General features: G+C 35.7%; 3 protein-coding genes across 5 annotated transcripts; 1 reads left to right on the top strand and 2 right to left on the bottom strand.

Annotated features, from left to right (window-relative positions):
• Nucleotides 1-4,661: 4,661 nt before the first annotated feature.
• Nucleotides 4,662-9,048, bottom strand: LOC145061378 (structural maintenance of chromosomes domain protein). 3 transcript variants are annotated; one of them, XR_013687188.1, is made up of 6 exons: nucleotides 8,907-9,048; nucleotides 7,777-8,450; nucleotides 7,507-7,682; nucleotides 7,115-7,427; nucleotides 4,858-4,915; nucleotides 4,662-4,785 (listed from the first exon to the last, which is right to left on the bottom strand). XR_013687188.1 is itself a non-coding variant. In XM_079008825.1 (5 exons), exons 2-5 carry the CDS (start codon nucleotides 8,373-8,375, stop codon nucleotides 7,171-7,173), a joined length of 945 nt encoding a protein of 314 aa, XP_078864951.1. In that variant the 5' UTR covers nucleotides 8,376-8,450; nucleotides 8,907-9,048; the 3' UTR covers nucleotides 6,991-7,170. The 3 variants fall into 3 exon arrangements, 2 of the variants coding, with proteins under 2 accessions (XP_078864951.1, XP_078864950.1); XM_079008825.1 differs by lacking the exons at nucleotides 4,662-4,785; nucleotides 4,858-4,915 and having other exon boundaries at nucleotides 6,991-7,263; nucleotides 7,351-7,427; XM_079008824.1 differs by lacking the exons at nucleotides 4,662-4,785; nucleotides 4,858-4,915 and having other exon boundaries at nucleotides 6,991-7,427.
• Nucleotides 9,049-17,114: 8,066 nt separating this feature from the next.
• Nucleotides 17,115-17,920, top strand: LOC145062347 (uncharacterized). Its single transcript, XM_079009963.1, has 2 exons — nucleotides 17,115-17,683; nucleotides 17,776-17,920. Exons 1-2 carry the CDS (start codon nucleotides 17,225-17,227, stop codon nucleotides 17,815-17,817), a joined length of 501 nt encoding a protein of 166 aa, XP_078866089.1. The 5' UTR covers nucleotides 17,115-17,224; the 3' UTR covers nucleotides 17,818-17,920.
• A 530-nt stretch (nucleotides 17,921-18,450) lies between these two features.
• Nucleotides 18,451-20,603, bottom strand: SWEET2 (Nodulin MtN3 family protein). The gene is made up of 6 exons (XM_079010254.1): nucleotides 20,378-20,603; nucleotides 19,631-19,667; nucleotides 19,337-19,553; nucleotides 19,092-19,250; nucleotides 18,869-18,988; nucleotides 18,451-18,787 (listed from the first exon to the last, which is right to left on the bottom strand). Exons 1-6 carry the CDS (start codon nucleotides 20,436-20,438, stop codon nucleotides 18,674-18,676), a joined length of 708 nt encoding a protein of 235 aa, XP_078866380.1. The 5' UTR covers nucleotides 20,439-20,603; the 3' UTR covers nucleotides 18,451-18,673.
• Nucleotides 20,604-72,089: the final 51,486 nt, after the last annotated feature.

The following is a 72,089-nucleotide window of genomic DNA, read 5'->3' on the forward strand; positions in this document are numbered from 1 at the left end:
TGGTAATTAAGTCATTTGCCAACCAATATAACACCTCCTTTAAAGACTCTTAACGTACGCTTAGATTATGCATTACTTCACATAGTGTCCATGAAATATACAATTATTAAAGATAAAAAAAAAACATAAAAATATCATTGTGTGGGTCTTTCAATTAATACAAAAAAAAAGAAAATTCGTAGAGTTCTTTACCTTAAAGATAAAAAAAAAAAAATTAGCAAGAATTACATTGACATAGTAAGTTGTTATGTTATAAAATATAAAAAACCCAAAATAAAATAGTTAATTGTATAGTGAGTGTTATTAAATGCTATGTATAAATTGTTTCAAAAAAAAAACATTGAAATAACATCTTGGTAACAACTTATGAATTACAATTCTAAAAGTGTTGAGAAGATAGATTTTATACTTTAGTGCAATTCATAAGGTGTTGTGTGATGTATTGTTTGTCACATAAGTTTACTACTTGTTCGTTTGAGGCGCATTGGTCATTCAATTGCTTCTAATTCTTCCTTATGAATATGTTAAGAGTACTTTGATTACATAATTGACTAGAGAAATTAAATATCCTCCTACTTTTTTCCCATATATCCTCCTACCCAATGAAATGGTGACATGTATCCTCCTATCCAATGAAATGGTGACATGTGTAATATTTAATGAGATTTAATGATATTTTAGGATAATAATATGACACATGTCATCATTTTAATGGGTAGGAGGATTAGTAGGATAAAAAGGTAGGAGGATATTTAATTTATCGATTGATTAACCGGGATTGAGAGATTCTAATCACAAAAGGTGAGGTTAGTTAGTTGTTTTAATTTATCACTTATGTATACGAATTAAAACAACTAACTAACCTCACCTTTTGTTGGACCTTAGCCGCATAAATGTTAAGGTAGACTCTCAATGGTGCAGTGCATGTATCTCGAGGTTAGAAACTTCTGACCATCTCCTAGTGGACTGCCCGTTTGCGGATCATGTGTGGAGGAGTCTGGAGATGTGGGGCGGCATTGGGAAGATAAACGTCAACTCGGTTAGAGGAATTATTGATGAGGGTGTCAGATTGGAGATAGGTTCCAATTGCAAGAAGAAGGCTTTGTTCTCGATCCTCTATGGCGCTCTGTGGGCTATATGGCGTGCCAGGAATGATAGAATCTTCAATGGCGGTATTGCTGGTCCGGTTAAAGTTGTGGATTCGATTAAGTCTATGACATTTCTGTGGGTAAAACGTAGATATGGCAGGGGTAGTATTAATTGGGATGATTGGATTATATCCTCGTTAAATTGTTTGTAATTGAACTCTGTCTTTTGTTTTCTTTCTCCTTCCTCTGACACCTTGTTAGGGTTGATGTTTTATATAATATATATTTGCCGGTTCCAAAAAAAAGTTAGTTGTTTTAATTAAAGTCAATCATTTATATATAGGTGATCTTTAATGTCAAGTATACTTGTAGAAACTATGTGAGATTCTCTACATTTGTGAGGTTGGTACATACTACTTTGAACATATGTTTGGATTATACAATGCACTTTCTTATTATATGAGATTCCATGAGTGATAATTATTGAATTAGTTTGATTCCACATGTCTACATAAGGTTATATTTGGGGACTGTTATATATACGCCGATTTTATACACATACCCTCTTAATCATTGATTTATTGGTGTCACATTTATCTATTATTTATTTCTTGCAACTTTTTTTATTGTTTTAGCCAATGAGTAAAAATTGTTAGTTTCAACACATTAAAGAATGTGTTTTGTACGTTATTTCCAATAAGCAAAAAGTTGGCCAACAAGTCTAGTTAATCCCATTTCCACCCGTTATTATTTTATTATATTATTTAACTCTTTGTGACCCTGAACGGATTTCATGCCCATTGAAGAATGGGTTTTGTAAAATCAAGTCATAAAATTCTCATAAAAAGCACTTCAAAAAACATATTATAATTTTGCTAAAATATAAACAACCTTTACAGTAGATTTTAAGAATAAATTGTAATTTTTCTGTCGTTCAAAAAAAATCTAATATGTTTTAGTCATTTTAACGGTTTAACTAATGTATTTTTGTTTCATGAATAAAAATCATATAGATTTGGCAGTTTTTATCTATACCAACAATTCTAGTCTATTATAAAAGGTTAAAATAGTAACAATAATTTTTTTTGATAAACTTCAATGATTTTAGTATACAATTTGACATTAACATTTGACATAAATAAATTTTAAAATAGTTATCTAATATAAACACTTTAATATGTCATAAAAGGTTAAAGTAGTAATAATAATTCATTTTATAAAGTTTAGTGGTTTCAGAACAAATTCAAACACTTTAATCTGTTATAACTTATCTATTGAATAAATAAAATAAACAATATTTTAGTAAATAGATTTATAAGTATTAATCATTCATATATTAGAAAAACTATTAATTATAAATATGTTAATAAAAAGTATGCAATCATAATCTAATTATTAAAAGTTATAATAATTAGTAAAAAGTATATCATTATAATCTAAAGATTAAAAGTTAATCATTAAGAGGTATTGTTAAGTATTAAGTAGAAAACTAGAAATGAAGTATGAATTAGACCTCCTTATAAGACGGATTGTTAAGTATTAAGTGGAAAGGGGCTATTGTTAATATGTAACATAATATTATAATAAATAATTATTATATTTAGAATATACCTATCGTTTTTTATAAAGTAGAATCAAATAAACATTAGAATTAAGGACTAAAAATGATATATGAAAGTTTAACATTATTTTGGTGTAACAGAACAATATAGCACCAAAATTGTGTTATATATTATTTATTTACATCATTTTGGTGATGAAGTTTATGTAGGATTGAAGATAAATCTCAATGATGTAAAATATGAGATATGATGATAGGTTAGAGATGCCTTTAGATTGTCGAATCTTAACGTCTCACTATGTTATTGTAAATCTAGCATACTACTTTTTGACACATTAAAGCTTTTGAAGGAGATGGAATTGCTTGCTTCTTTTAGAATATATGTTTGAAATGACTATACTAGGCATTTAAACTTATATCTTTTTTTGTTGTATTGTGATAACTCTTGAATGTTTTTTATACTTAAAACACATTAAATGATGAAAACTTTGTTATTTAAAACTTTTTACCATCAAAATTATCGTTTTAAACTTATTGTTGTTGATTAAAAAACAAGTTATAGAAAAATTGAATTTAGAAAATCATTTGAGTTAATTAATACTCCTATATTAAACATACAAAAAAAGGCCGTGAAAATGGATGTGACGATTGATGAGTGATGAAATTAAATGCCTTTAATTATTATATGACCCACAATCTTGTTGGCTTTGCAAGGGATAGTTATCCACACACAAATATAAATATATATATTTTTTACTTTTTTATTATTATATAATTTACATATATTATTTTATCAAAACTGCATAAGATCTCATTTTGGTTCGTAGAATCAGGCGATATGATCGTATTATTTTTGTTCGAATTAAACAATTTCATAATAGTTTTGTAAGTATTTATTCCCTTTTTTCACTTTTATGAACGGTAAGAAATAAAAAGGTAAAAGATAAAAAAAAAACCTTAGAACTTTTTTTTTCTGCCTTCGGCCACTTAAAAAACATGTCACGTCTTAAAAAATTGAAAAGAAAAAAATCGAGAAGAAACTCAATAAAAAGAATCACGAAGAAACATTTTTGATCAAATCTTAGTCTTACCATTCCATCAAAATTTGTTTTGGCCTTCGAAATGGTCAGTTATATATAAACAGCACAATGGTTATATCAGATTATTAGTTGGTACGTGTTTAGATAATTTTCTTTTTATCAGCAATGTGTGATGATTTTGAAATAAATTAAATAATAAAAAGTGGAATAAAAAAGAGTTTTAAAGATAGAAAAGGGTCCAACATTAATTGTATATAATAATTGTTGTGCATATAATAATGAGAGGACAGGACAGGAAAGGAGAGGAGAGCAAGAAAAGAATGGCGGCTTCTTCGGTTTCACTCGTGGCCTTCTTCAGCCTTCTCTTCCAATTATTCCTCTCCATTTCTGAAGCCATTCTTCCCCCCTCCTCCTGACGTCTCCGATTCCGATTAAACCCACAGATGCAGACGGCGGAGCCACCTGGCGAAGCTTCGGTGGTTCCGGTGATTTGTTCCATAATAATTTTCCGATGATTGCTATCAATTCACCTCTTTTTTTTTTTTTTGGTAAAAGTGTTACAGTTGAAATTCCAAACGCGTTTTTTTCTTAAAAAATCTTTGGAAAATTGGCGATGATTGTTGGCTTGTTGATTATCTACGATTGAATTTGTTTTGTACGCTGAAACTAATTTTAAAGGAGAATTTGGTGTGTATTACAAAGTTTGAATACTCTGTGTGGATATATTTTTTTTTTAGTAATGATGAAATAAAAAAAGTAAATGATGAAATAGTGGTTTGAATGAAGCATTGTTGGGATAAGTCGTAAACAAAGAAACAAGGTTTAAATGGTTGGTTATGTGTTGAAATGAAATGACGTTTTTTCTGCAAGTATCCTCCAAAACTGTAATAAAAAATATATATATATATATATATATATATATATATATATATATATATATATATATATATATATATAGAAAAATAATTGTAATTTGTGAAGAGATTTAAGAATTATGGGTATAGTTTGTAATTACACGTGATCCAAGCACTAGAGGGATTAAGGTTATCTTAACTGAAAAAACTGCCTGTCACCTCTCCTGATAAAAATCAAACACCTGTAACATGTAAAAAGATATATAATATATATGAGGAAAAGAGAAAAGTTAAAAAGTAGTAAAACACCTGACCTGTCAAGATTTGTTTTGTCAAGGCCAAGAGTGTGATGCACCGAAATCAATCAAACACCTGCAACATGAAATCTGAATGTCAAAAAAATATAACAGGAGCAGTAAAACAGATTAAAATGCCATGTCATGTAACTCACTGCACTACAAATACTATGAAACAAACATTACAACAGAAGCATATTAAGATGCCATCAACACTTGAAAAACTAACCAACAAACACAAGCCAAAAGTATGCCAAGACCTAATCAAACATTCAAGTAACATCACACACAAAAGGACAATTACATGCCTTTCAATTTCAAGTTAAATTAAATTACCAGAGTCGACATGCACTATAAATAAGTTTAAAAAATGTCTCTGATCACACCTAATATCTCTCTTTATGAGAAATTGCAGCTACTGCATTCCTAAGCTTCAAAAAACAAAATGGAAGAAAAAGAGACAGAGAGAAAATTAATCACCCTCATTCCTATGGCTATGGATGCTTCTGGAGTTAAGAATTGGGAAAACAAATATCCTCTACAAATCAAGACACATGAAAAAAACTATAATTCTTAAGTGGGTGTTTGAGTAGGTGAACCAGAACCACCAAAGAATTAAAAAATAAAAAAACATGAAACCATTTTACTGATTTGATTTGCTCACAAAATTTCATCACTTACTTGATTCTGATTATGATTGTGAAACTCATGTGCCTTCATTCCTTCAAATCTTGTAGCAACCCTTCCTTGAGGCTTTTGTGCAAACAACTGATACTATGTCCATATCCCACAATACACCAAAAACAAGCAATTGAATTGCCTTTCAAATTTGCATTTCATTACAATTCCCAGATCTCAAATCACCACCCATTTCATCCATATGAGTTATATGAGTAGCAACACCCCAGATCCAAAAAGAAAAAAAAAAAAAAAAAAAAGTAATCTAGACAGTGGAAATTGTTGTAGTTTTCACAGGTCCAAAAGGGACAGAGTGTATTATAAACAAAAAGCATAAAAGGTGATATTTTTATAATAACTCCACATCCACAAACTCAAGATCACAACTCTAGCTGATCATTATATGCTAATAAGTTGTGTAGTTGCAGCTAATAAAATGAAATTTGTTTTATTAAACTTCAACAACATTTTTAACTTCCCTGCGTATTAGTAAAAACTTCAAGTTGGCTATAAAAAATTCCTCAAGGCTTAATTTTCAAAGGTAGTTTACAAAAATGAAGATGAACCTAAAAGCAGAAGGATGTCTAATGCTACATTACTTACATTCACTAGATAGATTATCAGCATATTATATCAAAAAAATAATAATATGATTGATACAAAGTAAAAGAATCCCAGAGTAGTTAACATCTTGGTTACTCATATTACTTCTATGTTTATTATTTATTCCATTTTTTTACTTTTAGTACTATTCCTGGTGTTAGTATTTTAACCCCCCCTACAAATCCTCCTTAATAGCTAAAGAAAATAAAAGAACAAAGATCACAATAATCAGCATATGTTTTGTTTTAGTGCCCCTTGATGCACAACACAACACATGATCAAAATTTTACCTCTATCACTCCTACACATGATTGAACTGATGTAGAGACTTCAATCTTTTGCATACAGTTTTCACAACATGTAAAAACAGGAAAATAGTAACCAAATAGCCCTCAAATCCAACAGATAACAGAGTCTCATTACCAAATGTATAGTTACTTAGCAACACTAGTTCAAGTTTACTGAAATATACAGATCTTTAAGGGATTTATGGGTAAATGAATTTACAAAGTCTGATGCAATTGTGAATGTATATCAATCAACTTAGCAAACACTAGTTCCCCTAAGATAACACAGAGACATCATACACTCATCCTATAACATCATAATCAAGAATCACCAACACCATTTTGTATTTCCAAAAGCATTTGTTGGTTTCAGACCATACTTAACAGATACACATGCTGGAAAACCTTAATAAGTCATAGGTAAAAGATTTATAAACCTTGGTAAAGTCAAGAAAGATGATTCATAAATCATAATATAACATATATATATATATATATATATATATATATATATATATATATATATATATATATATATATATATATATGCTCTAGATGACACACAAACAGACATACGTCAATATAAAAAGCCAACTCTGAGTTCAAATTAACTGCTAGCATTTGCTGTAGAACAACAATATCCAAAATAGCATGCATAATAATCTTAATAAAGGTCTTATATAAGATAACATTTTAAACAAACGTACACTTCAATTCAAAGTACCATAAGAGTCCACATCTTAGCATGAGATAGTCTATCACTCTATCTGTGTCCTTGAGCCCTTTGCATATCATATGATCCCCAAGATCCAGGCCCAGGCCCATACTGAGGGTAACCTTCTGCTCCAGGCTGCACCTGATTATTTGTAACATTGATAACAAAAATTGAGCCCCAGAAAGAAATAATCCCTAAGAAAGAAACTAAGAAAATGAGATAACTTACAGGATTCATGGAATAACTTGCAGGGAAAGGATTCCCTGAATAGTTAGCTTCAGTATTGACATAATTTGGGTTATATCCTGTGTATGAAGAACACCCAAGAAGTCAATCACTTTGATAACTTCCTAAAAGAATCATCAACAAGGAGTAATGGCCTACCTGGATTTTGATTGGCTACAGCTACAGCTGCAGCAGCACGCGCCCGCTTTTCAGCATTAGCCATCTCAGCACGCAATTTTTCAAGCTCACGAGCCATAGAGAGTAAATTCTTCTCCATCACTTGACCATGTTCATAGTTCTCTGCATGCCCCTTCTTCTCATGTTCAATTGCAGCCCTTCAAGAAGGAAATATCATTTGATTACAACATCCATATGCAATGTAACATGTGTATAGGGACATGGTCACATGGACATGAATGATGAAGTCACCTTGCATGTTGTAATTCTTGTCTAAGCCCATCAATTTCTGACTTCAGTCCTGGGACTTGCTGCAAGTCAGCAGTAGCTCTAGCAAGATCTTGAGTCATACCCTGAACTTGACTAGTAAGTTTTTGGCGTGTAGAAGTCAGCTCATTGATGTCAGCATGTAATTGCATAAGCTCAGCACGCATAGCTTCTACTCCATGAAGATCGTGTTCCATTTTTGCTGACTTCTCATACAACTCTCTCATCTGCATATCTTTCTCCATGAGGAAATTGCGAGCAAAACGGTCTGTTTGTTGAAGCTCATGTTGTGCAGCTTCAAGTTCTTGCTTGAGTGCAACATGGGTTGCAGCTAACCTCTGATTATCAACCAAAAGCCCTTGAATGTCCTGATGTTGAGCTGCTAATCGCTCCTCAATGATAGCAGGGTGAGGAGGGAGTTGTCTGGGACCCATTCCAAATTGAGCTTCCCTCATCTCCTCAAGCAATGCAGGATGAGGCATTGGACCTAGATTCCTTCCATATGGAGGCTCGTGAATGGGTGCCAATCCAGCATGAGATGGGCCTTTCATTGGAAGTGGAGGTCCACGATTCCTCCCAGACATCTCTCTCAAAGAAACTCAACAAATGAAAGAGCGTAACTTCTTGGAGAGTATGTAAAATCTAGTGTACAAACAGACCTAAAGAAATAAAGAGAGGGAAAATAAGCAACTAATTAGGAGAATCTATGGTAGCACTGCAGTTAGTCTAATATAAGCTCATGCAAACACATAAACTTCAAGTCTGTTAGATAGTTGAATATCAATATCATCCAGGAAACTTTTGCCAATCTCGTTAGAATTCCTAAGACTCAACACGACTATAAAACTGTCGATTATAGAGATCACGATATTTGATACTAATGATAACCCCTGATGAATTATACTCGTCAATCAACAGAGGACTCCGAGAGAAAATACTATTAGAGGAACGACGATCATGAATTTAAGCAAGTAGAAACGTCATATACATCTTTTATAAGACCTAGTTAACAAGAACCGGTGATTATTTGGCATGCGTCGAAAGAAAAAATAGGAAAATGCTAAGAGGAAGAAAACCCTAGAGAATCTAATAGACGATAAATTGAAGACGCTAACCTGAGCCCTATGGAGACTAGATGAATAGCTTCGAGTCTCCCGTCTTCAATGGAGAGAGAGACGAGTACGTTAGCAGCAGCGTGATGAGGTTGTCGGTATTTTGAAACCCGAATCTAAACCCGACGGGTTCGGTCAACACAATCCAAATGATCTTAGTGGACATTGGAGTAGATCCGTTTTCTAATCTATCGATGTTTAAAATTTGGAAAAATAACATTATAGCGGAAAAATATTACTGTAGCATAATCAACTTCGATTTGGTTATTAAGGTTAATTTTTTATGGAATAGACCATTTAACTCATTAATAATTAATAATATGTCAATCAAACCATTTAATCGAATTTAACATATTTATCGGCATCAATGATGATGTGAAACTATTGATATACAAACAATAACAAAATTTGTGCATGGAAACAATAAGTGATGTTGCTAATCACCCAGTCATTCATGCCTCTCCAAACAACTCAGATAATTATTACAAGCTAATACAACATATAAGTTCCTCTTTAGTAAAAAACTCTCATCTCCATATTGCCCTTTTTTTTCCACACATCCCTTCTACTTATGTTGCAGAGATCGTCGATGGCCACGGGTTTCCACAAAAACAAGAAACCCTAAATTCATACTCATATCGGAGGGTTCGTCGTTGGTCCTAACGAGAGGAAGCTCGATTATTTGCTTCTTATTTCGCTTTTTAAGAAAGATTCTTTAGGAAATCAAAGAACATAATTCTCAATTAAGGATAAACCATTCATTAAGTCCCCAATATCTGCAGAACCTCTCTCCAGTGGAAACCTAATCTAAACCTTGGAAACGTCATGTTCTTAGTAAACCCCTATCATTGCTTCACATTACTTAACGATTTCTTCAACATTGAAAAGCTTTCCACTATTTCGTTTCATATTGGTTCATAATGACTTCACGATGTATTAAACAATGACAAGCCTCGAAATGTTTTTCGTTACCCTTCCGATTTCGTCTTCATTGCTACCCATTCACAAACAATCTTGTTTTTCACGTTTAACGAAGTACGTTGCTATTTCATACATTTTTACCAAAAACACGATTGTGCTTTTAACACGGTCGTGTAAGTCCTCCGAAGTCCTGAAATTTGATTTTTGGCTTGGAAAAATTACGAACAAGAAATACGATTGCGAAATGAAAAACATGATCATGTTTTTTTTCTTCCAAAAATGCGTGTTTGGGACACGAACTCTTTAGTTACAACAAATTTAGCCCAAGTTCTAGCTTCCTCAGGTGTTTTAGCTTCATAAGCTCCAAAAATGCCTCCGAGTTGCTTCCAAATTACTACTCCTCTCAAAATAAAATGACATAAAAAACATGAGCAATACAATGATTCTAGCAAAAAAACATGAGTTAAACATTATTTAAACTAATGCATACACAAATTCATAAAATATGATACTAAACACTAATACTCTCTCTGTCCCAAAATAATTGTTCACACATAAAAAACACAAAGTTTACGAAAACATTAATTAGTGATGATTTTATTCAATAAAATGACATTTTTATCCTTTTTAAAAGTCATCTTTATTTTTTCTAGATAGAGGCAAAATATGCCGCTAAATTTTCATTTTGTTTTTGGTAAACACACAAAGGCAAAATATGCTACTAAATTTTCATTTTGTTTTTGGTAAACAAACGGAGACAAAATATGAAGCCATAATTTTATTGAAAAAAATCATTTAACTAGATTTCCTTTTGGTTTCTTAGATTATTACGTCAATTTGTTTCCCCCTTTTGGTTTCTTAGATTATTACGTCAATTTGTTTCCCCCTATTATTTAATATACATACTTTATAATTTTAGCTACCAAATCATTTTACATCCCAGGCCAAGATTTACTTCTTCCCTTCAGCCCCAACTTCTAAGATTTTATGTACCCTCTATTTCATCAAATTAACTTCAAAATAGTGTTGACAAGTCAATTTCCACTTACTAAAAAGAACACTATCATTGCACACGGTCAAACTATATATCAATATTTATTGCAAGAAAGTCTCAATGGGGTATTAAAAAAAAGGTTTCTAAGTGAAGTAGCTTCACTATTCTGGTTTTCTAAATGGACCATTAGTCGCATTTGGCTTCAAGGTAAAAATCAAGTTCACCATGGATCATCGGTTGATTTATCTTCAAATAAGTCAATGGTTGTTAGACGAAAAAGAGGTACAAATAAACTTGGATCAAGTTTCATAAATCCCATCAAGTCGTTGATCCAATATACGATCTTTTGCAAAATCTTTAAATGTTTCAAAATCAGCTATGCATAGACGAATTAAGGAATATGTGCTTTGACCACATACATATGCTATCAAGCCGACTCTAACTCATGAGAATAGAAGAGCAATGTTAGAATTTTGTTTATCAAATATTACATTGTCATCATTATTTAGTCAAATTCCTACATTCTATGATATGTTTAATATTGTCCGTATTGATGAAAAATGGTTTTAATGTCAAAACTCATCAAAACGTTACTACTTAGTACCTAGTGAGGCTCAACCATTAAGAACATGTAAAAGCAAAAAAGTTTATCACAAAGGTTATGTTTCTAGCGGCGGTAGCAAGACTGAGATTTGATTCATCAGACAACAAAGTTTTTTTGGAAAAAATTGGTATTTACCCATTTACAAGATTAGCACCCGCTAAGTGTTCTAGCAAAAACCGTGTTGCGGGAACATTGGATACAAAGCCTATTTTATCGGCGAACAAAGAGGTAACAAAATCATGGTTGATAGAAAAAGTTCTACCGAATGTTAAGGCTAAATGGTCGTGAGGTCATATCGGTCTCATATATACTCAACAAGACAACGTAAAGTCTCGTATTGACGTTGATGATAGCGAGTTTCTTGATGCGGCATCTTGAGATGTATTTGATATTTAAATTTGTTTTAGCCCCCCAATAGCCCAGATTTGAAGGTGTTAGACCTTGGATTTTTTTGAGCAATACAATCACTTCAAGAATAAACGGTTTTGCGTATAATTGATGAATTAGTTGATGCGGTTCAAACATCTTTTGAAAGAATGCAATCGCAACTACTTAACAATATTTTTTTAACTCTACAAACATACATGAAAAAAATCGTAAATATTCAAGGTGACAATAATTATCATGTATCGGATATTGGTAAATGTAGGTTAGCAAGACAAGATAACTTGTCATTCCAAATTAAGTGTGATCAAAATTTAATATATAAAATTGTGGTGTATTTGAATCAGTAAAAAAAAAAATTACATATCACAAATTTTAGAAAAAAACAATTCATTTCACTATTTTGAGTTAATGAAAAAGCAAAAGCTTTTGTAGTTCACCATTTATGCCATTAGTATTAGTAATTTTGTGTTTTTTGTTTTCCTTTTATCTTTCTTCATTTTCATAAGCGCCATATTAAATGCATGATAATTAAGTCAAATGAGGGGTAATAACATAAATGCGTACAACTACTTTTAGTAATGGACAATTATTTTGGGACAATTATACATACTTATAAAGCTAGTCTCATGCATTTGAAACCATTTTTTTTTTAACTTTCTCAAACCACATTTATTTGAAACCCCATTTTTTAACTAATGCAACTCAAAAGTTTTTTTAATTATGATTTATTAGTCAAAAGTTTTATAATTTATATTATGTTTAATTAGCATTTAGTGAAAAATTTACTATAAAAAGGCCAATCTTTTGTGTGTTTTGTGTTATATAAAATCTTGCATGTAAGAATGATTTTAAGATATTGTGATTCAAAAGTTTTCATATAGTTGAAGCATTCACGATCCAAATATGATGATTTGAAGAAATGGGTTATGTCGCATCGATGGTAATTGTAATATGATTTTTTATTTCAACCAAAACAAATGAAGATTTTCTATTCTTTCTTTATATTCAGTTTCTCATTTAATCTTTATAAGTGATTTGTGTGTATTACTCAATCTTGAATGTGACTCTCCAAACATCAATGTTTTCTTTTTCAAGAAAAATATTTTGATTGCAGGTTAGTGAAGAATTGTCATCAAACTTCTATGGTTGAATGGTGTTAAATGAAGAAAGGAGATTCATAAAATGGATATAGGTTTTTTTGTTTGAGCAAAGTTGACGAATATTAGTTTTTTCTTTTGATTTAAATATATGTTTATGTAACATCTTTATTTATATATTCAACCACCCAATGCTCTTAATTATTTGACTTTAGTTTTTCTATTCTGATTATGTTTATTTTCTATTATTTTTTTGTTGGGTTATCCTACACAACATATTTAAAAGATAACATAATTCTGAACATTTGATATTTAATTATGATAGACTTATCATGATATGTTCTTCATATGAAAGTAATTTATCCATATTACTACGACAAGAATTACACATGACATTTACGAATATATATATATATATATATATATATATATATATATATATATATGTGTGTGTGTGTGTGTGTGTGTGTGATTTGTTTAACATGTATATGCACCTATGTATGTTATAAATTTATAATTAAATATCTTTATGCTTAATAATTGAATGGATTAAAATGATGCATCAAAACCAATTATTTAGAAATATATAATAATAATAATAATAATAATAATAATAATAATAATAATAATAATAAATATACATTTCCAAGTACCACATTCATTTGAAACTCACACTACAACTCAAGAGTTTTCTAATTTATGCATATTTATTAGTTACAACTCAAGAGTTTTTAACTTATGATTATTAATTAGTAATCACTAATAACTTTGTATTTTTCTTTCTTTTATAAGGTTGTAAAGTTTTGCTCATTAAAAACATTACTGTATTTGAAGAGATTTGTGATTTAAATATGAAGAGTTAATATAAATGTTATAATAGATGTTTTAGTGTTTCTATGTTATTAAAAGTTATAGTGTTTATTTTTCATATTTTTTTATTATTCGTTGTATATATATCTTTTTTAATATAAATGTTATAATAAATGTTTTTCTATTTTTATGTTACTAAAAGTTGTAGTTCATATTTTTGTTCATATGTTTTGTTACCCGTTATATTATCATTAATTTGATATATAATTTACACAATTTTAAACGGTTTATAAAATTATCAAATAATTGTATGTATCACAATGACTTAAAAATTAAACTATAATGTTTAATAAAACTAATATGTTAACTATATGTTTGCTTTACTACTAACATTTTGTTTCAAAATAGAAATATTAAATAAAAATTTAGTAAAATTTATTATTTTAACTATATAATTTTATTCTCGCGCAACGTGCGAGGATTTGCCTAGTTTAATATAATAAGATGGACAAATGAAATGGAAAATATGGAGTATTAAATAATATAAAAGATGCATAAAATGACATCTAACACGAGTTTCCCAAATTCCATCATAGTTTCAAACAATCATAACTTCTTCATTATAATCTCGTTTTCAGTGATCTGTATATACATGCGAATGTTTTAACAAGCCCCACAGTTCTATCCAATTACGTTTGAATTGTTATATATTGAACTTACTTCCTTAATACATGCAAAGAGTTCAAAATAACACTTTTCCCATTTTACCCTTTTTGGCCCAGAGCACAATTCAAGGGATTAAATTGCTTAACTAACATTATCAACATCTAAATAACATTTATATTTTATTCCCATGAAGCCCATGATATTAATTGATCAAATTATGGTCCGTTACCCCAAATTAAGAAACATGTCAAAACCGAATGTAACACAAATTGAGTAGAATAAATAAATTAGAAATTAGTTTATTAATTATTATGGTTTAATAATTAATTAAAAATTAATTAGAGGAATTAATTAAACAGTTTAATTAATTATTAACTAAATGGTTGAAAATTAATTAATCAATAATTGGTTGATCAGGAATATTCTAAAACCCTTACATGAGTAAAGGTTGGATGAAATCTCCTTTTGGATAAGGATGATTTCGAAATTTCCATCTTATCCCACATGGGATGGAGGACAAAACATTGGAAGAAATCCAATGTTATAAATAAGGTCGTATGGATCTCATTATTCCTTGCTCATTGGCTTGACTCTTCGTCTTCCTCCCCCTCCCCCCTAATAGTGGACAAATTCTTAGTGAGTTTGTCCCTCATCCTAGTCAATCTTATTATGATTTTTTAAGTTCATTGGAGGTGAACCAAGAGATGGATTCTAGTTTGGACCCTTTCATCCAAACAAGGTGGCACCAACAAGATAACAAGCTCGAAGGTTGCTGGTTGCAAGTGAGATATGCAGTTCTTCCTTTGTTTATATTTTTCATAGGGTAACAGTAATAGCATGTAACTTAGATCGTTAGGTTGCATAAACAAATAAGATGTTATTGTATTTTCGTTGCCATGCGAATGTGTTTAAATGCATAGAAACCTAACAAGAGTGGGGGTAGGAGGACTTGTTTTTTACAAATCCATTATGGAGGCCTTTGTATACTAAGGCATTGTGGTTGATCCTGCATGAGGGACAAAGGCGTCATACAAGGGTCAAAGACGTTGATTGGATGATCGTACTCTTCTCTTAGTCAGAGTTTGTGGTTGGTTTCAGGCGGTAATGCTTTGAGCATTACCTTTGTCGCCTGGAGGTGGTGCCTTTTTGTCTCAAGACAATAGTGTCCGTTGAAGAGCCAAACCCCTACGGGCTTGCCGACACAGAGCGTTGCCTAAGTAAGGCGAGAGCCACCGACGCGAAGCATGGCCGCTTGCCAGTTGGCACTAGGTTTGGCTAGCTAGACGACATGGTGGTCACCAAAATAGCGTGCTAGGTGTTTCCTGGACATATCCCAAGGGATACGTCATCATATCCTTATAAAACATATAAACTAACACATATATCAAAATATTTATTTTAATGATTATTAATATTTAAAAATTAAAAACATTAACCTTTAAATTAGATTATAATTCAATTACTAAAATACTTATTTGAAATCCTCCCACAATCAATCTTCTTATTCACGATATGGTTATTCACGACATGATTCTTTGCCGCTTCATATTTTGCATAATCGATTAGCAAAACCCGATGATTTTTATATTCTTAATAGATTGTTAAGCAATATGTTTCATCTCCTATAATCGATTTAGGAGACTTGGAGGTTTCTCTTGTAAGCAAGTTTGGTCTTCATCTTGAGCGTTACCGGTGTATCGCGGATGAACTAATTCCAATATAAATGTCAATATTTTGCAAGGATTTAAGAAATAAATATGTCGAAAATAGTAATGTGAAAGAAAGATAATATTGTAATGTAAAAATTAATTATTTTAATAATCAGTTTAAAGAATATTTTTTTAATATATTAATAAAAATGAATAAGTTATATATTTTGGTATATATATATGAGTTTAATAAATATGATAATATTGTATTTGAAGTTTTAGAAAAATATAAATAAAATTCTAACATGCATGAGTGTGTGGTATGTTTTTGAAAGGGAAAATGATTTACAAGCCCAACGAAGTTTCCAAATTGTTCAAAAAACCCTACATGTTTTGTCTGTCCAAAAAAAACCCAACGAACTTAACATTTTGTCTAAAAAGCCCAACTAAGTTATATTTTCCTGGAAGTCAAATAAGAGAAATAGATGACGTGACTTATTACCATATCGGAAAAATAACTTGTTAGACCAACAAAGTTTTCAAAACGTTTAAAAAATTTCAATCATGTTTTGACTGTTAAAAAAAGCCCCAATGAACTTAAACAAAACAAAATTGGGATTTTTTGAACAGTTTGGAACTTTGTTGGACTTTTTAGACAAAAAGTTATATTCGTTGGGTTTTTTTGAACAAACAAAACATGATTGAAATTTTTTGAATGGTTTGGAAACTTTGTTGGGCTTTTAAGTGATTTTACAAACTCAATCCATTGATCAACGACGTAAGATGAAGCATAGTAATGTTGAATTTAAAGTGATTTTGGCCTTTCTTAGAGGTAAATGTCTACCAAATACCGTTTCAATCCAACTGTTTTCTTCAAAAACATAAACAAAAAACAAAACTTTCTCAAAACAAAGCATAAATATTTGATAAATAAATTTCATAATTTTTTTTTTTACCTATAACATTTTATATTACTATAAAAGACGAACCTTGAGTTTGTGTCATTGGCCATCTTTAATGAACCACCGCAGCTTCAGACATCCCCGTGACGTTGTCGGTGCCGTTGAGTGGTAATTAAATATCCAACGGCTAATCATCGGAAAGTGACCGGCCACCAAATTAATGCGAAAATAAACCCCAAAAAAATAACGCCTATTTCCTTCATTCTCCCATGCAAATCACAACTCACATCCATGGAAGCACTTTGGAATCTAGAAGATAAATGGAAGCTTTCCACACAAGAAGCAATCCTCTTCTTCGCATGCACCGTTTTCCTCATTGTGGTGGTTGTCGGGTTTTGTGCCGCCACAGTGTGGCGGCAGAGAGCTACAAAAACCATTCAAGACGGTGGCGGTGTGGTGGACCCGCCGGGACATTGGGTGACAGTGAAGAAGGCTTTGACGGGGTCGGTGCGGTGGAGCAAGGCGAGTAAATGGGGCGGTGATTTGAGTGCTAGCCGGAAAGAGCAGCCCACTCCGTTGCTGGCCAGAGGTGGCGGCGAAAAGGGGTGGCCCAGCCATAATGCGGTGTCTCCGGTGTGGCAGCGGCCGATACTTATGGGCGAGAAGTGTGAGCTGCCGAGGTTTAGTGGGCTTATTCTTTATGATGAAGGAGGGAAGCCGTTAGATCAAGCACGTGCTCCTAATATCCAGGTATCACGCTATAACATCTTGTACCTTGTGCTTCTATTGTTGTACGATTGCTTTTGAGTCTTGACTTTCAACTTAAATTTAATCTATTGCAGGAACAGCCTACGGTTAGAGCTACTTTGCGAGATCTTTTATAGTTCTTTTCTCTTTTTTCCTTCTTTGTATCAAAAAAATTATAGTAAATCAGTCACTTTTTTGTTCAAATCATTCTTAGTGTACATTTTGGCATCGTACATAACATATTATACTGGTATATTGACATTGACATGCACTGTATTTGAGACTATGATTGATGCCAATGTGATAAAAGTTGAATTTTTTGTTTCACCGAAAAAGATGGAACAAAATGGGACATAGACTCGTTCTTGATCTCTTATTTGTACAAAAGACATAAATATCCTCCACATTCTCATCATTAAAAATTACCATATAAAGCTTATCCAGGCTGCATTTGTTACATGAGACTGCCTTTGATCGGAGATTACAAGTTTTCTAGTCTAGTTTTAATGATGAGAATGAGAAAGACATCCACTATCTTTTGCACAGATGTGAGAGATCGAGAGTGAGTCTGCCTCATCTTATTCCACCTTTTTGGTGGAACAAAAATTTACGACTTTTATCTCATTAACAGTCACAATCCCAGTCTAATACATAACAAAACCTAAGTACACCTTATTCTGACATATTTATTAGAATTTATAAATTAAGTCGGACGCAACAAATTTTAAAGCAAACAAGTCAAACGACGAAGGGTAAACTTGTAATCTTGCTTGATTCAAAACAATCAAATTTATTGAAGATCAAGAATTTGATATACATGAGTAGGACAAACCTCTCAACAACAAAATGCAAATGAATATTAAAGACAAATGAAATCGACTTACAATTTTACAATCAAATACACAATCGGACTACAAAAAATCACACGTTGACCAAAACAATTCAAATCTCTTCAATAATAATCGAAGATCAAATTAGAACTCGCACTTTTGTTCATGCAATCGACTCTATTAAGGGTTCTCTTGATTCTTCTTTTGACTTATCATGGTAGTAAAAGTACAATGCCAATTGTGCAATTCCCAGAATTGTCCCTATACCATTTGGAACCTAAAATTCAAATAAATACAGATGTTAGTACTCAGCATAATCAAACTAAATAAATATCTTGTTTATAGACATTTTGCTTACATAAATGAAAGGATCAAAATTGAATACTCCATACAACAAAAACGAAGTGCTCATCAAGAAAGTGGATAGAGAAAGGTAAAATGGCATGAACTCAACACTCCTTGTCTGAATCACTATATTCTGCAAGAAACTTAATCATATATCATTTAAAATTATGAAATTTAATCAATGTAAATAAATAAATAAATAAATAAACAGATATGATTACAAATTTATAACGTACCATTACTGACATAGGGGAAGCAAACATTGATATGAGAGTAAAACAGCTCAAAAACCCGATTAATAAATGGCGAAATTCAAGATCTTTTATCAGCATACTTCCAATTGAAATGACTGCAAATAGGCCAAAAACTGCTACAAGTAATGCTGACATCTTGAACTGAAATCATGATGTCATATTCTTTAATGTTTTGGATAGATATATCATATATAAACATAGGATTATAAAGGGTACTAAGTACTAACCTTTTTGGGTTTTTCAGTATTTGTTATGTAGATGATTATGTAGGATAATTGGAAAACTGCTCCAACTGAATTAACTGTTGTGACAAGTAGATTATCGGATGATATGAAGGGGCAGCCATACCAGGCACAGATTAAGCAGTTTAAGAGGGCGTATATGTATGGGATTCCTGAGAATTGTTCTGTTGATTGGTTTCTGATGATTCTTCTAAATGTAGGTCTGGAAATGGAGAAAGAAGATGAGTGTTTGATTTGTATGTTCTTGAAATGTTATAGAAATTGTTGATTGATACTTACATGGGTGACACAAAGAGGCCAAAAGCAAAGATGTTCCCTGCAAAAGTTGTAAGAGAATTTAGAACATTAGAAAAGGTATTCGGAGTAAAGTGAATCGAATATTAAAATTAAACAGTTGATTATATGATAAACAAATGAAAAGCCAAGATGTGTTGCTTTTTAGTTTTTAAGAGATAGGTATGGATATGCTTTAAAATCTATAACTATGGACACAGTCACACAGCGAGTAGTTTTTGTTTTGGTGTTCGAAGGCTCGAACAGAGGTTCGAAGTGTTCGACTTCATGGAGATTAGCAAACCAAATCCAATTTTAACAGGTCTTATCAGTGATTAATGCAATTAGGAGTTCTTTATCCCTAATTCTGTACATATACAACATGGATCGATCTTAAAAATGCCGAACATGGTCCCAGATCCGAACAATACTCTTCCATTTCTTCAAAATCGTTTCGTTCTTAAAGTTAGAGGTTCTTAATAGCAAGCCGAATTGAGAACATGAGTAATTGAATGATACAAACATGTCGTGTTCCATAATTACGCAAATATTGCCAATCGATTTGCTACTTCAAGGAATGTTCACGTACTTACGTGATGAAAACAGACAAAATTAGATACCAAATCACATTGCAAACTTATTTCTACATAATTTCGTATATAATTGCTGCAACTGGCATGATTACCAGGTTTCACCTACAAACAAACACACATACACACAAACAGAGAAGGAGAGGAATAGAGAAATACGGACCGGCAATTCCAGCAGCCTGCTTGCAAATCTCGAGCGTTTCAGGGGAAACCAAATTAGTCATTGATAGATGGATTCAAACTATTCTTTTTCAATTCTCTACTTCTTCTTCGTCTTCCTCGCTAATTTACTTATCTTTGAATCATTCCCTGCGTATGATTCTTTCGATAATCTTCGCTTTTTGAATCCGAGTTTTATCAACCTGAAATATCCAACTGGCCCGTGCTTGTGCAGCCCTTGAGAGTTGAGTCAACTCGACTTCCAGCTGTTGTTATCCGTAATTACAATACAGGCCTCAAGCTTTTGGTCAACTCCAATTTAGCCCTTGTACTTTAGAGAATTTACACTCTTGCACTCCAAAGATTCCTCCATAACCTTTAGTAACTATCAACTTGTAGAGCCGTTTTTTTGTTCAACATGGATGAAGTATCACTTGTTTCTAAGGCCTTAGAGGCGAGATACCAAATCATTGATGCTATGTCATCCCCATTGAATAGGTTTTATCTTGCTTGTGGATCATACAACGTCGATGATTCGAATGAGAGTTAATAGCTTCCTGAAGATTATAAGACAAAAAAGGTAAAAAATATCACTAGTAGGGTTCCTAGTGATACACAATGATGCCTAAGTTAGAACAATTGTTTGTTGTATTACATTATGAATGAGTTAGGTTATAGTCTTCTATTGAGTTTGTTGTGTGTTCTTTACTTGTTTTATAAGTTTACATACCTCCATGGGGTAAGACATGTAATGTCTTTGCTAATATTTTTTTATAAGTGGAGCTTGATCGAACATTATTGATTTTTAATCAAATAATATTGCATTTAGTTCTACGTGTTAGATTTATGGGATTTGACTAACCTTGTTGGGATTTACTACCGATTAGGTTTGCTCGACGTATTCTCGTTGTCCTTCTGTACTTGCATGTCACCTTTCTTTGCTATTTGGTCGTGGTCTACCCTTCCAATTGCTCTATTTCCCATTCATCATGGTGTATGCTCACGACGTTTACTCACACCATTTCCCATGTACCCTTTTCAATAATATGTAGCGGCGTGGTAACAAAGTACTACATATAAGTGTTGAAAATACACGTTATCTCTTATGTATTTTGTAATTTGTTCCTAAATTTATTATTGGCTTAATTAACGAAGTTTTCCCAAACAAAAATCATCCATACATGTTAAATGTACTTACTTAACTGAAAAATGCCTTGTTATTAGTTTGTTATATAAGACAATTACTTATCGGGCGAATTTGAGAACTATAAGAGTAAATATAATATTGATATATATTTGTCTATATATATGTACAACTTCTTATGTAATATTTATCAATTTAATATTAAATATAAAGAATATATCTAATTTATAAATCAGTAAATATCAAATACTAAATAAAATTATTCAATTTAGAGAATAAATTTCATAATACTTGAATTTTTATAACTTTGCCATTAATTGTCAAATACTAAATAAGATGACATTCTCCGTTTTGTAAAGCATTTCGAAGCATTTGGTACCTTGGCTCGGGGTTGCAATTCATCATTTATCAATTTGTTTGCCAAGGTAAAGGATCCACTCTCACTTAGTAACTATAAACCTACAAGCCTCATTGGATGTCCTTTTCATTCTCAATGATGCCTAAGTTATAGCAATTGTTTGTTGTATTACATTGTGAAGGAGTTAGGTTATAGTCTTGCATTGAGTTTGTTGTGTGTTCTTTACTTGTTTTATAAGTTTACATATCTGCATGGGGTAAGACATGTAATGTCTTTGCTAATATTTTTTTTATAAGTGGAGCTTGACCAAACATTATTGATTTTTAATCAAATAATATTGCATTTAGTTCTAAGTGTTAGATTTATGGGATTTGACTAACCTTGTTGGGATTTACTACCGATTAGGTTTGCTCGACGTATTCTCGTTGTCCTTCTGTACTTGCATGTCACCTTTCGTTGCTATTTGGTTGTGGTCTACCCTTCCAATTGCTCTATTTGGGTTTCTTTAGTGGGGTCCCCATTCATCATGATGTATGCTCGCGTTGTTTACTCACACCAATTCCCATGTACCCTTTTCAATAATATGTAGTGGTGTGGTAACAAAATACTACATATAAGTGTTGAAAATACACGTTATCTCTTATGTATTTTGTAATTTGTTCTTAAATTTATTATTGGCTTAATTAATGAAGTTTTCCCAAACAAAAATCGCCCATACATGTTAAATGTACTTACTTAACTGAAAAATGTCATGTTATCAGTTTGTTATGTAAGTCAAATACTTATCGGACGAATTTGAGAACTATAAGAGTAAATATAATATTGATATCTATTTGTCTATATATATGTACTACTTCTTATGTAATATCTATCAATTTAATATTAAATATAAAGAATATATCTAATTTATAAATCATTAAATGTCAAATACTAAATAAGATTATTCAATTTAGAGAATAAATTTCATAATACTTGAACTTTTTATAACTTTGCCATTAATTGTCAAATACTAAATAAGACGACATTCTCCGTTTTGTAAAGCATTTCGAAGCATTTGGTACGTTGGCTCGGGGTTGCGATTCATCATTTATCAATTTGTTTGCCAAGGTAAAGGATCCACTCTCACTTAGTAACTATAGACCTACAAGTCTCACTGGATGTCTCTACAAAATCATAGCCAAGACCCTTGCTTCGAGGCTTAAGAAGGTGATTGGCACTGTGGTTGATGTGATTCAGTCATTATATATACATGGTAGAAACATACTCGAGGGTCCATTAATCATCATCGGAATTTGCTCATGGGCTAGAAAATACAAAAATGATGTTTCTTTTTAAAGTAGATTTCAAGAAAGCATTTGAATCGATAAATTGGAAATACCTTGAATATGTGATGGAAAAATAGATTCCGTTTCAGATGGATTGCTTGGATTAATCGATGTCTTAATTCCTCACGAGCCTCGGTTCTCGTTAAAGGTGCTTCCATAAAAGAATTCCCAATCACTAGAGGCATTCGTCAAGGTGGTATTCTCTCCCATTTTTTATTCATCAGTGTATGGAAGGCTTAAATGTAGCTATGAAAATTTGTTGCAATAAGTCCCTCTACCATGGTATTGTAACGTCCCGATTATTTAACAAAATTTTCAATGTTTAAACTAGAATAAACACTCATTTTTATGAAGATATATTCAAAGCAAAATCATGTGTGTGTACAGTCATACTGAGACACAACCCAAAAACAATGATAATTTTTTTTATTTGAGATACCAACAATTTCAATCATTAATTTTTTCAAAAACCATCACCAAATAAAATATCAAAATGTCAGAGTATAATTATTCAAATTGCGGAAAGCATGAGGGGAGGATGCTGTGCAATCATGTTAGGCTCTTCCCTTTCGAACCGGAAGTACCTGAAACCATAAACATAAATTGTAAGTACAAAGCTTAGTGAGTTCCACCAAAATTACCACATACCAACAAATAAATTGGGCCTAACCCTGGGGTATATTCCAACCCAATAAAGAAATATGGGCCCCACCCTGGGGTGTATTTCAACCCGAACGTGTCATAGTGGGCCCCATCCTAGAGTGTGTTTTAACCCGGCATAGAATAATGGGTCTCGCCCTGGGGTGTATTTTAACCCGATCATACAATAATGGTCCCCGCCCTAGGGTGTATTTCAACCCGGTCACACAAACAAATGTATCACATAACAGCTAACATTTTACATAAACAAACAATGGCCCGACATTGGTGTCATCAACCCATGGATATAGTGATGAGACTTACCTCACAGACGGATGAAAAGCTAAACAATACGCTGCTTCGAAAACCAACTCTACCGGTCACCTTGGGACTAGATTTGCAAACCATACCCAAACCAATGGTCAAAATGGAATACCTGGAAATCGAGATGTTACAACTCTCCCCCACTTGAACTAGATTTCGTCCTAAAAGTCTACTGCCATGAATAAATCAGGTTAGTGCTCTCGCATCTCCGCCTCGGGCTCCCACTTCCATTCGGAACCCCTCCGATGTTGCCACTGGACCTTGACCAAAGACACTTCTTTGTTGCATAGGCATTCGTCTTCCTATCCAAGATTGCCACTGATCTCTCCACATAATTCAGGCGATCATCAACCTGAATATCATCTAAAGATATAACCACGGAATCATCGACCACACACTTCCGAAACTGAGAAACATGGAAAGTGTTGTGGATCTGAATGAGATCGTCAGACAAATCCAGTCGGTATGCTACCTTGCCCACCCGGGTGGAAATCCTGAAGGGACCAATAAATATGGGGCCCAACGTTCTCTGCTTTCAAAATCAATGACACATTTCCAAGGTGAAACCTTCAGAAGCACCAAGTTCCCCACCTGAAACTTGAGGTCCGAACGGTGTCGATCTGCATAACTCTTCTGCTGGCTTTGCATGACTCACAGCCTGTCGCGCACCTGCTGAATCAACTGAGTGGTCTTTAGTACCACTTCAGTACTCCCCATGACCCGATGCTCGACCTCCCCCCAACAAACACCTCCTCCATATAACATCTCAAAAGGTGGTTGGTTAATACTAGCATGATAACTGTTGTTGTAGGAGAACTCAGACAGTGGAAGGTAAGTATCCCAACTCCTTCCAAAATATGATACACATGCCCAGAGCATATCTTCGAGCGTCTGAATCGTTCGCTCGCTCTGACCGTCGGTCTGGGGGTGGTATGTTGTACTAAAGTGCAATTGAGTGCCCAACTCCTCATGAAACTTCCTCCTTAACCCGTAGTTGAAACGAACATCCTAGTCCGAAACCACCAAAACTAGCACCCCGTACCGAACCACCACCTCCCGGATGTAGATGTCAGCCAACTTCTTAGCATATATACTTTCGACAATCGAGATGAAATGTGCACTCTTGGTCAATCTATCAACAATGAACCAAATAGAATCAACTTCACGTGCGGTCCTTCGCAGCTTTGTGATGAAATCCATAGTAATCTCTTCCTATTTCCACATGGGAATAGGTAACGACTATATCTTGTCGTGGGGTATTTGATGTTCGGCCTTGAATTTCCTGCAAGTCATACACCACTCTAAAAGCCATGATATCTCCCTTTTCATACAAGGCCACCAATAACTCAACCTCAGATCCCGATATATCTTTGTGGCCCCTGGATGAATCAAAAACTTTGACTTATGAGCCTCTTTAGAACTGTCTGCCTCACCGCACAGGTAGTCGGAACCCAAACTCTACCACACTGAGCCAACAATCCCCGACTGTCTCTGACAAATAAAAGAATCTGCCCCCTGATATGTTCTGCCTTCCAATTCTCCTTTTCAACCTCTCCATCTAAGCCTTTTTGATCAAATCCAACAAAGGCGAAGTAATAACCATCCTCATACAAATATTCCTGATAGGTGTACTCACAACTTTGTGGATCAAGGCATCGACCACCATAATGTCCTTCCTAGGGTGGTATAGGATCTCGCAATCATAGTCTTTCACCACAGCCAACCATCTCCATTGTTGCATATTCAAATTCGGCTGATCCATATGTTACCTCAAATTCTTATGGTCAGTGTAGATAGTACACCCAACCCTATACAAATAGTTCCTTGAAATCTTGAGGGCAAAAACCATAGCCCCCAACTCCAAATCATAAGTAAGGTAATTCGCTTCATGAGGCTTCAAATGCCTTGAAGTGTAAGCAATCACATGACCCCTCTACATAAGAACAACTCCCAATCCTGAAATGGAGGCATCACAATAAACCACAAAATCATCCATACCATTGGGAAGCGTGAGAATTAGGGCCTCCCACAATCTCAGCCTCAGAGTCTCAAAATCCAGTTGTTGATCAGGCCCCCACTGAAAAGTAACATTCTTCTTCGTCAAGTGGGTCAAAGGTACTACAATCTTGGAGAAATCCTGGATAAATCTTTGATAATACCCCGCAAGACCCGTGAAGCTCTAAATCTCAGATGGGATCCTTGGAACCTCCCATCGCATCATGACCTCAATCTTGGTCGGGTCGACCAATATACCCTTCTAGTTAACGATGTGCCTTAAGAACTACACCTCGCGCAACCAAAACTCACATTTGGGGAATTTTCCATACAACCTCTCCCTCTTTAGGGTCTCCAACACCTCTTGTAAGTGCTCCTTGTGTTGTTCCTTGGTCTTGCAGTAGACCAGGATATCATTTATGAATAATATCATTGACCGATCCAACATCATCCTACAAACCCGGTTCATGAGATCCATGAACGTTGTCGATGCATTGGTGAGCCTAAATGGAATCACCACGAACTTGTAATGACCATAATGAGTCCCGAAAGGTATCTTCTGCACATCATCATCCCATAACCTCATCTGATGGTACCCTGATCACAAGTCAATCTTGGAAAACCAAGATGCACCCTGAAGCTGGTCAAATAAGTTGTCGATCCTTGGGAGTGGGTAACGGTTCTTTACCGTTAGCTTAATCAACTCCCAATAGTCAATGCACATCTTATGTGAACCATCCTTCTTTTCACGAACAGGATCGGTGCTCCCCAGGGTGAGCTACCAGGCAGAATAAATCCATTGTCTAGCAGCTCCTGAAGCTGCGTACACAACTCCTACATCTCTGGTGGTGCCAAACGGTATGGTGCCTTGGCTATAGGAGCCGCTCCAGGAATCAAATCAATCCAAAACTCGAATTGCCTCTCAAGAGGCACTCCTGGTAACTCCTCAGGAAACACAAAGGAAAAATCCCGAACAATTGGCACCTCGCTCAACGTCGTCGTGCCTTCAACTCGAGTATCTACCATATAAGCGAAGAACCCATAACAACCCTGCTGAAGATATCTCCTGGCCATCGCAGCTGAATAGAGAATTGGCCCATGCGAAACTCTCTTGCCAAGAATAACTAGTTCTCCCCCACTTAGGGTTCGAACTCTCACTAGCTGGTGCTCACAATCAATCATGGACACATTGGGGCCCAACCAATCCATCCTAATAATAACCTTCGATCCTCACAGAGGAATCGACACCAAATCAATATAGTATCTCTCGCTAAACAGATTTAGGACATACCCATGATGAACACTTGAAGCACTCACATAATGGTCATCCGTAATCTCAACCTCCAATGGGTAATCTAGAATCCCAGGAGCATCACAAAACTTCTTGCTAAGCGCAAGATATACAAAGGATCGGGTAGCACCCGAATCAAACAACACATGAGCATCCATACCATTGACCAAAAAAGGTACTTATACAAGATCATATATAACATGAGCATAAATAAGGAATGAAATAAAAGATATGAATAAGTCACGTACCAGTAACCACATCTAATGTTGCACAGGCCTCATCGGTGGTCAGCTAAAATGCCCTGCTCTTCACCACAGGTGCCTCCGCCTTACCCTGGCGGCGATCAGTAATCCTCAAGGTGGTTGATGCAGGCGCTATCACTGCCCCTCCTTCTAATCTCAGACAATCGGACTTTTATAGCTGATCTGATTGCAATGAAAGCAAATCAAAGCACTCTAGGGACAATCCATACTCATATGACCTGGATGACCACAGTTGAAACATCATGAACCCGTAACTCAACATACCCCACTATACGTCTTGTCGTACTTGTCATAACAGCCCCGACCTTGCTGGCCCCTGGTGCGTGACTCAGAAGTCTTGGGCCTCTTAGTTTGACCCACTGTTGTCTGCACCTGCTCCGACTTGTGCTTCATCCAAAGCTCCAGCTCAATCTCCCGCTCACAGGCCTTCTCAATCATATCATTCAAGTTCTTGCACCCCGAAAAGCTCATAAACTCCATGATCTCATCCCTTAACATGTCATGGTATCTTTTCTTATTCATCTCCTCATCCGTAACGTACTATGGACTAATAGAACCCTCTCACGGGACTTGGCGGTAATCTCTGTCATGGTCTCAGTAGTTCGGAGAAGGTCCTAGAACTCCCTCACCAGTTGTTGCATCTCGATCACTAGTGAAAATTCCCTCTAGAACCTCGAAACAAACTCTTCTCAAGTCATGGCTGCCAAATCCGCATACCCTACAGCTCGGCCAACATCATCCCACCAGTCACGAGCTCGGTCCTTCAGTAGGCAGGATGCGAATCCCACCTTTACCACCTCAGGGCAAAAACTCATCCACCAAGCATTCTCCATGTTAACGATCCAACGTCGGCTAGTGATGGGGTCCTTAGCCCCAAGGAACTCTAGATCTCCACACGCCTTGAACTCCCGAAATGAGGGAGTTCATGCTCCAATCTGGTGTGCACCAATCTCGACTCGAAATGACCTGATCCGCTCATTCATAAGCTCCATAATCCCCTCCTTGATGGTACCAAACATCATAGGAGTAGCATCCAAGATACCACAAGTAACCTCAGCCACAATAAACTTGTGCAACCTCTCATTAATTAGTTATGTGCCTAAACTAGAACCAGAGTTAGAACCTCTTCCTCTAGTGATCATTACCATACTCAAACTACAATACAAACATATAAAAAATCAACATAAATTCAAGGGAACTCACAAAATACAGGTCTCCTTAGAGTCCCCAGTTCTATTCTTTCCTCAAGTACATATATCGTGCTTCCAGTAGTACGAACCCAATACACCTTTCACACTTATCTATACCATCCTCAAGAGTCGTCTTGATTCCTCTAAGTCACCATACTATAACCATATATCAATCCTATGCTAAACAACATACATATCCTATAATTTCCTATGAATCCTCAACTCTCACCCCTCATAATACCGAGAACCTCAACAACACCGTTGGTTGCCTTATGCATGCAAGTTATACACATAATGGAATCATATAGATTGTCAAATGATGATTCTACCCTAATTCCACAACCAAACAAGGAACAGGAAATGAGGCTAAATTGATCATTTTAGGGCTATATGATCATAATCGTATACAACTTTAAAAGCATACACTTAGCACATAATTGAGCTAATATCAAATCCAAGTAAAGCATAACATTTAATCCTACTAGGCTATAAGGCATACCACAAATAAGGTAATTCTATCATATGATTCCTGAAAGTACCCTTAGCCCTAATATAGCATGCAATTCACATATCAAACATATTGATCATAATACATAGGTATGTGTAATTTGGAAACCACTTACTTGAGCTCGACTGATCGCACATATCACACCCCCTTTTTATTAGTAAAATCTTGTTAGAAAATTCAATTTCTTTTTCTTTTAAAAATATTATCATTTCCTTAGTTTGAGTTCTGACACACCCGAAAGTGTGCCTGAATTCCTCAAACCAAGGCTCTGATACCAACTTGAAACATCTCAAAAACAGTGATAAAATTGTTCATTTGAAATACCAACAATTACAATCAATAACTGTTTCAAAAACCATCACCAAATAAAATATCAAAATGCCAAAGTACAATTATTCAAAATGCGAAAATCATGAGAGGAGGATGTTGTCTCATCACGTTGGGCCCTTCCCTTTCGAACCAGAAGTACATGAAACCATAAACATAAACCATAAGCACAAAGCTTAATGAGTTCCACCAAACTACCACATACCAACAAATAAAATGGGCCATACCCTAGGGTATATTCCAACCCATTAAACAAACATGGGCCCCACGCTGGGGTGTGTTTCAACCCAACATACAATAGTGGGCCCCACCCTGGGGTGTATTTGCACCCGATCATACAATAGTGGGCCCCACCCTAGCGTGTATTTCAACCCAGTCACATAAATAAATATATCACATAACATCTAGCGTTCTACATAACCGAATAATGGGCTGACATTGGTCCCCTCGACCCATGGATACAGTGAGGAGACTCACCTCACAAATGGATGAAAAGCTGAACAATACGTTGCTTCAAAAACCAACTCTACCGGTCACCTTTACAAATAACAGTGACCAAAGCTTAGACTACAACTCAGAAATACCTAAAATACCCCTAGGTCAAAATCCAGGTCAAAGTTAATCGGGTCAACTCGGTAAGTACGTTGGGCGTACTACACGTTTGAACAGAGTCGAGGAGCTGACCACGTACGCACAACGTACCCTTTGGTACACCCAGCGTATGCGACTGCCACCCTTTCTTCCCATTAAGAGCTTAATCCTTAAGCTCTTTTGTCCAAAATCCAGATCTATCCCGCAAATGATGTTCTTAACCATAAAGTTTCCAAATTTATGGTCTTGCATGGATATTAAGACCTCAACATTAAAAACCATAGCTTCTTGACCCATTAAGACAACCTAGATCATGCATGGGAGGAAACTAATGCCCAAGATCACATTTTGATGAATTATCACGCCCTAAAACATCTGAAACAACAACTCAAAGGTACTGGAGTATTCCATACTCACAAGGATCAAGATTTGGGTAAAAGGTATAACTTTTAAGCTAGAACAAGATATAAAGGAATATGCATCAAGGTTTGAGCTTTATACCTCCAAAAGATGCACAAGGGAGAGTAGATGATGTATCCAAGGCCTTAAGTGAAACACCATAACTTTAAGATTCTTTCTTCACCACTAAGAGCACCAAAATGACACTCCAAGCTTCAAAATACACTCACACACTTTAGGGTTTCGAAATAGAGAGGGAGATTGGAGTTAAGGAAGGGTATGAGGCTATAATGATGCTTAAATAGGGGCCAAACTCTAAAATTTAGGGTTTACACCCTGGCTATGTATGCTCAGCGTCCGCAAACATGGCCTAAAATTATGAGAATTCCCTTTGGGGCTAAATTTGCAAACCATACTCAAACCAAAGGTCAAAATGGAATACCCGAAAATCAAGATGTTACAACTCTCCCCCACTTGAACTATACTTCGTCCTCGAAGTCTGCTGCCACGAATAAACCAGGGTGGTGCTATCGTATCTATGCCTCAGGCTCCCACATCCATTCAGAACCCCTCATATGTTACCACTAGACCTTGCCCAAAGACACTTCTTTGTTGCGTAGGGCCTTCGTCTTCTTATCCAAGATCGCCATTGGTCTCTCCACATAATTCAGGCAATCATCAACCTGAATATCATCCAATTTGCCTGAAAAACATTTTATCCATAAATGTAAGCCAAAGCTTAGTGTGTTCCCAAGATACTACATACACCAATATACATAACAACAGCAGGTCTGCAACAACCCCGAGTCCGTATCAACCCAACAAGAATCTAGGCTCACAACACTTTAGTTGATCTTGCAATTAACTCGCCCCTTGAGAATGTCTAGATTCACAACACTTAATGTTGGTCTTGTCATCAACTCACCCTATTGGCCTTTAACATAAACCTGGTCTGCCTGCATCTTGGCATTATGCACACAAAGTTGGAACGCCTCAGCCCACCACAAAATATGTCAACATATACATAATATAGATAAACAATCAACTCAGCATCACAAGTAATCGTCTATAAGTCTACCTTCCTAATAACATACTAAAGTCTAACCACATCTTGGTATACAAGGACACATACTATATTATATAGTATAGTGAGAAACGCACCTGAGCTAAACAACAGAAACTTAACAACAACAAAACAACTAATACAAGCTACATAAAACCAACCCGAGACCAGTCCTTAGTCAAATACTCAATTCTACCTAAGTTTGACCAAAGGTCAAACTGGTAAAAAAGTTAATGATCAACAGTCAAATGTCAAAGTCCATGGTCAACCAACATTGACCACCGTGTCGCGGCCAAACCCCTTGATCGCGCCATGGTCACATAAGGACAAAACAATTGGGTAATTCTCACTTAAACAGGCACCCATCAGAAAACCCAAAATTTGAGGTGCGACGCCAGAACAATCGCGTCGCGTCCCATTTGATTCAGAATTTCCAAGACGAATTAATCCATTAAGTCCAAGCTTCCAACTTTCAAATCTGGATCCAAATGGTGCCATAATGGATAAAATTTTTAACTTTATCCATTCCAACACTCCAAACAAACTATATCTAAAACCCTAGATTTAAGAGTGCACTTTTATTAAAGTATGGAGTAAAGAGAGCACATACAAGCACTCTAAACCCCACCATGTCACACCCCAAAACCGGAACGGCGGAAACGTTCTGGGGTGGATAACGTCATGTTAAGTATCACAACATATGCAGTATAGTAATCAAAGTACAACAACCATTGCATTAATAGTAATAATTTACATCGGTTACATGTTATAGTAATATCAAAGTAATTACAGAACATAACATAGATGCAGATCAGTACTAGGCTGTCTCCACAAAAGCTCCCGGGATGTACCTGTCTATCGATGACCTGAGAATACAAGTTATTTTGAAAGCGAGTATCAGCATTTTATAATGCTGGTGAGTTCATAAGTATTTAGTGTTATTTGTATAAATATACATTTTTATTCAAAATAACTTTATGAAAGATAGTAGTTTAGAAACTACGGTGTATTAGCGTCTTTTCCAGAAAATCTTATATTTCCTAAATAAAAACAGTCTTCTACCAAGACCCGACAGATTTATGTTTTTAAGGAGTCGTTTTCCCCAAATTACTATCATTACCAAAAATGCAGAATTGACTTTAAAAGAATAATGATAAAATCACAAGTAGAAATATTAGGGGAAAAATAACACATGCCTCAGCAGTAATACTGCTGACTAAAGCAATAGAAATCATAGACTCCAGGAGAGTATCGAATGAATGATACGCCTAGCTCAATCTAACCAAAAGGAAATACAGACTCCAGACAGTATCGAATGAACGACACAGCTAGCAAAGTCTAAAACAAAGAAATACAGACTCCAGACAGTATCGAATGAACGACACAACTAGCAAAGTCTACAACAAAGAAATACAGACTCCAGACAGTATCGAATGAACGTCACATCTAGAAATACAGACTCCAGACAGTATCGAATGAACGATACAGCTAGCAAAGTCTAAAACATCCGGTAATCCTAAGTGGGTTGGTTTAAAAATACCGTGTTAATTCTTGTTACCTTAAGGCCATGTATTATAAGGTAAACATAGAGATACTCGTAACCATACTGATTGACAATCGAATACTTGACGCCCTGCAAGCGTCGGAATGAATGTGACATTTGTCACCCCTTGGCTTGGTCGGCCGGGGACTGTAGCTAGCAGTCAGGGTGTGGGAGTGTCAGTCCCGTATAGATCTATACACACAATGCCCGCTCTCCCTCCAGGAGACTCTGGTTACCAACTTGACAACGGTGGAATCCGTGTCCTGAAGATGCATCTCGTATTTCGAATTCTATTATAAGTATTGGAATAATGATATAGACTCACGAATGAACTGACTCCTTTGGAATTCTCCGTACTGGAAAGAGTAAATAGAACCTCCTAACTATTCCTATAATAGTTACTAATGTTTCAGGTATAAGAATGATGAATGGAAGGATGCCCTTGCTACCCAAGGGAAATGAACCGGTCGATGGAAACCTTTATGTCTATACATGTATACATGATATATAATTAATGTTTAAACGACCTTCGGACGGATAACCGATACCCACTAGACCACATCCCAACGAGGAAAAGGAAATAGGGCGAACTAGCCTTCCTAAGTCCTTTAAACATTACTAATATAACTATACAAATATAGGCATGCATTTAACGAAATAAAAGCATAGAAGAAAACTTTGATGAAACCTTTGGAAAAACTTTACACATAAGAAATTTACGACTTAATGTCATTTTGTAAAACAAGTTTTGAAAATCTTTGGAATCCTTTGAAAAACCTTTCATAAACAGCTTTGAAAATGATTTTTATAAAATAGTTTAAGTGAAGAAAACCTTTGATAAGAAATTACGACTGGATGTCTCATTAGTAAGCAAACTTTGAAAAAAAACTTTGGATAACCTTTAATGATCTAAAAAGGGATATTCATACTTTAACATGATTTGAAAACATGATTTGGAAATCTTAAGCTGGATAAACAGTTTAACATGCATAATCTATTTTGCTATACAGTTATTAATCACATGTGATTGATATAATAACTTTATAGTTCAACTTGTATTCCCCCCCATAAAAACAGTTAAAATGATTTAAAAAGGTTGATTCATGGGTATGAACTCACCTGACGTTGGCGATTCGGATGAATGGACGGCATAGGATGCTAAGTGTCAAGTGAGGACTTGACCACACACGCGAATCCTATTTAACATGTAATGATACATTTAAGTATCTAATTAGTCTTTTAATAACTAATTAAGCAAGTAAGGATGTCCTCCTACATGAAAACACTTTGCTAGGAGTACCAAGGGTTGCATATAAGGTGTGTATGGACTCATATTGGAGTTTACTCTTCAAATGATGGCCCTTATGGGTGTTTACGGTTTCAAGACCACTTCCCCCATGAGTTTACGGCCGTAAACTCATGGTATTGGTGTCATGGGATGTTTAAAGGTCTTTTCTCACTCATAGAATTATGGTAGAGTCGAATCAAGGGCTAAGGAAGTGATCGGGGCTCAAAATGGACACAATAGGGAGTTTACGGTCCATGAACCACCCCTTGGGTGTTTACGGTCGTACACACATGGGTTTACGGCCGTAAACCCATGTTTGTCCATTTCTTTTGTGTTTTGGGTGGTTCTAACTCATGCATGCAAGTTTCTAGAAACTTAAACAAGCATAGGAAGGTGTTAAGGGCACTTAAACTCCTTGGAAGGGTGTTTACGGTTTTGGGAGATGTTCTAAAACCGTAAACTCATGTTTATCCCTTCCTTTCATGATTCTGGGGTTCCTAGTTCGTGCATGTAGGGTTCTACTCCTTTATACAAACATTAGAAGGCATTAGGGGCATCTAAACACCTTTTGGAGGTGTTTACGGTTTTGGGATGAACTCCCCAAACCGTAAACTCATATGAAAAAGGGGAAAAGGTGATTTTCGAGTGCTAAACTCATCTAGGAAGGGATCTATGCTAGTTGTCAAGGCTTAGAATGAACCAAGGCACACTTTGGCACCCATTATGGAGTTTACGGTCCAAGAACACCTTGGACCGTAAACACCTTGTTCTTGGTGTTCTTCAAGGTTTTGACATGTAATCAAATCAAACAACTAGCTAGGAGAAGTATACTTACGTATAGGAAGCTTGAATGATCGATTTTTGGCGGATTTGACGAGATGAATTTATGATAGTTGAGAGAGAATCCTTGGGTGTTCTTGAGGTGGGAGTTGGAAAAATGAGGGAAAATGACTAGGTGTCATATTTATACCCTTGGGGGTTCGCGGTCAAGAACTCCGAGTTTTTGTCCGTAAATTCCAAAATTTTGGATTTTCACGACTTACGCTAAACACGGCAACTCTAAATTTTACTTCCTTATTTTTGGTTCGCTTGACGAATATTATTTAAAATATTCCAACGGGCTTAAATCCCGTCAAAAATATTTTGGGATAAATTTGGCTAATCTTTGACGTGCTTAATTACGGCGTTAAAACAAACGGAAATTTTGGGTTGTCACACACCAAAAGGTTAAATCTAAAGTCAAATATGATTCTAAGCTCATGGAGTTGTCCAAACTCCAAAGATCAAACCATGTATGGGACCAAAATACCATAAAAGTGACTAAAACACCAAAAGCTTCTAGATCTAAAGATTAAAACCAAAAAAGCAAGGATCTTTTCAACTTACCAAGGTCCAGAAGGTAGATGAAGTTCTAAATCTTCTGTTTCAAAGCCCCAATACTAAATCTTTCAAGAATACATTACTCCAAAAACCACCACGAGCACACAAAATGGATGAGAGGAGAGAGAAAAGGCTTAAAACTAAGAAAGTGAGGCTAGGGTTTCTCAAGAATCGTTCTAAGGGTTTTGTAGGTTGTGGATGAACAAACCCTAGGGTTGATGGCCTTTTAAATACTCCCAAAAACCTTAATATAACGATCATCCCAGTGGGCTCAAAATCGCACCGCAGCCTCTCCAAAATCGCGTCACGGCCACGCGTAAATCAACGAAATTCCTGATTAAGCAAAAGTGACTAATAGCTTCATGTTTCGTCCCAACCCTCCATTTCCTTTGGAATATAAAAACCCTAAATAAAAATATGAGGAAAGCATAAACGGAACTCGAATGATACAATTTAGAAATCTCCAAAACATGAAATCCTCCGATAGATGATTGGCATGCGGTTACGCCAAATGCCTAAATCAAGAAAGCGGGTGTTATATGTATTAAGTTCCCAAATGGCGGCCCGATTGTCTCCCACCTATTTTATGCTGATGAAACTATCTTTTTGAGTTAATGGGAGAAGGATTACATTATAAACCTTGTTTGGATTTTATAATGTTTTCAGGCATCCTTTGGTCTAAAAGTAAATTTTCACAAATCCCGGTTGTTTAGTATATGCACTACTGAAGTGGAAATTAACAGATTGGCAAGATTTACTTCAATGCACAAATGGTTCATTCCCTTTCACTTATTTGGGCATCCCCTTCGGTGCCAACATTTATCTAAAAAATAATTGGTAGCATATCGGGAAGTTCCAATCTAAATTATCATATTGGAAGGCTAAATCATTATCCTTTGGGGGTCGGCTCACATTGATTAAATTTTTGCTCAGCATCCTTCCAACTTATTACTTTTTCTTTATGTAAAGCCCCGAACATCATTCTTGAGAACCTTGAGAAGTTAACATGTAAGTTCATTTGGGGAGGTGGAGATGATAAATCCAAAATCTATTGGGTTGCTTGGGAGACAGTCGTTGCTTCTAAAAAATATGATGGCCTTGGTGTTGGCTCCCTTAATGCCCAAAATCTCGCTTTTCTCACTAAATGATGGTGGCGTCTTAGATCGAATAAAAATTCATTATGGGGTGCTGTGATTTACAATATTCATAATCTTAAAAAGAAACCGGTTGACTACATTGCGAAGAAACACACTTCCTGATGTATGGTGTAATATTTACAAAGCAGTGAAAAGCCTTTATAACCCCAATATCAACCCAAATGCAATTTGTTCTCTTGTAACAAGTAGTGATGATGAGATCCTATTCTGGAAGGATGCTTGGTTGGGGATTGACAAGTTGCAAGATCGCTTTCCTTCCCTATATGCTCTTGAAACAATGAAGAGGTGTTATCTATCTGATAGGTTTCTAGTGCAGGCTATTCAAGGGAGTGGAAAAGTACCCCATATAGTACCGAAGTCATTTCATAATTAAATGTTTTGGAATCTATACTTGGATCTTTAAACTTGGTGTAATCCCACATTGATTTTGTCTTAAAACTAGTCCATGATGGTTGCTTCCTAGTAGATATCTTGAGAAAATATGCAACTTTGAAGATTTTTCTTATATTGGGCCCATTGATCTCATGGTCAAAATTATCCCACCAAGACTACGGATAGTGTTATTTCTCTATATTATGTTGGTGTAAGTTCAGAAGTAATTTAGGTGTTGGTAGTTGGTCAGAGTGGTGCTATTCACCAATCTCTGTTTTTCATACATTTTTACCGTTAAAAAAACAAACAAAATATATAAACAATCTTGAAACCCTGATGATTTTTTATTTAGATTCATTAGAAAAATATTCAAAAGTTTTGTAGTAATACTTCTATAAAAATATCAATTGCATCGTGTTCATTAAATTTTAATATATCATATATGTTACATCGTTGATTTTATCATGCTTATTAACACTTTTTTTTTTCTAGTGGTTATTTTAAAACATGGATGTTGTTTGTTGAATTAATGCCAAATTGCATTAAAAACATTAAGTTTATATAAAATTTTGATTTTTAAAATGTGTTTTTATTTTTCATAATTAAGTCATTAGGTTTACAATTTTATTGCAAATTTAACCAATCGACCGATCTGTTTAAGATGTTTCATGTTTCTCACTTGTTGATTAGGAAAAAAGTTGATGTAGATTCCACATATGATCCTAATTGGACAAACATTTGGGTTAAATTGAACTCTCATATAGATTTATACTCATTTTTCCTAATTTCTTCTTTTAGCGAATCATGATTTTATGTAATGGTTTATCAAAGTCGCTCAAGTGGTTCATGATGCCATGGTGGTGTAAGCAAGACAATGAAAGTTGTCCATTGTAACATCTCCTAAAGGAAATTTGCATTGTCTTGCTTACACCACTCTCGGATGATGACCCACTTGAGTGACCTTGGGAAACTATTGTACAAAATTGTGATGCTTTAAAAGTAGAAAAGAACAAGAAAGAAGAAAAAGTGGGTACAAAGTACGTAAGGGTTTATTTTAACCCAAATATTTGTCAACTATGATTATATGTGGAAGCCATATCAGTTTTTTGCATAGTCAGCAAGTGAAAAACATGAAACACCTAAAACAAACCAGTTAATTGGTTAAATTTACAACAAAATTGTAAACTTGATGACTTAATTGAAATAAATATAAAAACACAACATCAAAATTATGTAAACTTAATGTCTTTTATGTAATTTGTTGTTGAATTAATTATTTTTGGTCGTAGGGTTTAGTTGTAAGGAGTGTAGTTTCAGAACATACTATGAAAATTGATCATAAGTGCAAGGATGATTCATGCAATTTCCACTTAGTCAGCAAGTTTCATGTCTATTTACAACTCGACAAAATATTTTTTTAAAAATTAAAAAGCTTTTGTTCAATGCATATCTTGTTTTGTAGATTATGTTCTGTCAAAATAATTATTAAAAACCCCATATTGGTGTCTTGTTATGATAAGTCGGGATCTCTAGAGGGGACCAATATAATACTCGGATTATTGCAATAATAAATTAAAATATAAAGTGTTTGATTAGTTGGCGGTTTAAACGAATTTTGTTTAAACAAAACAAAGACACATTTGCTTTATCCAAAATGATCACGTAATCTTTAATCTTTATTTTCCATCATTCATATTAATTAATCGTTCATACAGTCCTTTGAAATGTTCATAATTATTAAACTATTCATCAGAAAATGAAAAAAGAATTAAATTAAAACAAATATACAACGCCAACAGATTTTGAATTATGCTATATTCTTTTTTCCTCAACCACACATTAATGAATTGAATTATTTTTCAACACGTGCGTATTATTTTTATTATATATATAATTATATATGGTAAATGAATGTACACACATTGCATGTGATAGTTATTTAATAAAAAATCTATCAAATAGTCAATGATCCAAGGAGTGACATTTTCAAGGTCACGAGCTTAAGTTTTGATGGAGCCATAAGTTATTTACAAGCAGGCTAGTTAATTTATTGTGTTTTAAAAAAAATCTTAATAAAAAATCTACATATGTTATTTAATATTGTTGTTACTAATTTTAAAATAATAGTTTATAATATGTTAATATTAAACAATTTAAATATAAAATATATAATAAGATAAACACCCAACAAAAGCCATATAATCTCAATCGGATGAATATAAATTTCGATTTAGTATTATTTTTAATTAAATATAATTCTGGATTTAATGTTATTTTTAATTACTTTTATTATTAAATAATTTAGAAAATAATATATTAGAATCATATCGTTTTAATGGCCTTTATTGGTGTTTACGTGTATATAAATTACATTTAATATTTGATTTAATATTAATTTTATATATTTTTATGATTAGTTACCTTAAAACCAAATTATTTGTCAAACATTTTAGTTTTGGTCAGTGTGATTATCTCAATCATAAAAAAATATATTTGTTTTGAGGTAACAATACTATTTTTAATTTAATGCTACCTTTTATTATTGTCCTTCTTTGTTATCTTTAAGCTACTTCTTCAAAAAAAAATTATTATAAAAATAATTTTTGGATAATTTTTAGTTAATTTGACATTACAGTTTAAGTCATACATTAAAAAAATTAACTATTTAAAAAATACTCTTTTGATTTTTTGTAAGTTTAGTTGACATTTTAGCTAAAATTTTTCATATAACTCTGGTTTAAATTAGAAAATCAAAATTATATTAATAATTCAAAAGTTATGAAATTAAAATGATAATGTTTTTATATACAGTAACATATTTAAACTATAAATTAAATATAATATACTAAAAGTTAAATAGTTAGTTTTAAAATAAAAATAATAAAAAATTAAAAGACTTAGTATATTAAAAACCATATTAATGTGGTTTAAGATAAATGATTTATCCATAAAACAAAATGAAAAAAAAAACAAATACAACTTCTATACCTTTTTTTCCTAGATACAATACTCCATATATTATTATTATTATTATTATTATTATTATTATTATTATATATATAATAATAATAATAATAATAATAATAATAATAATAAATATCAAACTCCTACTTACTTGCATTAAACATATTCATGCATATAGCAAAAGGAATATACATTCACTAAACTCCTAATGTTTATCATAACTTTCAAGAACACACATGAACATAATAAAAAGTATTAATACATTTCTAAAATTTTCAATTAAAAATTCAGACCAAAATTTTCAATTAAAAACTTCAAGTGTTGATTCAAATCATGACTACAAAATCTTAAATACGACAATTTAATTTTAAAACATTTATTAGAGTATCATCAAAAGTAATGTGCACAAGTCTCCCATTGATGCGATGTAATCGAGTTGTGCCCCTCCTTTAATATAAGAAAACCTGTAAACATTTAAACCACAAATCGTAAGCACAAAGCTTAGTGAGTTCCCCAAAATATCACACACAACAAATCACAAATAGACAACTATGGGTTATCAGCAACCCTGGAGACTACCCAAAGTCTCAATGGGCAAACATCACACCCTACCATTAAGACTACCCAATGTCTCAATGGGAAAACAACACACCATGTGGGTTGTAACGCCTGTGTTTCCGGGCTTGTCATTTTTAGCAATGTAATAGTCTAGGTTAACCTTTGTAACCCGTTTTGAAATAATATAAGTGTATTATTTGAGTATTATGTGTTTTGTGCTTAATTGCTTAATTATGTGGTTTGATTAATTAAGAATAAAAATAAGCGTCAAAATTTAAGAGTAAAATAAATTCGTTATCTTTGGATAATGTTGTAGTAGTTGAAACGAGGTTTCCGAATACATATACAACGCCCAAATCTGACTTCGTATGAGGAAGTTATGATTTTCTGAAGTTTTGACTTAGCTGTATGCAGCCTGAAATACTCGATTTCAGATCGAGCGGTTTTTAGCTGAAGCAATCTAAACGAGAATCGAAGATCTCGTTGTTGGTATCGAAGCGATGAAAAGTTAGGCGAGAACGGACGTCAAACGAAGAAGTTATGAATTTATAACGAAATTTTCTGTCCCGGCCTATTAAAATTAAATAATAAAAATAAATTCAAAATTAGCCGACGGAGTCTAAACGAAAGTTGTAGAGTGTAGTCTCACCTACGCGTGGATATAAAGAACGTCGAAAACGGAGTTCATATGAAGAAGATATGAATTTTCGAAGTTTATTAAATAATTAATAATTAAATTTAATTATTAAATCCGACATTATCCGAAGAGGAGTCATCGGACTCATCCGAAGTACGCCCAGCGTACTAGCGTACACCCCGCGTACAGCGAAGCATGACACGCCTCGCACTCGAGTTCTTCGGATACGTAAGCAATGACGATTCCGAGGCAGTACGCCTCGCGTACTGCTGTACGCCCCGCGTACTCCGAGGCTCCAGCCTCCTATAAATAGGATGCGAGGGCAGCCGGCTCTTTTGCTCTTTTTCTCTCTCCTCTCTCCCTTTTTGCATCGTTTTGCGTGCCAGAAGTACCCCGAAGCCCCAGTAATATTCCCGAGTCCCGAAGCAAGTTTCGAAGCCCCGAAGATCCCGAGAAGTGCGATTCCCGAGCCGAAGCTCTGTCCGCGAGAAGTTCGATTTTTGTAGAGATCTTCCAGATCTGCTGATGATTACTACTTCTGCAAGCCGTAGTGCTGTCCGATCATCTTTTGATCAAGTGAGTGTGTAGTTACTTTCTTCTAACGCATAATTATGAAGTATTTTATACGAAATACGTGTTATGTGTATAATTTTGTTGTTATGTGCGTGAATGTATATATTCACTCTCTTCAATCTCATAGATCTGATTTGTTTTCTATGAAATACGTGTTATGTGGGTGTGCCTCATCTGTTATGTGGAATATATATTGAATGAAAATGCTATACAAGTTTTAAACTATGTATAAAAATATATATATTTTTATCTACTAATATGTTGGGTAGAACATGGGTAGATAGTTGGTGTGTAATAAACAGATGAGAGGCCTCGATGTTGTTGTTGTTGATCTAGTTATTCAGCGGAGTATGGATAACGACCACAGACTCCTTCTAGACAGTCCTGTAGAACGCTAGCAGGTTCATAACCTGTAGGTGTTGTGAACGATGTGTTCACCGGTGTACTCTATCCCCCTCATGGTTGCCTTTAGGATATCTATTGTTGAGGAAACCCCTTAGCAGTAATGTCCGTCCCGATGAAAATCCTAGATTAGGTCCCTTGAGATAGATGTTGTTTTAGGGATGTAAAGTGAGGATAACGGGAATGGGTAATCGGGATAGTGATTGGTTGGTGAAATTAAATATAATTTATTTATTGTAGGTTGAAAACCCTATATGCTCACCAGGCTCCCAAGCCTGACCCAATCAGTTTTATTTGTATTACAGGAAGTGGCGCAAGGGCGTAAGATGGATGAATCATCGAGTTGTTTTGTTTACAAGTCTGTATATGTATATATTTGTTGAATGACTTGTAATGTTATCGTTTATGCTTTATGGTCTGTATCGGAACATGACATCCCGAGTTTTGATTATATAATGAAAATGCATCTCTTGATGAAATGCTTTGATAAATATTATTTTATCATGTTTTGTTTTGGGAACAAATTCCGCAACACTTTTAAATCAAAATGAATTACTCTGAAATTATTTTAAAAAGCATAAATGAAATCGGTCTTTTCTGGCCGTGATTTTGGGGATGTCACATGGGTTATCATCAAATTTGCAGACTACTCAAGGTCTCAGTATACACAGTATCACATATAATAGTAAAAACAAATAAGACCCAGCCGATCAGCACGTAGATACACAGACAATCATGTAAGACTAACAAAGACAGCAAGCATCCTACATACACAAGTTAGTGGGCCGATATTGGCACCTTCGACCCACAAGTACAGTGAGAAAACTCACATGAATCGAAGAACTTTGAAACATTATGATACGATCGCTTTTCTGCACTGCTTGCACCCTCAAATGCACTAACACCAGAACCAAATAAATCTTAATTAATTGCCCAAAATCCTTAAGTTTGGTCAAAGTTGACCCACGGTCAAACTTGGTCAAAGTCAACAGTCAATGGAAGTCAAACTTCAGGTTGAGTATGCCTAGTGTACTCAACTCGTATGCATGGCATACTCACCATCTAGAATTGGGACCGCATACGAGTCCGGGCAACATACTCAAAAGTACGCCAACGTACTCGATCATATGGCACTTTTCCATTAAGTGCTTATTCGCTTAATTCCTTTTATCCAACACTCGGATATAGTCCCATAACATCAATCTAAGTCATAAAGCTTCCACCTTTATGACTTTACATGTCTAGAAAAGGTCCAAAAGCCAAAAACCTAACTTATTAATCTATTAAGACATCTTGACACTTGCATGGAAGGAATAGAAGGACTAAGATCACACTTTTATGGATCATAATAGCTCCAATTCACTACAAGAAAACAGCCCTTTAATGACGCGCAAACAATGACACACGGTGATAGAGGACACGCATTTGTGCGTACCCTAAAAACTAGTGTCAGTTTTCCAAAATTTGAAGGATAGAAGATACGCATTTATGCGTGCTCTAAAATTAGTGTCAGAAAAGAAAAAACAAAGAAATGCGGAGGGCGCCTTTCATAAAATGTGCGTCATCTAAATGTGTCGCTTTATAATTTTTAAGTGAAACACGCGTTTTAGGCGGGAAATGAAATCGACAAAAATTACCCCCGCATATTGGATCCCAAAAATTAAACCCCCGCCTCTTCGACTCAGCAAGAAAGAGCCCTTGGGCCTTCATCTTAATCGTTAGCAGTGGGAATGCCTAGGTCGATTCTTTAGGGTTCAATAACAAATTCGTAAACATCAAACGTATACGATTCTGGATCTCGGCATGATTATGGCGCTTTGGAGCCGGCGACGTGAACATCATTCGTGAGAAAAGTTCATACAAAACTCAAGAATTTCTATGGTTTCGATTATTGAGTAAGGTACAAGGAGGTTTAATCGTTTTGGACTTCTCTATGATCCATCCTAAAAACTCAATCCACACTTCGAACTTCTCTGATTCCCTCTTCTTCCGCTCCCCAAATTCCGATCCCACTCTAATCGAGATCTTCAATAACTTTGAACTTCTCTATGATCCGTCCAACCATTCCTTCGACTGTTCCTTCCTAGAGAAAAAACAACATCTCTGTGAGTTTGCACCTTTATCTTTCTACGCATATTCACACACTTACACAACAATCGATTTCTAGGGTTTCTTGGACACTTTAATTTATGTTAGGGTTTTTTTTCTTCATAAGGCAGTACATGTTAATGGTTTCCTTTAAATTAATCAACATCTGGTTTTGTTTTTGGAACATATAAGAAAGTATTTCCCAACTTCTACATCCTTGGATGGTATTCTACAGGTGCCGATGCAGAAGAATCAGATATGCACATACACATAGCTGTGAGCATTGTTTTTTTAGTCTAACTTCAAAATGTGTGAAACAATATTACATTTGATACATTTGTATAAGCTTAAAGGGTTAATTATCAAATTGTTCAATGATCTTTCCTTATGAGGAGGATGTTTAACAAAACACTCTCGGAGTGAATTCGTTAGTAAAAAGCTAATCTATTTAGTAGTTCTTTTTCCCTATTTTGCATACACAACTAAATAACTTTTTGTAATTTATTTCTCTTAAAGTTGATTTTACACAGTATTAGTTATTGTCTGAGTTGCAGATTGTATTCTGTTACACAAATTGGTTGATAGTATCTTTGGTTTGTGAAATTGGCTTATGGTTTTGTTCAATAAACTGTTCTTTAACATGATAATGATGATTATCTTGTTACAGTTGATGGATATCAACGAAAGCCCTGTGTATGTTCTTTTGAACCCTTTGATCAATCATGCACAAAAGCATCTTCTAGTAAATATCTATGAAAATGGTATGCAACCTAACATTAATGCTTTATAATCTTCTTTTTTTGTGTAATTATTGATGAAATAATAATCATTGATACATAATTTTTGTTTTATATGAATAATCATAATCAGTACTCCTGAAGAATTGCATGTGATTGATGGGATTCCATTGCTTATTTTTGTACGCTCTGGCTACACTATAGAGGTAAATTTAACTCATTTTAGTGGTAGGTTACCTGAAACCCAAAATCAAAAAAATCCAATTCTATAAACCGGACCGAGTGCCCTGTCGTCGACTTCTCTCTTTGCAGGTTCTACCACCACTACACGGCTACCTGCTTGAGCCTCATCCCCTGATTGGAGTCACCGGATTGCTTGGGTTTTTTCGAACAACAACACATAGGTGGTGTTCTCTTTATTATCCGCTCCAGCATGGTAAGTAAATTAGGGTTTTTTATTTCTCTACTTTGTGCTTGTACTTAAAGGATCATTCTGGGTTTAAACCAAAGTGATTATTGACTTCTTCATATCTTTACGTTTTAAAATTAGGTTCTTGGGCTTATATGACAAACCTATGTTCCTTAGGCTTTAGGGTTTTGCCACTTATTAGCGACTTCGGTTCCTTTTATTTGCTACAGAAAGATGCTACGCATAGACAACATTTTATTGTCGAGCTAAAATTCTACATTGTCATTGGCGTATTAACAAACACTTGGTGTGCGTTCTTGATTATTGAATATATATAGGTATAATTGTTAAACCCCCAAACCCAGGAAAAACAAATGCAGTAGACTGTCAATTGTCAAATTTTATAAAAAAAACTCTGAAAGATATTATTCAAAGTAAACATGAAATATCACAGGTTGACTTGCCTAAAGTTAATCATATTAAACAATTTCCAGGAGAATGTTTGAGGAAGAACTAACCAAAGGAAATGAATACATAAAGGAACAGACTACTGATAAAGAGGCAGAAAAAATGAAGGCAGAAAGAAAACTGAAAAGAAAAAGATGTTTATTGAAGGAAGATGCTAAGGCTGATAAGCGTGGGGTATGCTATTTTAGCTGAATTCCTCCACGTATGGATCCTATAAAGCTTCATCAATTTTTTTCCCAATTTGGAGAGCTTGAAAGAATTTATCTTACACCTGAAGGTTACTCTTAAATTTTTAATTCTAATTATACAAGAATGATAAATAACTTGAGTCTCATAGTTTTTAAAAATGTCTACAGATCCTGCAGCTCATGTTCATTGTAAAAAAGCTGGTGGCTATCGTGGCTAAGGATTCACAGAAGGGTATGTAGTATGTATAGTTGTTACTAGTATTTCTTAAGCCTTTATTCTTTAATGCCTACTTAAATCATAACATAGGATTTGGATTGTGTTTCTCTTGACTTCATTAGAATATACTGACACTTAACTTCTGAGGAGCCGTAGGTAGCAAAAGTGACTCGCCAATTCCCTCAAACAAAACTAGTCAGAGACAACGCAGAAAAGAAAAAGGCTGGACTCTCAAAAGATGTTTTGGCTTTAATGTCATTTTTTTCTTCAAAATTTTCGTGGTTTTACTTAGAATAACACTTTATTTTCTAAAAAATAACAATTAAATGATATTTTATTTTAGCTTTAGTTGAGTTTTGTATTTACATGTAGTAAAAAATTTTCATATAATAATTCATTCCATTTCTAAATTTCTATATTTCAATTTTTTTATTTTAGCTTTGGAATCAACTAGTCCCTTCTGATATGCATGTAATTATTATAAAATTCAAAAAATATAATTATTTCTTGTTTTGAGTATGATTTTTCTAATATAAAATTGGTTGCAACAGATGTGATAGTGGATGGATTGCTTGCTGCATCTTTAGGGATATACAAACTGCCAACCAAATTCCAAATTAACTTCATCTCTATAATATATAAGACTACATTTATGGTCCTTGAGTTTAGCTTATTTTTCCAATTTTAGTCCACATAAGGTTTTCTGTAGTCATTTTGGTCCTCATTTTGCTTGAAGAAGCTTAACGATTTTGGTCATTGCGCTAAGCCTCCAATTAATGACACGTATGCAAGAAAAGGGCAGAAAATGGTTGTAGGGTAATTTGGGAAAAGTCTTGCATTGGGTCTGTTTTTGTCAGTATAAGTAGTGGTGAGAACATTTTGTGGCATCTTTTTGTCGAATTGACAGGGTAGGGTTGTCTTTTTGATATTATTATCTGAATTTTGAATCCATTGAAGTTGCAATTCTTCATTTTTTCTGAGTTTTCTGTTAAATGAAAAACAATTTACGCAATTAAGTTAAATGAAAAACAATTTACGCAATTAAGTTAAATAAAAAAATTGAAAAAGGTGGCTGCCATTTTACTTGTTCCATTAAGAAAGCAAAAAGCCAGGAAAAAACTTTTTGAGACAAAATTGCAAAAAAAAGATAAAGCTAAACTCATGGAGCATTTATATATATATATATATATATATATATATATATATATATATATATATATATATATATATGTATATATATTATTATGGTTAAGAGTTACTTTTCAGGTGGGGTGGATGGAGACTGTAGAAGAGATTGATGACCTTTTCGTAAGTGATGCCAAGGTATGCAAAACAAAGGAAAAGTAATTGAGTTATATTTAGGAAAAAGGAAAGAAGGATAATACATATTACATCAATATTCTGTTGTGAATATATATATGTGTGTAAGGTATGGAGAAGAGCATGTATAGGGAGAGGGCATGCGGATCCCACAGGGGGTGACTTTCCAGTAAAATGTTAGAGACCACAACTCACTTGCATTGCCGATAGTAAGACATTTAATCAAAATAATAATATAAAATACAAATTCATTTATTGGTTTGCATATAATTATGTTATTATGTATGTGAAACTACACCAATGGGTTTACAAAGGTTAATATAGTAATATATGTTATTTCATTTATTACCAACATTAGTTTAGAAAGGGTAATATAGTAATATATGTTATTATGTATGTGAAACTCCATCTAATTGCCCATCATACACTGTATATGCTACCTTAGCTCCACTGAACAATGAGTACAGCTAAGCAACGTCATATCTGGTTGCAGGAACCAATCTGGAAGGTGAAATCTAGTCGATTGTTGATATGTGTTGTGGAACAAAAAGTGGAAGCACCTGCATTGATTTTGCTGTCAATCTTGAAAATCTCCAACATTTTACTAAATCACTCATTATTGTGTTTAACCAACATCTGTCTGATTATAGAAATTACAGTTCACTTTTTATTTTAATTGCATAGGGGAGAAAAACACACTGTACTTGGTGATGTTTCTGTTCTGGTGAGTTTAAATGATAAAATCTCATTTTTAGTGAACTTAAGGCCATATTTGTTTTTGTTGAGTCAAAGAGAATCTGTAATTTGTTATTTAGGTAAGGCATCCAAATATATTATTGTTTCTCCATAGTACTGAGGCTAAGATATTTGATGGGTTGTAAAGGTTGTTATCTATATTGTCCCTAAACATGTTATGCTATTGGCAAAAAAGATCAAGGAATTGGGATTAGAAGGTATACAAATGTACACATGCTCATTTTTCAAATGGATTCCTTGTTCGTTATTATTGTTATTTTTTGTGCTCTCATGTCCTAAAATTAGTTCATAATCACTCTTTTTAATTATTTGATGTCTCTATTATTCAAGCTTCCCAACTTAGTTTGGATTATCCTATAATAGTGTTGTTGATGTTCTAATGTTATACTATTTTCTTGATACCAGGAATGAATTTGATTCAGGTGCACGGTAATGTTTGTTTGGAAAGTGAGGTGGCTACTCCAACTTTGGACTTGAAGTTGCATGCTTTTGATGCTCTTTCTGAGTTTGATGGGAATAATGAACTCTCTACTGGACCAATGCTAGTATGCCTCCTCAATTATATTGCCTTTCTGTAATGGAATCTTATATAACACTAATTTAATCCTGTCACACAACTTTTTTTTTTTGGAAGAATGTAAGGCAAGTGGGTAGGGTTTTCCCTCCACATGTGGCAAGCAAGTAATGTCCTATAATTCTATCAATATCTCATCTATACAACATTTCTTTGAAATATTTTTATGATTTTTTATGTGTCAGATTGGATGTAAAGCATGTTAAGGGAATGTTGTAATATGGTCCTAGCACTGGGAAGACTCTAATGGCTCGCCAAATTGGAAAGATGTTAAATGGAAGAGACCCAAAGGTACTTTACTTTATGCATGTAATTACCATTTGTCTTACACTAAAAACATATTGGAAATAAAAAGATTATTAATTTGACTTCTTTATTTTGGTTGATTCCACAAGTTAGATTGTCACAGGCTGCAAGAGATGCTGGAGCCCTTAAAGAAGCTAAGGATAAACTGGAGAAGTGAGTTGAAGAGTTAACATGGAGATTAGACTTTGAAAAACATTTGAGGGTATATATTTTTATATTTCTTGTATCCAATTAGTTTGTAAATTTTTGTTACAACATCTATTGATTTGTTTTATCTTTCCATGGAACGATTATTTGTATGACATTAAATTTTATGCAATGGATTGTATTGTTTGTATACGATATTCTATTTTCTATTATGAGACATTAAATAAAAATTTAATTTGAAAATTAGTGAATCTATAAATAATATTTTTTTTAAGCCTTTAAAATTATGATACGCATAAATGAGTGTCATCTTCATTTATGACATGGCCTTTCTTGACAGGGGCTTTCTTGATACGCATTGCGTGTCATTGACACACGCGTCGTAAGGTTACGACACGCGAATGCGTGTCGTCTTCCTTATGACAAGGCCTTCCTTGATACACATTGCGTGTCGTAAACGCGCGTCGTAAATGAGCGTCGTCTCTCTTTATGACAGGGCCTTCCTTGACGCGCATTTGCGTGTCCTCTGAGCCTTTTACGATGCGCAATGAGCGTCGTAAAAGGCTGTTTTTCTAGTAGTGATAAAGGATAAAATTTCCAACTTTATCCCTTAGAATGGTCCAAACCACCAAGATTTAGCTTTTAAGTCTAAAAGGGACCAAAATAGCATCTCTTTCAACTTAATCCATTATGTAGCATCCCAAAATTAAGACCAAAAATTTTCGTTTTCTAAATTAGTAAAACTATTATCCAAAACATCATCATAAAACTATGGTGGAAAAAAGTGTATCAACTACATCATAAAACATCAGAGTAATCATAAAATACAGAATGAAGTGGTGTGTGCATTGCAATCATCCCGGGCTCTTCCCCTTCGAACCAGAAGTACCTGAAACATAAACTGAAAATCGTAAGCACAAAGCTTAGTGAGTTACCCAAAATACCACATGCCATACATAATAAACACATAATGGGCCCTACACGACATCGAGCCCTGCTCGGTATACAGATCTGCCAGTCATCAGGCCCCGCCCGATACATATAAACATATAACAAATATACACATAGCACATGCAATAATCATAAAGATAAATAGCATATATAATGGTGATCCGACCCCGCATGGTAAGCATACAAGCACATAACACATGCAAGAGTCACACAGACATCTAACATTCTAACATAACAACCATGGTCCAAAATTGGTGCCTTCGATCCGCTAAATACAGTGAGGAAACTTACCTATAGCTGCTGAAAAATTCAAATGAATGTTTGTATGCTGGTCCAGAAAATCCCCGCGCTATTATCGTTAAAATAATATCTAATTATTAATTGGATTTCGACCCATAACCAAGAATCTAAGCTACTTAACCCATAACCAGGGTAAAAGACCATTTTACCCTTTTTCTAACTTATCCCAAAGCTAAGGCCCAACTCAACTACTCAAAAGGCCCAAATCCTAAATAGTAACCCAAAGCCCAATTATCGCCTAATCTTCCAAATTAGGCCCAAAACCCATCATGGGCCTAAATCCAAATAAACCCAACATACTAGTTAAAAGTCCAAAACAGAAGTCTAATGGCCCAACAAGGCCCGAACTTGAAAACCCAAACTATGGCCCAATACCAAGAATTACCGTGCCCAAATCCCATTTGCTGAGTACGCGAGGAGTACATAGCTTGTACGCCCATCGTACTCCTTTGACCACTAGTCCTCTTCATTAAGCACTTAGACAGTTAAGACCTTTTGCCAAACTCTCAGATCTGGTTCCTAACAGTGACTTATCACGTAAACTTGACAACTTTACACTCATGTATGGATTAATGGGACTTAAAGCTCAAGAAGGAGCTTAATGAAGATCTTAATGCTTGCATGGACTAATATCCTCCATAAAGTTTGTATTTTTATGAACATGGGGCCTAAATGTAGTTAAGATCTAGCATCCATTGCTTCTGGAGTAGATCAAAAGCTCAACTTTCACTCAGAAGACTCCAAAGTGCATAAATAACACCATAGACTAGATCTAGCACAAAAGACCATCAAGGTAAGAGCTTATTACCTCAAAAGGCTTGAAAATTGTAGGTAACTCTAGATCTACTAGCTTAAGCTATTCCTCCAAGTGTTCCTCTTCTTCTTCTTCACCACAAGACACCAATAAACACACTTTCAAGCTCAAATCTCACCAAATGCACTTAGGGTTTCGCTTTCATGGTAAAGGGAGATGGAGGCTGGTCAAAGATGTCCAAGAGGTGCTATAATGATGTTTATGTTGGATTAATGTCTAAGTCCATAACTATAATTGGTAAGACTTGACCCGACCCGGCATGGTCCATTTGGGTTGCGTGGCATCATGCACTTGGATAGACTAAATGAGAGAAATAAGACACTTATGGTTATTAATATATTATAAGTTCTAGTATATTAATAATAAGAATAATGAGATTATTTAATTAGTATTGATCAAGAATTAATCTAGGATTAATTAAGTGATCAAAAGAAGACTAATTAAATATATGGGTTGATTGTGTAAATCATCCATACTTGTATAGTGGGCTAATGCTCCATGGATAATCAAGTTGGGCTAAAACCCATAGGATGGTCCATGGATGCTCCATGGTGTATTTGAACCCATGGATCCAAGGAAATGGAAAGTCATGACAATTAGGGTTTACCCTAATTATAACACTATATAAAGATCTTATTCTTGACAAAATCGGCCACTAGGATGATTCTAGGAAGGGCTAGCCGATTTTCATGAGTGTAGAATTCTCTAAAGTTATTCCAAATGTATTTGGTGTTGTGTGAACCATTTGAGGTGTCACACTTGGGGCACTAGGCACTCAAGCTTCATGAAGACTTTCTACATCAAAGAGGTATGTATTCTATCTTGTTACATTCATTGTTTTTGTATGCTAGATTAGGATAATACCTTGGAAGTTCTTATTTGCATGTATAATAGAGAAAACATAGATCCAAGGTATTTAGGGTTGCATGTACACTTAGGAGTGTTAGAATGCTCAAAACCCAACAGTTTAAATAGGGTGAAAACCCTAAAAATTAGGGTTTGTGCATTCACCACGTATGTGGGTGAAATCCACGATTAGAAATGGGCTATTACTCTAAGCATACTCATAGAGTACCCCCTGCGTACTAGCCAGGGACCAAAATGTTAACAATTTTCATTAAAGCGGCCAAAAGGAAACTTACCAAAATTTGAATGTTACACATTAAGTACAAGTGTCCAACTTTTACATCTGAATTAATATGATGTTTAGATGGATAAAGTTTCCAACTTTATCCATAACAAGGTCACAAACTTTCAAGATCTAAACTTTATGCACTAAAGTGACCAAAAGCTCATAATACTCAAAACTAGCTAGATCTAACAAATGCATTATCAAGATTCAAGCTTTAAACCTCCAAAAGAAATATCAAGGTGAACAAAGTCTGGATTTATAAGCTCCATTGCAACCAACACTTATCCAATGAGTTCCTTCTTCTCCAAGATGCACCAAGCACACTCCAAAGCACTCAAAAACACCTTATTTAGTTAACAAGGTTCAAACTAGGGTTAGGGTTTCATGGGAGAACGTTGAAAGGGTGGAGGGTGAGATTGGAAAGGGTTTGGGGGAGTTAAGGAGCTTAAATAGGGATCAAAACCATCAAATTAGGGTTTGGCATCTGATCGTGTATGTAGCGACCCAATTTTTACCAAGATTTTTTTTTTAATTTTTAATTAATCAAACAAATCCCATAATCCATAAATTTCCAAACAATTTGTTTTCCAATTCACAATTATTACAATTTCATTGTACTTTTTGAAAACATCAGAGAGTCCCAAGCACACAAAAAGAGAGGTAGAGTGCACGCCATGTCATCACGCCTTGCCTTTACCCTTAGGCTCTGAAGTACCTGAAACAATCAACAACCTGTAAGCGAAATGCTTAGTGAGTTTCCCAGAGCATACCACACACACACACACAAACCACATATCATATATCCTGTTAGCTATAAAAGCTACACATATATCACGTAAGCCATGCATACATGAAACGTGTGAAAATGCCATGGGCTACCCCACATGGTCTTTACCTAGGACTGCCATGGGCTCCCCCACATGGCCTTACATCCAATGCCATGGGCTGCCCCACATGGTCTTCACCTAGGACTGCCATGGGCTACCCCACATGATCTTACATCCAATGTCACGGGCTTCCCCCGACGTCTTCATACAAAACATGCAATCACATAACAAAACATAGAATGTCTAAGACATATATCATAATCACATAATGGGATGGCCTTGGTGCCTTAGACCCATAGGTATGGTGAGAAGACTCACCTGTCACGAATGCTGAACTGACACTTTGCGACCAAATATACCCCACGGGCTGCTCCACTCAACTGCCTAAAAAGTATCATACAATATCCAGTCATTTCCCCAAAGTCCATCCTGGTCAACTACAACCAAGATCAAGTCAACAGTCCATGTTGACCCTAACTCGCCGAGTACAACTAGTGACTCGCCGAGTTCCCAGGGATAACATCTACTCGCCGAGTTCATACAGTCTCGATTGATAATCTAAGATCATTCGTCGAGTTTCCTTGCTTGCCACTCGACACGTCTACGAACATCCAACAATTGGGGGAATCTTACTCGACTCGCCGAGTTATTCATCCAACTTGTCGAGTTCTAGGTAATCTTCATCCGGCTCGCCGAGTTGTTCATCCAACTCGTCGAGTTCATAGAAATATTCATCGGGCTCGCCGAGTTGTTCATCCAACTCGTCGAGTCCATTCCTGCCTTCATATGACTCGATTTGAGCCATGCAATGCTTCCAAATTACAGATCTAGGCTCCTGAAGCATGCTTTCCATGTAAAGTTGCAAACTTTACGTGCATGCAAGGCTTTAATGCCCTAAAATAGCAAATCTAAGCTTGGAATGGAGTCATACACTTGAGGGGAGGAACATGCTAAGCTCAACTGATAAATTTATGCATCTCAAGGCCAAAAGGAGTCCAAATCTGAGTTACAACTTCAAATCTTGGCTTAAACACAAAAGCCCTTTCTTAGAATCCATGCACAAGAGGGTTTTGGGTGGAAATAAGCCAAGGAACAGCTTAATACCTTCAGAAAGTGCTCCACAGAAGTAGATCATGAATCCCCACGAGCCCTTTGCTTCCTCTAACTTGTTTCCTCAAGTGCTTCCTTCACCAAATCCCTCCTTCAAGCTTAAAATCACCAAGAAACACACTCACACTCAAAGTAGGGTTTTTGGGAGGAAAAGAGTTGTAAAGGGGAGGATAGGGAGGCTAATGACCCTTTAAATAGGGTGCAAGCCCCCAAAATCTAGGGTTTCATTTGCCAGTATCTACTCGTCGAGTCCCATAACGAACTCGGCGAGTAGGTCATTAAACTTCGCGGACAAACCCGCTACTACTCGACGAGTAGGGAGGCTAACTCACCGAGTAGGTTCTCAAAAATCCAAACAAAAATATCATTATTAGTACCTGAGGATCAGGGTGTTATAGCGTATGCCCATCATACACTATTGAATATGCGACCTGATAAGTTAGTACGCCTAATGTACTACTACCTCCACCTCCAAATTCAAACTGCTATAACTTATTCGTTTCAACTCTGATTTTGGTGTTCTTTATATCCACGGAAAGGTGTTGAAGAGGCACAAAACATTAGCTTGATATCTTGGACTAAAAACTTCTTGAACAAAAAATCCATATTTCATGTAAGTCCTTGGCTTATGACTTTCCATTTTCTACTCTTTGACCCACAACACAAATTAAAGGTTAGATCTCTCAACCATCATTACCTACTTCCTCGAGGATCAAACTTTGCCTTTTTAAGGCCCAAAGCCTTTACAAAATCAACTTCCAATCCCCGAACCTGAATCACATAATGAACCAAAACAGAGTGTTATAGCTCTTCCCCACTTAAATTAGATTTCGTCCTCAAAATCATTCCTTACTATCTCCTCTTCTGAACCAAACGATCCTAAATGAACTCCTTGAATCACAAAGATGACTGGGAAAGTCACATCACTCCGATAACCACCCACCCTTACTACTGTCGAATCCAAAATAACGGAAATCACAAGTCCTAATGAAGAATGAACCTCAAATTTTCCCTAAGCACACGAGTGTGCAACCCCTATGCCTGAAACTGAAAATCATGATCGATGTCTGACTCCCAAGAAGACAAAACCATTCCAAACTATTCCCACAGTGACTCAACTTCATAACCGAACTGCACCATCCTATCTGTCTTGAACAAATTTACGGATACCCGAAACATATACGCCCTGACCACTTACCGGTACCGAAAAATCCTCATCGATAACAAAATCATCGATATGCAACCCGGCCCACTCAGGCCAAAACACTGAAAGGGCCAATATACCCGGGGCTTAACTTGCCCTTATTCCTAAATCGGATGACACCTTTCCAAGGCGACACGTTCAGGAGAACCATATCCCCCACCTGGAACTCAATATCTGATCAACATCTATCAACATAACTTTTCTGCCAACTCTTAGCTGTCTGTAGCCTATTGCGAACCTGCTGAATCAACTCAGCGGTCTTGAGTACCACCTCGATACTCCCCATAACCCGCTGACTGACCTCACCCCAACAAATCGGGGTCCGCATTTCCTCCCTTAGTGCATCTCAAAAGGAGGTCGATCAATGTTGGTGTAATAACTTTTTTTAAATGAAAATTTCGCTAACGAAAGATACCTATCCTAACTCCCACCAAAGTCCAAAACACACACCCGCAACATATCCTCTAGAGTTTGAATGGTCCACTCGCTCTAACCATTGGTCTGTGGATGGAAGGTTGTGATGAAATGGAGACGAGTACCCAACTTGTTATGGAACCTCTTCCAAAGCCTGGAAGTAAATCTGACATCCCAGTCTGAAACAATGGAGACCAACACCCCATGTCATGCGATAACCTCCCTGATGTACACCTCGACTAACTTCTCCGCAGACATACTCTCCTTAATCAGGATAAAATACACACTCTTGGTCAATCGATCCATGATGACCCAAATTGAATCCATCATGTGCGCAGTCTGAGGCAACTTCGTGATGAAATCCATGGTAATCTCCTTACATTTCCATACAGGAATCTCCAACTGCTTTATCTTGCCGTGAGGTTGCTGATGCTTGGCCTTGACTTTCCTGAAAGTCAAGCACCGCTCCACATACCAAGCCACATCCCACTTCATGCAGGGCCACCAATAATAAGGATGAAGATCTCTATACATCTTCATCGCCCTGGGATGAATAGAGAACCTAGACTTGTGTGCCTCCTCCATCAAAACCTGACGCACAACACCCTAATACGAAACCCATATCTGTCGATGAAGAGTCAACAACCCACAACTATCATAATCAAAGGAAGCCACCTGACCCACAATACACCTACTCTTCCAATGCTCTTCCATTATAGCCTCGATTTGAGCCTCCCGAATCTGCTCTAATAGCAAAGTAATCATGGTCATCCTCAAACATATATCTCTGATCGGAGTTGCGACTGCCTTGTGGCTGAGAGCATCGGCCACCACATTGGCCTTCCCTGGGTGATAAATGATCTCACAATCATAATCATTCACCACATCCACCCATCGGCGCTGCCTCATGTTCAGATTTGAATGATCCATAAAGTATATCAGGCTCTTGTGATCCATGTAAATGGTACAACGGACCCCATAAAGGTAATGTCGCCAAATCTTGAGGGTGAAAACCACAGTCCCCAGCTCCAAATCATGCATCAGATAATTCGCCTCATGAGGCTTCAGCCACCTTGAAGCGTAAGCGATCACGCGACACCTTTGCATCAACACTGCCGCCAATCCCGTGACCGATGCTTCATAATAGACCACAAAATCCTCAACACCCTCTGACAAGGTCAAAATCGGTGCCTCACATAACCACTGTCTCTAGGTCTCAAAAGTTGCCTGCTGCTCAGCCCCCCAAAAAAATGTGACCGTCTTCTTTGTCAACCGAGTCAAAGGAACAACTATCTTGGAGAAATCCTGGATAAATCTTCGATAATAAGCTGATAGACCAAGGAAACTCCAAATCTCAGATGGAGACGTTGGAACCTCCTACTACATCACAACCTCGACCTTGGCCGGATCGACCATAATACCATTCTAGTTGACAAGGTGACCCAGAAACTGCACCCTGCAACCAGAACTCTCACTTGGAGAACTTTGCGAAAAGTCTCTCCCTCTCAAAGTCTCTAGCACCTCCTTCAAGTACTCCTCCTGCTGCTCTTGGGTCTTGGAATAGATCAAGATATCATCAATGAATACAATCACAGACCGATCTAGCATCAGCCTGCATACGCAGTTCATGAGATCCATGAATGCGACTGGAGCATTGGTTAGACCAAAAGGCATCACCACGAACTCATAATGACCATAACGAGTCCAGAAATTTGTCTTCTGCACATACTCATCTCATGATAGCCCGGACACAAATCAATCTTGGAAAACCAAGATGCACCCTAAAGTTGGTTAAACATATCATCAATCCTTGGGAGTGGATAAAGGTTCTTCACCGTTACCTTATTCAGCTCCCAGTAGTCACCCATCCTTCTTCCTCAAAAATAAGATCGGTACTCCCCATGGCAAAATGCTCGGTTGATTGAATCCCTTGTCTAACATCTCCTGCATCTCGGGAGGAGCCAACCGATACGGTGCTTTGGCTATCAGATCCGCACCTGGAACTAGATCAATCCTAAACTCAACCTGCCTCTCCAGAGGCACCCCATGAAACTCCTCCGGGAACACATCCGGATACTCCTGCACAATAGGTACATCATCCATAGTCACCTTACCTTTATCACGGGTATCCATAACACATGCGACAAATCCATAACAACCCTGCTGAATATAGCATCTGGCCCTTGCTGTTGAGCACAAAATCGGCCCACGCTGAACTCTCTCTCCCTGAACCACTAACTCTCCTCCACTCGGGGTTCGAATCCAAACTAACTGCTGCTCACAATAGATCACTACCCCATTAAGGCTTAGCCAGTCCATGCCTATGATAACCTTGTTCCCACGCAAAGGAGTAGAAACCAAATTGACCAGATACTGCTTGCTGAACAACTGGAGAATACAACCCCGATGAACCCTCGCTACCCAGACAGATCGATCATCTATGATACCAACATCTAAAGGACAATCCAGCTCCCACAGAGCTCCAGCAAACCTCTTGCTAAGCGTAAGTGACACAAAGGATCGGGTAGCCCCCAAATCAAATAATACCAATGCATAAATACCGTTCACGAGGAACGATCCTAAAATAAAACACATAAATATAAGCATGTAATGAATAAAAATAAATTGATAAGGAGAAGATACATAGGAAAGGTCTAGTATGATCAATAATCATATTAAAGTGATATTGCTAATTAACATAGGATACTAATAGGTCACACTAACAACACCTTGATACAATTGATTATTTATTAGAAATTGATTTTAATAGATATTCAATAAAACTCTTATAATTAAATTGGAAATTATTTATTTCATGGAAATAATAATTTTCATTACCAAATAATATTACATAATTATAAATCAATAAGTTGTGTAGAACTTTTTGGACTAGTTGAAACCCTTTTGTCTTTTACCCTAAAGACAAAATTTATATTTTATAAACTTAGAGTTTATAAAATTTAAACAATTCCTTTCTTTTTATACACATGGCCGAAATCATGATGTAAAGAAAAGAGTCATGGGATTTTCATTAGTTTATTCAAAAGAAATGAAGCATGTGAGACATGTTTATGATATGGGGACATATTTGCTTAAAGTGTTGAGACCTAATGGTTAATACTTTCACTTTATGCATATAAATAAGAGGCTTGCATTCTTGAAATGTTGCTCATTCTTTTCCTCTTAAAAATCGTAACATGCTTAGAGCATATTACTCTCTCCTTTTTGTTCTTCATTTCTTCAAGAACACTTGCATCTTCATGCCTTCTTTAAGTTCATATTGGTTATGAACTTAAAGCTTAAAGGTTTAAGAGTTTTGGACTAGCATCTACATCAAGTTGAGTCATTGTTGGTGTCTCAAAGGTTTAACATTCTTCATCAACTTCAAAGCCTCTCAAGAGGACCCAAAGAACTACAAAGGTTGTTATTTCTTCACCTCTTCTTTGGTTGGTAATTTAATCTTTCTATAACCTGCAAGAAGATCCTTGGTGGGTATAAAATATTTATGTTATTTCAAAAATTAAAGTCTTCCATTGCCATTTTTTTAAGTTTATGAAACTATTTTTGAACTAAAACCCAACAATTGGTATCAGAGCGACCTTGCAAGTTTGATTAGATTTTTTGATTTTTCGAAATCCTAGTTTTTGAAGAATATTGATAACTTGTTTTTGTATAAAAATAAGTTCATACATATTTTCTATGATAACTTTATAATTGTTATTTTTTTTATGTGACAAAAGTTTCATGCATCTTTTGTCATTTAAAGTTGTCTTAGAAAAAGCAAAGGTTGTTTTATGTGTATGTTGATGTATATGATGTGCATAAACTAGTCAATGACCATTGTGTGTGTTGTGTTGGTTGTTTTATAAAAATGGTTATAATAATTTATTTATTCATATGGTATGTAATAATTAAATAGATTAGCTTTTCTTGTTTATTTTAGTAAAGTAATAGATTAGTTTTTAGAAATAATTTATTTGTACAAAGATGTAACAAGAAATGAATTTGGAGCCATTTTTTGAAGACAAAAAGACAATTTTTGAGTATACTAAAGTGCTGAGCAGAAAGATGACACTTTCTGAAAAGTGTCATGAATGCTGTCAGCAGTAGCCTTCTCTTTAAAGGGTTGTTGCCTAATGCAACACTTTCTGCAACCCTTTTCTGAAAAGTGTTGCATGTGGTTGAAATTTTTCTTTAAAGAATATTTTCCAATCTTTTGTAAGCAATGAATGTTTACTCAAGTGGGAGCTTCTACAACAACATTACAAGAAGATTTTTGGTCCCCTTAAATGTCCCTTTAGGAATGAACTTGACATTTTTTTGTTGGCTCACAAAAAATGTCATTAGTTGCTTATATTTATGCACATCTCTTTTTATGCATGTTTGTGTTGTTTATTTTATGCAATTATGTGTGGTTGATAAATTAGCTTTTCACATGCTAAAATAATTTTAGACAAAATAAACATCACATGGAGTTAGGATTTTCAAAATTAGACGTAAGATGTAACAAGTTATTATTTTAAAAATAAAACATGGTTTTATAAAATCATTAATAATGGGAAACTTTGAAATACTCCATTATAATCTTTAAGATGATGATTTTTATAACTTATACAAACTCCATATATATAAGTAATAAAATGAAGTTTTATTTAAGATGTATAAGGTTCAAATGCACTCAAAATTAATACCGGTTATTAAAATTGAATTGCATCAAATTGTATAAAAACAAGCTTTTTATATAGAACCTTTAAAGAGTAATTTTCTTTTGAAAATTGATACCATGGTTTATTATATGCATGTAATAACCATGATATCATATGTTTTTAAACTATAATTATAAAACATATAAATACCCTTTTTACAAACCTCATATCTATGTAAACCTTTTGAAAAACACTCGCACATCTCTTGTATGCACTGGTGGAATAAATGATACCTAACCGCTTAGTGTTATCTTTTGATGGTCGGGGTATCTTCTTGATTTTTATACCAAGTTATAGGCCGATTACACAAGTTTTTCAAATTGGACGATTTGATCGGAAATCTTTTGTGATAAAGGATACCTAAGCAAGAGAGTTCCGATGCATAGATGAGATCAAACATTTCTAATTAGAGATCCCATAAGTCTAGGAATTATATAGAAAGATATAATTTATAATTGATATCTACCGGGTTGAATTCAAATGGATGGGATAAAGGATACCTAACCATTTATTTGTTTTGCAACTTGGATCCTAGACTTTGATAATTAATGTTTTTGGAAACTAAAAAGGTATTAATTATTAAAGATTAAATTTTGAAAATACTAAATGAATTTTGTTAAAAAAATTTAGTTAAATAATTCATTCTCATTATCTTGAATTTTCATTATCTTTAATGACTTAATGAAACAATAACATTCAATAGATACAACTTCAATGAATGAGTGCATGTCTTAAGAGACAATATCATGAGAGATATGAAACTGTCTACAATTAAAGGTCCTAGTCCTAAACTATTTGCCTTGAGCAATAAACCTGAATATGATACCTATTAAAGGCATCACTGTGATTCCTAATATCTTCTAACATCAAGCTAGGAATAGTTATTCATGACTTCTAGGAAGTCTTGGATAATTTAAACATATATATGATGATATAATGTAACACTCGTGTTTCTAGCCTAGGCATTTATATTTACTTGATAGTCTAGGTTAACCTTTGTAACTCATTTTGAAGAAATGAAAAGGAATTATGTGAATATTATGTGAATATTATGTGAATTATGTGTTTTATGCTTAATTATTAGGGCTTAATTAATTAAGATTAAAAATAAGCGTTAAAATTAAAGTGTGAGATAAGCCTGATATCTTTACATAAAGTTGTAGTGGTCGAAACAAGGATTTCGGGGATATAAAGAATACCAAAATCCGAGTTATAACGAAGAAGTTATGACCTGTCGAAGTTTCGCGACAAAACCGACACGGTGCTGAATGTCGTAAAAAGTGAGTTTTTGATAAACTACTTTTTAGCCTTAGTAATCTAAACGAAAGTCGTAGTATTCGTTAAACCGAGAAGTTCGATAAAAAGAACGCCCAAATCTGACTTCGTATGAGGAAGTTATGATTTTTCGAAGTTTCAGCGTAGCAGTAGACAACTAAAAACTCGAATTTTAGATCGAGCGGTTTTTACCCGACACAACCTAAACGAGAATTGAAGGCCTCGTCATTAGGAGCACAACGGTAAAAAGTCTGACGAAAACGGACGTCGGATGAAGAAGTTATGAATTTTTAACGGATTTCCTGTCCCGGTCTGTTAAAAATAATAATATAAAACTTAAAGTCAAAATTAGCCGACGAAGTCTAAACGGAAGTTGTAGATCGTAATTTTAGCTACGCGTGCATATAAAGAACGTAAAAAACGGAGCTCGTATGCGAAAGTTATGGATTTTAGAAGTTTTGACGCGAAAACCGAGAAATTTCGCATAGTCACAATTGCCACGTCACCCTCGCTTAGAAAGTGACACGTGTCCTGCTGAGTCACCTGGCTGCTGAGTCATTAGGCTGCTGAGTCACCGAGGCTGCTAAGCCATGCGAGCCATGTGCGAGACCCCCCCTCTGCGAAGCCTCCTAGCCGTCGGATCAGGAGACTTCTCAGCCGTTGGATCAAACTTCGGACCCTATATATAGAAGGGTACCTGCGAGGGTTTCCGGTTACTTTTGGAATTTAGCCATTTTTAGCCCCTCTCTCCATATTTTCTTCATCTTAACATCCCGCAAAGCCCCGGTATCGATTGTAAAGCCCGGAATACCCCACGAAGTGCTCGAGAAGCCCGGAAAATTTATCTTTTCGGTTTCGAAGCCCGACCTTTCGCAGAGCCCGGTTTCTCAATAAAACTCCCGGTTTTATTAGAAACGATCGTTTTAGGAAACGAATTGCTGCCCGATTTTCACCAAAATATGTGAGTGTGTAGTTACTTTCAATTTACACATAGATATGAAGTATTTACCTTGAAATACGTGTTATGTGTAAATATGCTAATTGTTTATTCGAGGTGACTGTTGAATTGATGTTTTATACAAGTTTTAAACTGTATATGCTTTTTATCTACAAAATATGTTGGGTAGAACATGGGTAGATGAAATAGTTGATGTGTGTTAAAATGGTGAGAGGCATCGATGTCGATGTTGTTGTTGTTGTTGTAGTCATCTAGCGAAGTATAGATGACGACCACAAACTTTCTAGATAGTCTAGTGGAACACTAGCAGGTTCGCAACTTGTAAGTGTTGATGAATTAAATGTTCATTGGCGTACTTCATCCCCCTCATGGTTGCCTTAAGGACATGTATGGCTGAGGAAACCCCTTAGCAGTAGTGTCCATCCCGATGATAATCCTTAGGCTAGGTCCCTTGTGATAGGTGTTTAGGGACGTAAAGTGAGGACAACGGGAATGGGTAACCAGGGTTATTGTTGATTGGTGAACTTAATAAGTATATTATTATTGTGGGTTGAAAACCCTATATGCTCACCAGGCTCCCAAGCCTGACCCACTCAATTTTATGATTACAGGTAGTGGACCCCGAGCATAGTCGGAGGACGACGCGAGATTTTTGGATTATAGTCCAGTAGTTGTAAATAACTGTTGAAAGGCTTATAATGTCTTGTTTATGCTTTTGATCTGTATCGGAATATGACATTCCGAGGTTTTGATATATATATATGGAAAATATATACCTTCTTAATGAAGGATTTTGATAAACTTTTATCATATATTGTTTGGGGACCAATTCCGCAATATCTTATAAAAAGATTTCTCTGATTTTATTTTAAAAAGCATAAATTAAATCGGTCTTTTCTGGCCGAGAAATATGGGGATGTCACAGTTGGTATCAGAGCATTAGTTTAAGCGAACTAAGAAATTGTAGAATTTCTAGACTTGAACTTAGAATGCTAAGTGATGATTGTGAGATGAGTGTCTACCATATTTTGGACACGAGCACTAGTTTATTTTAGGGAAGATGCCTAAAATGCCCTTATGTGCTAAATGCTATGTGTTTGCCATGTGTGCCATTATTTGTTCGGATCTATGGTCTGTTGCCGACCGGATCTGGAAACCTTATGTGTGTAGAATTCTAAGCGTATGAATACGAGATTAGAACTAACATGTAAACATTTCGGAGTGATAAGGGAATTGATATGTCTAACAAGGATAAAGACCTAAATTTCACCTTATTCGGTATATAGATTGTAATGGCAAGAACTCGGAGTGGAGCTGGAAATGCAAACAGAAACCAACAACCTCAACCTCAAGTGGTGGAACAGTTGCCTATAGTAGGAGCTGCACCCGAACTCATCACTATGGCTGGAGTACGAATTATGATTCAAGCCATGTTGGCTGAACAGAGGGAGGAATTGAGGCAAATGTTGCTGAACGACAGGGATGAACCTTCAGTTCCTGTTGAACAACATGAACTAAATGACGATCGATCTGAAGAAGGGAACAATAGCAGATCGGTGGGTCATAGTGAACCGCTTGTGGTTGGGAGGAATAACCACGAGGGTAGAGTGGAGAGAAATGGGTGCAAGTATAAGGACTTTATGACTTGCAAGCCATCGACCTTCAATGGAAAAGAAGATCCTGTCGGAGTAATGGACTGGATCTCGGAAATGGAGTTGGCTTTCATGACTTGTGATTGCCAAGGCAAGTTACAAACTATGTTTGCAGTACGTCAGTTCAGGGGTAGTGCTGCTCGGTGGTGGAGCACTTTGGGGAAAACCCTAAGCCCTAATGAGCCACTGCAATTAACTTGGGCAGAGTTCTTAGTGCACTTCAAGCGCAAGTACTGCTCGGCCCAAAACGTACTTGAGTTAGAAAACCAATTTCTAACGTTGCAGAAGGGGAGTATGACCGTTGACGAATATACAAATAAATTCACAGACAAAATGGAGTTTGCTTTGCGTATTGTCCCAGATGAGTTGGCAAAAATAGACAGGTACGCAAAGGGACTTCCATGGGAGTATGCGGTGCCAGTACGTCAGACACTTACTTTGGAGGCAGCTATCTGGGCTGCCAAGTCTGTTGAAGATATGATACAAGGGAGAGCCGCCAACAAGGTTGAAGTTGGCGAAAAGAGAAAGTTTGAAGGAACTTCAGGTTCCAATAAAAAGAACAAATTCTCGAAGACTGGTTCGAGAAAGTTTGGAGGAGGAAGCGAAGCCAAGTGGTGTGACAAGTGTAGGAAGAAACATGCTGGGAAGTGCAACGTGGAAGTCACTTGTTACAAATGTGGAAAGCCAGGGCATTATGCCAATGAATGCACCTTCAATAAGAACGTATGTTTTGGGTGCAATGAAGAAGGGCATATTTTGAGGGACTGCTTGAACAAGAAGAAGGACGCAGCAAAACCCAATCTACCACCAAAGCCGAAGGAGAGAGCCTTCCAGATGACGCTCGAAGCTGCGAAAGAAGAAGCCGATGTCGCTTCAGGTACCTTTCTCGTAAACGAATTGCCAGCCCAAATTTTGTTTGATTCTGGAGCCAATTACTCCTTTATATCGCATGAATTTAGTAGAAAGCTAGCTTTGCCTGTAGATATGCTAGTTAATGCTATAATAGTCGAGATTGCTAGTGGCAAGTTTGTACCTGTTAGCCATCGTATGAAAAACATCCTCATTGACTTGGATGGGAATAAGTTCCAAGAGGAATTATTGGCTATCGAGTTAAATGGATTCGACATAGTTTTAGGAATGGATTGGCTTAGCGCCAATGATGCAGAAATACTATGTAGAAAGAAGATAGTAAAAGTAAACCCGCCAGGGAAAGAGTCGTTTATGGTGTACGGAGACAAACGCAGAGTAAACTCTGGAATCATTTCCCTAATGAAAGCCAGAAAGTGTTTGGCCAAGGGATGTACATCATATCTAGCGTTCGTGATCGATGCCAAGATGGAAAAGAAGGAGGTACAGAATATTCCGGTGGTGTGTGATTATCCGGAAGTCTTTCCCGAAGATCTTCCCGGATTGCCTCCTGATCGACAAGTAGAATTTCGTATCGACTTGTTACCAGGAACGACGCCGATAGCGAAAGCACCTTATCGATTAGCGCCAACCGAAATGAAAGAACTTATGACACAACTTCAGGAGTTATTGGACAAAGGTTTCATTCGACCTAGTTCATCACCCTGGGGAGCCCCTGTGTTATTTGTAAAGAAGAAAGACGGAAGCATGAGAATGTGCATCGATTACAGAGAGCTGAACAAAGTGACGATAAAGAACAAGTACCCGTTGCCAAGGATCGATGACTTGTTCGACCAGTTGCAGGGTTCGAGCTATTTCTCGAAGATCGATCTTAGGTCGGGATACCATCAACTAAAGGTGAGAGAGCAGGACATCGAAAAGACTGCTTTTAGAACGAGATATGGACACTATGAATTTTTGGTTATGTCGTTCGGACTAACCAATGCCCCAGTAGCTTTCATGGATTTGATGAATAGGGTTTGTAAACCATTCTTAGATAAATCCGTGATAGTATTCATAGATGATATCTTGATTTATTCGAAAAGCAAGCAGGAGCATGAAAAGCATCTGCGTGAAGTGCTAGAAGTCCTAAAAAAGGAGAAGCTGTATGCAAAGTTCTCCAAGTGTGAATTTTGGATTCAAGAAGTCCAATTTTTAGGTCATGTGGTTAACCAAGAAGGGATAATGGTCGACCCAGCAAAGATTGAAGCTGTAATGAAGTGGGAACAACCAAAAAGTCCTACGGAGATTCGAAGCTTTTTAGGATTAGCTGGATATTACCGAAGGTTTATCCAAGGCTTTTCTTCGATTGCTACTCCATTAATAGCTTTGACCCACAAAGGAGCCACTTATGCTTGAAATGAGAAGCATAAGGAAGCCTTTGAGAAGTTGAAGAAGAGATTGTGTGAAGCACCGATTCTTTCATTGCCCGAAGGAGTTGATGACTTTGTAGTTTATAGCGATGCATCCGGAGTTGGGTTAGGTTGTGTTCTGACCCAAAGGGATAAAGTGATCGCGTATGCATCAAGGAAATTGAAGGAACATGAAAATAACTACCCCACTCATGATCTGGAGTTGGCAGCGGTAGTATTTGCCTTGAAGATATGGAGGCATTATCTTTATGGCACCAAGTGTAAACTTTTCACTGATCATAAGAGTCTCCAATATCTCTTTAATCAGAAGGAATTGAACATGAGGCAACGACGCTGGCTAGAGTTACTCAAGGACTACGACTGTGAGATACTTTACCACCCTGGTAAAGCAAATGTTGTTGCCGATGCTCTAAGTCGGAAGGTAAACCTTGAAAAGAAAAGGCCAAGAGTGTTGAGAATTGAAGTTGTCTCGACAATTATGGAAAGTGTAAAGAAAGCTCAAGAGGAAGCTTTAGAGAAAAATGACCGAAAGAAAGAACGTTTGGGCAAAACGTTAGTGTTTGGTACAAACAACCAAGGGTTGAAGGTATTTCAAGATAGAATTTGGGTACCTAAGACGGGCGGAATAAGAGATCTTCTGATGGAAGAAGCTCACAAGACCATGTACTCAATTCATCCCGGCAGTACGAAAATGTATAGGGATCTAAAACCCTATTATTGGTGGCCGACGATGAAGCTCGATGTTGCTAAGTATGTGGCCGAGTGTGTAACTTGTGCTAGGGTTAAGGCACAACATCAGAAACCGTATGGGAGTTTAGAACCTTTACCCGTACCCATGGGTAAATGTGAAGACGTCACCATGGATTTTGTGACTAAACTACCCAGAACAAGGAACGGTCACGACATGATTTGGGTGGTCGTTGATCGCTTCACTAAGAGTGCGCATTTCATAGCGGCCAAAGAGAAATGGTCTATGGATAAACTTGCGAATTCTTACATGAAGGAAATTGTGAGGCTTCACGGTGTTCCGTTAACGATTGTGTCCGATCGTGACAGCCGTTTTACCTCAAGGTTCTGGAGGAGTCTACAAGAGGAATTGGGTACCAAGTTGTGTTTGAGTACAGCTTACCATCCGCAAACCGATGGTCAGAGCGAGCGAATGATTCAAACATTGGAGGATATGCTGAGAGCATGTACCCTAGAATTCCAAGGTAACTGGGATGAACACTTACCTTTAGTAGAATTCTCCTATAATAATAGTTTCCACTCAAGCATTAAGATGGCACCTTATCACGCTTTGTATGGGGAGAAGTGTCGAACGCCATCATGTTGGTTGGAAGCTGGGGAAAAGCAGTTTATGGGACCTGAAATAGTCCATGAGACTGCTGAAAAGTTGAAAGTGATAAGGGAAAGGATGTTAGCTGCTCAAGATCGACAAAAGAGTTATGCTGACAAGAAAAGACAACCGATATCCTTCGATGTTGGAGATTCGGTTTTACTTAAAGTCTCGCCGTGGAAGGGACTTATAAGATTTGGGAAACGAGGGAAGTTGAGTCCAAGGTTTATTGGACCATTTAAAGTTCTTCAGAGGATTGGGAATCAAGCTTACAAGCTAGAGTTACCGGAAGAACTGGAAGGTATTCATAACACCTTTCATGTGTGTTACTTGAGAAAGTTCACAGGAGATGTGCCCGAGATAATTCCGATTTCTGAGTTAAGGTTGGATGAAAACAAGAGGTTGATCGAAGAACTTGAGGCAATCGTTGACCGCAAGACTATGAAGTTACGACGCAAGATGGTTGATTTAGTGCTTGTGCACTGGAAACATACGAATGGACCAAATCTCACTTGGGAAACGGAGAGTGACATGATGAGTCGCTACCCGCAGTTGTTTGGTGATATGTGATTCCGGGGACGGAATCATCCTAAGGGGGAGAGAATTGTAACACTCGTGTTTCTAGCCTAGGAATTTATATTGAGTTGATAGTCTAGGTTAACCTTTGTAACTCATTTTGAAGAAATGAAAAGGAATTATGTGAATATTATGTGAATTATGTGTTTTATGCTTAATTATTAGGGCTTAATTAATTAAGATTAAAAATAAGCGTCAAAATTAAAGTGTGAGATAATCTTGATATCTTTACATAAAGTTGTAGTGGTCGAAACAAGGATTTCGGGGATATAAAGAATACCAAAATCCGAGTTATAACAAAGAAGTTATGACCTGTCGAAGTTTCGCGACAAAACCGACACGGTGCTGAATGTCGTAAAAAGTGAGTTTTTGATAAACTACTTTTTAGCCTTAGTAATCTAAACGAAAGTCGTAGTATTCATTAAACCGAGAAGTTCGATAAAAAGAACGCCCAAATCTGACTTCGTATGAGGAAGTTATGATTTTTCGAAGTTTCAGCGTAGCAGTAGACAACTAAAAACTCGAATTTTAGATCGAGCGGTTTTTACCCGACACAACCTAAACGAGAATTGAAGGTCTCGTCATTAGGAGCACAACGGTAAAAAGTCTGACGAAAACGGACGTCAGATGAAGAAGTTATGAATTTTTAACGGATTTCCTGTCCCGGTCTGTTAAAAATAATAATATAAAATTTAAAGTCAAAATTAGCCGACGAAGTCTAAACGGAAGTTGTAGATCGTAATTTTAGCTACGCGTGCATATAAAGAACGTAAAAAACGGAGCTCGTATGCGAAAGTTATGGATTTTAGAAGTTTTGGCGCGAAAACTGAGAAATTTCGCATAGTCACAATTGCCACGTCACCCTCGCTTAGAAAGTGACACGTGTCCTGCTGAGTCACCTGGCTGTTGAGTCATTAGGCTGCTGAGTCACCGAGGCTGTTGAGCCATGCGAGCCATGTGCGAGACCCCCCTCTGCGAAGCCTCTTAGCCGTCGGATCAGGAGACTTCTCAGCCGTTGGATCAAACTTCGGACCCTATATATAGAAGGGTACCTGCGAGGGTTTCCGGTTACTTTTGGAATTTAGCCATTTTTAGCCCCTCTCTCCATATTTTCTTCATCTTAACATCCCGCAAAGCCCCGATATCGATTGTAAAGCCCAGAATACCCCACGAAGTGCTCGAGAAGCCCGGAAAATTTATCTTTTCGGTTTCGAACCCCGACCTTTCGCAGAGCCCGGTTTCTCAATAAAACTCCCGGTTTTATTAGAAACGATCGTTTTAGGAAACGAATTGCTGCCCGATTTTCACCAAAATATGTGAGTGTGTAGTTACTTTCAATTTACACATAGATATGAAGTATTTACCTTGAAATACGTGTTATGTGTAAATATGCTAATTGTTTATTCGAGGTGACTGTTGAATTGATGTTTTATACAAGTTTTAAAATGTATATGCTTTTTATCTACAAAATATGTTGGGTAGAACATGGGTAGATGAAATAGTTGATGTGTGTTAAAATGGTGAGAGGCCTCGATGTCGATGTTGTTGTTGTTGTTGTAGTCATCTAGCGAAGTATAGATGACGACCACGGACTTTCTAGATAGTCCAGTGGAACACTAGCAGGTTCGCAACTTGTAAGTGTTGATGAATTAAATGTTCATTGGCGTACTTCATCCCCCTCATGGTTGCCTTAAGGACATGTATGGCTGAGGAAACCCCTTAGCAGTAGTGTCCATCCTGATGATAATCCTTAGGCTAGGTCCCTTGTGATAGGTGTTTAGGGACGTAAAGTGAGGACAACGGGAATGGGTAATAAGGGTTATTGTTGATTGGTGAACTTAATAAGTATATTATTATTGTGGGTTGAAAACCCTATATGCTCACCAGGCTCCCAAGCCTGACCCACTCAATTTTATGATTACAGGTAGTGGACCCCGAGCATAGTCGGAGGACGACGAGAGATTTTTGGATTATAGGCCAGTAGTTGTAAATAACTGTTGAAAGGCTTATAATGTCTTGTTTATGCTTTTGATCTGTATCGGAATATGACATCCCGAGGTTTTGATATATATATGGAAAATATATACCTTCTTAATGAAGGATTTTGATAAACTTTTATCATATATTGTTTGGGGACCAATTCCGCAATATCTTATAAAAAGATTTCTCTGATTTTATTTTAAAAAGCATAAATTAAATCGGTCTTTTCTGGCCGAGAAATATGTGGATGTCACATATAACATGTTAGAAATATTCCAATAAATACAATGATATTTTATTGGAATAATACAAGGCTAAAAGAGTCACCTAGTGCGATCTAAAAGGCCCATGTTTTATGGACTGAACACCTTTAAGCCCAAGAAATCTACTAAAGCCCACATAGATGGATCTTGTTTCTTTTGTGAAGAAAATGGACACTAGAAGAGGATTTACTCCTCTTATTTGGAAAGAAAGTCTGGAAGAGACTAGTACTTCTAGTATCTACTAGATAGAACTCATACTTTTCATATAACACGTAGGTACTTGGTACTTAAATGTTAATCTAATATTTGTAAATGGATTGTAGATATTTATTGAAGAGTAACCAAGCTGAGCACAATCAAGTTGGAACTACACTCTCGAAGTTTAGTGTATTATTTATGCTTAGAACATAAATTACTTGTAATGTAAAAGAATATTTG

The sequence above is a fragment of the Lactuca serriola genome, chromosome 7 (assembly GCF_051521515.1).
Source record: "Lactuca serriola cultivar US96UC23 chromosome 7, Lser_US96UC23_V15, whole genome shotgun sequence".
In the NCBI taxonomy this organism is placed as follows: Eukaryota; Viridiplantae; Streptophyta; class Magnoliopsida; order Asterales; family Asteraceae; genus Lactuca; species Lactuca serriola.

What these genes read in the sequence shown, in the direction of transcription:
- LOC145061378 (XM_079008824.1), bottom strand. Translation starts at nt 8,375, where the DNA reads ATGTCTGGGAGGAATCGTGGACCTCCACTTCCAATGAAAGGCCCATCT. An exon ending in CAAGAATTACAACATGCAAG is followed by an intron (nt 7,683 to 7,776) that starts GTGACTTCATCA and finishes TCCTTCTTGAAG; the next exon opens with GGCTGCAATTGAACATGAGA. An exon ending in TGTAGCCAATCAAAATCCAG is followed by an intron (nt 7,428 to 7,506) that starts GTAGGCCATTAC and finishes CTTCATACACAG; the next exon opens with GATATAACCCAAATTATGTC.
- LOC145062347 (XM_079009963.1), top strand. Translation starts at nt 17,225, where the DNA reads ATGGAAGCACTTTGGAATCTAGAAGATAAATGGAAGCTTTCCACACAA. An exon ending in CACGTGCTCCTAATATCCAG is followed by an intron (nt 17,684 to 17,775) that starts GTATCACGCTAT and finishes AATCTATTGCAG; the next exon opens with GAACAGCCTACGGTTAGAGC.
- SWEET2 (XM_079010254.1), bottom strand. Translation starts at nt 20,438, where the DNA reads ATGACTAATTTGGTTTCCCCTGAAACGCTCGAGATTTGCAAGCAGGCT. An exon ending in CTTCCCCTATGTCAGTAATG is followed by an intron (nt 18,989 to 19,091) that starts GTACGTTATAAA and finishes AGTTTCTTGCAG; the next exon opens with AATATAGTGATTCAGACAAG. An exon ending in ATTTTGATCCTTTCATTTAT is followed by an intron (nt 18,788 to 18,868) that starts GTAAGCAAAATG and finishes TTTGAATTTTAG; the next exon opens with GTTCCAAATGGTATAGGGAC.